At 41.3% G+C, this 71,582-nt stretch overlaps 3 protein-coding genes across 4 annotated transcripts; all 3 read right to left on the reverse strand.

Annotated features, from left to right (window-relative positions):
* Positions 1–5,015: 5,015 nt before the first annotated feature.
* LOC147373596 (prolactin-inducible protein homolog) lies at positions 5,016–8,163 on the reverse strand. Its single transcript, XM_086398096.1, has 4 exons — positions 8,036–8,163; positions 7,770–7,879; positions 5,574–5,687; positions 5,016–5,225 (listed from the first exon to the last, which is right to left on the reverse strand). Exons 1-4 carry the CDS (start codon positions 8,056–8,058, stop codon positions 5,101–5,103), a joined length of 372 nt encoding a protein of 123 aa, XP_086254222.1. The 5' UTR covers positions 8,059–8,163; the 3' UTR covers positions 5,016–5,100.
* Positions 8,164–23,127: 14,964 nt separating this feature from the next.
* Positions 23,128–29,717, reverse strand: LOC147373597 (prolactin-inducible protein homolog). The gene is made up of 4 exons (XM_086398331.1): positions 29,592–29,717; positions 27,281–27,383; positions 23,696–23,813; positions 23,128–23,394 (listed from the first exon to the last, which is right to left on the reverse strand). The coding sequence occupies exons 1-4, from the start codon at positions 29,684–29,686 to the stop codon at positions 23,270–23,272; spliced, it is 441 nt and encodes a 146-aa protein (XP_086254457.1). The 5' UTR covers positions 29,687–29,717; the 3' UTR covers positions 23,128–23,269.
* Positions 29,718–44,878: 15,161 nt separating this feature from the next.
* On the reverse strand, positions 44,879–56,977 carry LOC147373598 (prolactin-inducible protein homolog). 2 transcript variants are annotated; one of them, XM_086398332.1, is made up of 4 exons: positions 55,101–56,977; positions 53,515–53,623; positions 45,450–45,564; positions 44,879–45,124 (listed from the first exon to the last, which is right to left on the reverse strand). In XM_086398332.1, the coding sequence occupies exons 1-4, from the start codon at positions 55,193–55,195 to the stop codon at positions 45,006–45,008; spliced, it is 438 nt and encodes a 145-aa protein (XP_086254458.1). In that variant the 5' UTR covers positions 55,196–56,977; the 3' UTR covers positions 44,879–45,005. The 2 variants fall into 2 exon arrangements, with proteins under 2 accessions (XP_086254458.1, XP_086254459.1); XM_086398333.1 differs by lacking the exon at positions 55,101–56,977 and adding an exon at positions 54,260–54,449.
* Between the last annotated feature and the right edge of the window lie 14,605 nt (positions 56,978–71,582).

A 71,582-nucleotide genomic window follows, 5' to 3' on the forward strand; every position in this document is an offset into this window, starting at 1 on the left:
GAGAAATGTCTGTTTAGGTACTCTGGCTGTTTTTTAATTAGATTTTTTTTTTTTTAATATTGTATGTTTTCTTTATATAATTTAGATATTAACCCATTACACATAGTATTTGGAATATGTTCTTTCATTCAGTAGTTTGTTTTTTCATTTTATTGTTGGTTTCCTTTGCTGTGGAAAAGGATTTTAGCTTGATGGAGTCCTATCTGTAGCTCTTGTTACCCTTGCAGGAGGAAACAGACACCCCAAAATATTGCTAAGACCAATGTCAAGGAGCATACTGCTAATGTAGATTAATTGACTATATAGGTGTGGGCTTATTTTTGGGCTCTGTAGTCTGTTCCATTGATCTATGTGGCTTTTTTTGGATAGTATCACAGTGTTTGGATGAATAGAGCTTTGTAGAATAGTTAGAAATAGGGAGTATGATGTCTTCAGTTTTGTTTTTTCTCAAGATGTCTTTTTTCCTTGGGGCCTTTTGTGGTTCCATACAAAATTAAAGAGTATTTTTTCTAGTTCTGTGAAAAATGCCTTGGTATACTGATAGGGATTGCATTTAATCTGTAGATTGCTTTGGGTAGTATGAACATATTAACAGTAGTAATTCTTACAAGTGTAGTATATGTTTTTTTGTGTGTAATCTTCAATTCCTTTCATCAATGTCATAATTTTCAAAGTACGAGTCTTTCACTTTTTTGATTAAGTTTATTGCTGGGTCTTTTATTGTCTTAAGATGCAGTTGTAAATGAGGTTAATTTCTTAATTTCTTTCTGATAGATCATCATTAGTGTATACACTATAGTTTTGTGTATATTAATTTTATAGACTATGACTTTCCTGAATTTATTTATTAGTACTAATAGTCTTTTGGTGGAATCTTTATGGTTTTTATGCAAATTCCATGTAATTTACAAATAGTGACAGCTTTACTTCTTCCATTTCCATTTCTATGCTTCTTATTTTTCTTGTCTGAATGCTCTGATTAGGACTTCCACTACTGTGTTGAATAAAAGTGGTGAGAGTGGGAATTCTTGTCTTGTTTATGACCTTAGAATAAATGCTTTCAGCCTTTTGCTATTGAGTATGATGTTAGCTGTGGGTTTGTCATATATATATATATTTGTATATATGTATTTACATATATATATGACAGTATATGTTATGTTGAGGTATGTTCCCTTTATACATACCTTGTTGAGAGTTTTAAAAATTATAAATGGATGTTTTATATTGTGAAAAGCTCTTTCTACCTGTATTGAGATTACTATATAATTTTTATCCTTAGTTTTGTTAGTGTGCTGTATCACATGGATTGACTTGTGGATATTGAATTATCTTTGAATATCCGAGATAAATCCTAGGTGATTATGGTGTAGGATCCTTTTGCTATAATGCTGAATTTGACTTGCTAATATTTTGTCAAGGATTTTTGCATCTATGTTCAACAAGAACACTGACCTATAATATTCTCTTTTTCTGTGGATTCTTTTTCTAGTGGTTGGAATCAGGATAATGGTGGTTTCACAGAATAACATGAAAGTGTTTCTTCTTCAATTTTGTGGAATACTTTGAAATGCGAACTATTAGTAAAAATACAAACACTTAAGGGGCTTCCACATTAGTGAAGTTTTTAGGAGTATAGTGGTCCAGGGCATGTTGGAACATCTTTTCCAAGGTGCTGTGCTAAGACTCTTCAGTCGTTTCTCTTTGCGAACCCATGGACTGTAGCCTTCCAGGCTCCTTGGTTCATGGGAGTCTCCAGGCAAGAATACTGTGGGCTGCCAAGCCCTCCTCTAGGGGATCTTCCCAATCCAGGAATCAAACCCTTGTCTCTTGCATCTGCTACATTGGCAGGCAGGTTCTTTACCACTAGCACCACCTGGGAAGCTCTTTTCTAAGGTAAAGACAGTTATTGAACCTTGAACAACTCACCACTGAAAAAGTGGCACCATTCTTGGAAGACCTTGGATTTTGGAGGTAGACTTTACTAATTTGGGGACTGACAAATCATCACTGAATGACTCAAAAAGATGCCAGTTTTGAGTGGTATCCAGAGCAATAAAGGGGTTCTATAGCAGGTTCAAACTTTGGTGGGGGCAGTCTTGCTGAGACCGAATTGTGTTTCCTGAAATTATTTTTGGTTGCTCTGCCTCCCCTCCCTCAAGTGAGTCTATTAGGGCCTTTAAAGAGGTGAATCAGGTTAAATTAGATCATAAGAGTGGAGCTCCTAGAACTGGTGCCATTATAAGATGAGGAAAAGGAACCATTACACTCTTTCCCCTGTATCAGGATACAGTGAGAAGGTGGCTGTGTACAAGCCAGGAAGAGACCCTTGCTAGGACCTAGTCATGCTGGCATCCTGATCTCAGACTGCTAGTCTCCAGAACAATGAGAAAATAAAATTCTGTTGTTTAAGCCACTCGATCTATGATATTTTGTTATGGCAATCTGAGCTAATAGAAATCCTTTATTTTGGCCACATCACTTGGGAGATCCTATGGTGCTACACAGATTCATGGTAGATGATGGAGTCTACGTGTCGACTCTGTTAAGTCTCACCAGAGTGTTGCAGGGTAGACCAACAGCATTCTGGAATAAGTCTATGCTCTCTGAAGGAGAAAACTAATTTTTTAAAAGGTGCATTTGAGCACTATGGAGACCCAATTCCTGACCAGAGTTCTGCATTATTACTTAGACATTGGCAGACCCAGAAATTATGTATTTGAGTGGATACAGCAGCCATCCTTCATAAGTTGAAAATAGCACAGTATAACCTATAAGGGAAAAGAATCTGAATAATTATAAATATACATATGTATATAACTGAATTCCTGTGGTTAGTACCTGAAACTTATTGCAAATCAACTATACTTCCATAAAAATAAAGTATATCCTAGGAACCTCCCTCGGAGAAGGAAATGGCAACCCACTCCAGTATTCTTGCCTAGAGAATCCTGTGGACAGAGGAGCCTGGTGGGCTGCTGTCTGTGGGGTCACACAGAGTCAGACACAACTGAAGCAACTTAGCATGCATGCACGCATTGGAGACGGAAATGGCAACCCACTGCAGTATTCTTGCCTGGAGAATCCAAGGGACAGAGGAGCCTGCTGGGCTGCTGTCTATGGGGTCGCACAGAGTCGGGCACGACTGAAGAGATTTAGCAGCAGCAACAGCAGCAGCAGGGACCTCCCTGGTGGTTCAGTGGTTAAGACTCTGTGCTGCCAATGCAGGGGGCCCAGGTTTGATCTCTGGTCAGGGAAGTAGATTCCACATACAACATGGAGTTCTCATGCTGCAACCAAAGATCCTGTGTACCACAATGAGGATCTAAGATTCTGTGTGCTGCAGCTAAGACCCAGAGCAGCTAATATTAAAAAATACTTAAAAAATAAAGTATTTGGTAAAATTAAAGAAAATTCATTTCTTCTCATAAGTGATTTTGATGTTGCAGGTGCTGGCCTTTCAACAACAAAAACTAATTCTGAGACCTCAATAATGTACCATCTCTCAAGGAGACAATTTCATAGAATAATGATTACCCTGGACTATTGATGGAGCAGTATCTCCGTAGTATCTCAAAGAGCTGGACACATTGAAGTGACTTAGCATTCATTCATGCATCTTGTCCGTATTGAAATTGATGCATATTTCTAGATATGGAATTTTTTCCTGCCTGCAGTGTTTATTCAGCACCACTATCTGAGAGCTCACAGAGTTCTGATTTCCAGGTCCATCTAACATCTCCTTAAATCAATGGAATAATTTTTTTTAAGTGAAAGGGTTGTTACAATGGGAACGCCATGATCAAGATATATACTGCATTCATTGCATTATGTGAAAACTACTGGCCATGTGGCATACCAGGAAAAGCACAGACATGAGCTGCCAAGGAAATGACTTTGGAATCGTTTAGGGATATGGTGATGTTCTTCACTAGCTGTACTTATGAGGGCTTTCCTGGTGGCTCAATTGGTAAAGAATCTACCTGCAATGCAGGAGACCCAGGTTTGATCCCTGGGTCAGGAAGATCCCCTGGAGAAGGAAATGGCAACTCACTCCAGTATTCTTGCCTGAAAAATCTCATGGACAGAGGAGCCTAGGGGGCTTCAAGATGGGCGTCTTTTAAAACAATGGCTCTTCAGTGGCCCTTTGTCTTTGATAGCTAAAGTAGATTGGCCCTGGAGCCCAGGGATCAAAATTACCTCTCTTGCCATCACTTCTGGCTGTAGAAGTTCTGGGTCTGAAGGTATGTACACAATTAATTTAAGTAACATCAGGTGATTCTCTGGATGGCTGTACCTATTTATACACGCCCATTAGCAGCAGTGATGAATGGTCCCCATAATTCCTCAATCTCCATTCACTGAGTTGCTGACTGAGTTTTGCCTTATTGTGATGAAAGAGCTTGGGCACAGGGAAGGAACATCCTGATCAGGAGCCCAGCACACCTGAGCTCCTGCTAGTCTTTTCCTTGCTAGTTCAAGAGGAGCAAGATGTAATAATTTAAGACTTCAGGTTCATTGAACTTTCAGATAACTGGGAGGGGCAGCTGCATGTAACTGGACTGAAATAGGAAGGAGAATTAACAACCTCTGGGATCTAATGCCTGATGATCTGACGTGGAGCTGATGATGTAAAAATAGAAATAAATTGCCAATAAGTATAATGCACTTGAATCATCCCAAAACTATCCCTCACCTCCCCCTGCCACAAACCCCTGGTCCATGGAAAAATTGTCTTCCACAAAACCGGTTCCTGGTTTAAACTGATTGGGAACTGCTGCTTAGAACCGTTGCTCAGTTTATGGGGTCACACATAAGTGACTTAGCAGCAGCAGCAGGGACAGTTCTCTCCGGACATGTTCTCCACTGTGTTAAATGGTAAGAATAGTTCTGTCTTCTTTTTCTTCTCAGTTGCTAGGAAGTGGATGCTCATGTATCATCTCTGAGAAGTCCTCTTAAAATACTGGTTCATTAGGATCCTCGGGTGTCTGAGCACAGTACTAATTTGGGGGAGAGAACACAGGCAGGGCAGTGAGAAGCCCATAGGAAATTTATTTTCTTGCCTACACAGATACCCACAAACTCAGCAGACTTTTGAGATCAGCATCTTATGATGATTTCACGCTTGATACAGACTTTGTAAACAAGGGAGCAGATTTCCACATCAGAAGGGCATATATTCTCTTCTGACACAACTTCAGCTTTCCCTTTTATGATCCCATTTTCTGCAAAGAAAAAGAAAAGTTGTTTCAGACAACTGGATTCTGCTACTGGTCTTCTTACACCAGACCCACCCGCAAAACATCGTATCCTGCCTTTTACTGTATCTGAAACTCAGCCCCATTTCTCAGGCTCCTATACAAGACACAGATGTTACCAGCCCTTCTCCCTTCCTCCACTTTGAACCCCTTGCCCACACTGCCTCTATGTGATGAGTTTCATTCTTCCTCCAATAATTTATTCATATTGCTTTCTGCCATGTCTTGGTTTCCCTTTAAACTTTGCCCTTTGCCCTCACATAACATTTCCCCTAATCTGACATTAATGCCCTGGCAGGAAGTCTCAGCACATACCTGATGCTTGTATTTCCCAAAAGAAGTTTCTTGTACTGAAATCACACAGACAGGCTGTGTAAATAAAATTACCATAAGGAAAAATGATGTTGCTGAAGGCCTCGAGCAATGACTCTAACCTGAGGAAAAAGCATAGATTTGGATGAGGCAGCTGGGGAGTAACCATTAAGCAAAATAAGCGTGTTTTAGGTCAACACAGGAAGAGGGCACCAGAGGTTTCCCCTAGACATCACCCCTTCACACATTTATATCTAAACTCAATTTATTATTTTTATTTATTTATTTTTTCTAAACTCAATTTAGAGCGTCATTGAGATTGTAAAAAGCAGTCTGCTCTGATGTGGAGTAAACCCACCAAATTAACAAAACAGAGTTCATTGTCCCTACTGTGCTGCTTTCCGGCTTTGTGACATGGCGTTACTACTCTGAGGTTCTCATTCTACCTTTGTGAAATCAAGCTATCTAGTCAGTACGAGTTCATAAGTTTTGGTGTTTTGTGTGTGATAAAGCTCTTTATGAAGGTGAAGTACTATGTGTATTGTACAAATAAAGACACCTGGAACCGGAAAGCACTTGGCCGACTAGTACTTAGTACGTGTTTACCTTACCCAAAACAGTTATACAACTTTCATCAGATACAAGATGGAAGGAATGACTGAGATTCTCAGATGGGAGAAGACACCTACTGAGGTCAGACCTGAGAAGAGAAAGTCCCAGGACCTTCCTGAAATGGCAACAGAGAAGATGTTTGGAAAGGGGAAGCGCAAAGGCGTTTCTAGCATCATTTATACCTGAGTAAATATCAGATACCGCATGTATTTCTCTTAGGACTTTTGGTAGCTCTGCAACTTTCCCTTCTGTTTGCATAGTTTTCTAAAAACCTTACTGAGGCCTCTAAGGAGTTGGGGATTGCTGTCAAATACAGGGAAGCCAGTTGTCTAGGGGATCTGAAGGCTCACTGAAGACAGTGAGGAAAGGTGATGGAGGTGGAGGCTGGAAAGCCAGTCCTGATCTGACAGTAAGTCTCCCCACGGTGAGGGAGACCGTAATCACCCCATTCTTGCAGCTTCTCTCCCATCTGCCATGGCCTATTGAGTGGAGTCTCCCTGACAGCCTCCCCACTGCACAGGATGGCGGCAGGGGGGGCTCAGGTGGAGTCTCCCTGACAGTCTCCCCACTGCACAGGATGCTGGCAGGGGCGTGGATGGCTCAGGTGGAGTCTCCCTGACAGCCTCCCCACTGCACAGGATGGCGGCAGGGGGGGCTCAGGTGGAGTCTCCCTGACAGCCTCCCCACTGCACAGGATGGCGGCAGGGGGGGCTCAGGTGGAGTCTCCCTGACAGCCTCCCCACTGCACAGGATGGCGGCAGGGGGGGCTCAGGTGGAGTCTCCCTGACAGCCTCCCCACTGCACAGGATGGCGGCAGGGGGGGCTCAGGTGGAGTCTCCCTGACAGCCTCCCCACTGCACAGGATGGCGGCAGGGGGGGCTCAGGTGGAGTCTCCCTGACAGCCTCCCCACTGCACAGGATGCTGGCAGGGGCGTGGATGGCTCAGGTCCAGCAACGCTGATTAATCACTGTCACTCAGTCTTATTCATCTTTGTTTTTATCCCTATTCCTATTGCTTTTCTCTCTCCTCCTTGCTTCTCCCCTGGGGAAGATAAGAGTCCTGACATGGTTTAAAACCTCTTCTCATTTATCTTCTGCCTACCATCACATTCTTCTTTGTTTTTTAGTGCTTTTTCTTTTTTTGTGGTAAAAGCGACATAATAAAAAACAAGATTTTAACCATATTTAGCTGTACAGTTAAGTGGCACTAAGACCATTCACGTTGTGCAGCACTGACTATCACCCATTTCCCAGATTTTTCGACTTCCTTAACTGAAACTCTGTCCCCATTAAACACTAACGTCCCCACTCCCATACACCTTGGCCCTGGAAGCTACCAATGTACTTTCAGAATTTATGAATTCAACTATTCCATCTGTATCATCACTTCTTCATTTTAGAAATGGAAATAATAATACACACTTTCCTAAGAGAGTTGTTCTGAAGTTCATGGCTAATGCATGCAAAAGCATTTGTAGGTGACTTTGTAAGATGATGTTTCACTTCAAATCAGTAGTGCAGATTGAAATCATTTATGAGGATATTTTTCTTCTCTCTCCCCACTCACCATGACCCACAAATCCTCACTTACCACTAAGCATTTGGCCACGTAACTTTTAACGGTGACTGTTACGTCGTAATAGTTCGTTGAGTTTTCAACTGGATCAATTGTCAGTTTTGCTGAAATCACCTCCTGTCTAGATATGAAAAAGAGGCAGAAAAAAGGTCAGATAAAAGTCTTGGATTGCGGTAGCCTGAGAGGGAATATGGAAACAGGGGAGGCAGAGAGAGCAGGGGATAAAAGGGATACAGAGGCACCAATGCCATAAGGATCTACTTTGCATGACACATACCTGAGGTGAGCACTGATGCCCATGAAGCACAGGGATCATCTAAGTTGGTGGATCAGCACAACCTTTTCTTCTGGGCAGTGACCAGGGCCATGGCCCCTCTTGTACAGCTCAGGCACCTTATTCAAAGTTTATACCACAGCTATTGACCACAGTCACATTGCCAACTATGTTTCTCTTTCATGGCAAAAGAAGAGAATGATTAAAGGATAGAAGATGGATTTAAAACACAAAATTGCTGTAAGTGCATGGATTCAGTAACCTCTCCCAGCAGTTTCTGAGCAGGGAGAGAATGAGTTCTGGGTTGGCAAAAGTGTCCTCCCCTGGAAGATTTTCTGCAGGGAGGAAAAATACATGACTTACACTAGGTCTTGAGCTGCGCCGGACCCAAGTCTCAGGCAGAGAACGAGGAGCAGGACAGCAGGGCTTGTCTTGAACAGAAACAGAAGAGTACGCATGCTGGAAGAATTTGAAGCTCAGGAGGACTGTGTCCTCAGGGAGCAGGATGGCTCTTATGACTCTAGCAGGAAGACCCTGGAGCTATTGGGTCAAGTTCACTTGGCCAAAATCATCACATCTGAGGGATTTCCTTTTTGCTACCTTAGTTGTTTTCTTTCTTTTTTTTTTTTTTTTGAGAAAGGTCAGTGTTTGGCCAGAACTGCTGTGCCTGAGCTCATTTTCCCATTCACAAGTAGTCAGAACTTTAAGTTGAGGAGAGAGAAAGGAAGGAAGGAGTTGGACCATTACCACTTTTTTTTTTCTCCCAACATTAGAATGTTCCTGGATCCTTAGGATAGATCCTGTCTTAACTGCTGTAAGCATGTTTCTTTCCTTTACTAAGCCCTACTTCCTAACCCCTGCTCTGAAGTTGTAGGATCCATAAAGTGTCCTATTTCTTTGTCCTCTGAATGACAAATGTCTTATCTTCCTCTCAATGCCTCAACTCTAAAATTTGCTGTAGATTTTAGATGTGGAATTTTAGATTGTATTAATAGAATGGATGCCTTGACACTAAGGTGCCTAATCATACCTTCTCTGATTTACATTTTTGGTCCAGAGAATCATCTCTAATAAGCGATGGCCCCAAAGTGTATAGAGTGTGTTTAAAGAGCATTCAGTCCACGGACATAGGAAAAAGTCAGGTCAGATTAGAAGAGGCAGGACATACACGGCATATGTCCCTTATGGCACTACCAAGCAAGAAGCTGTATTCAGTGACCTTTCTATGTATGGATTGGTTCCTTTAGGAGCCTTGGATTCACATTCCATGTGTGGAAGCTGCTCTCCTGAAGTTTCTCAGAAAAAGTCCTGTCATCCCAGCTCTCTACCTCCCTGGCTTTGGTTACTTCTCAGCCTGCTTCTACTTGAAAGAAATTCAGTTGTGGTGGATAGATGACAGATCCCATCTTTGGGGGACCTTTGTGATCATCTCTGGTTATCTTACAGGAGAAGATGGTATCTGCAGAACCACTTAGAGAGTTTGGGTGACTAGGGAGCTCATGCAATTTCACACCTACCTTGCAAATGGGAGAACCAGGGAACAGCTGAGGGTTCTCGCATCAGATGTAGAGGTTAAGTCCAAGAGTGAGTGAACTGGGACAGCTGAGAGTGCTGCACTCTTACCTCTGAGGAGTATCCCAGAGAACCAGAGTGCTTAAGCTAAGCAGAACCTTGAGATGTCTTAAGGGCAGAGCAAGACTAGGGAAGAAGCTTTCATCTCTTCATTTGTATTTTATGCAACATTGCCTATGAATCAGGAGGGCCCTCTCTCTAACTCCAGGTGCTGTACGGCTGGTCTTCTCTCTCCAGGGTCAGTCTACCTTTCATCTCTGTTTTTCCTAAGCTCATTAAATTTCTTTCCCTCCCAATATCTTGCCTTCCATTAAATTCTTATTTATTGAAATATTATTTTCAACTAAATAATATATTTTCATGGTAAAAAATCCAAATCATATCAAGGTTGGAAACTGATGCTTAAAACCAATTTTCTTAGTTAATTTCTTTGACTTGACACTTCTAGTTACTTCTTCTGATAGACTTCCACAAATACTCAGCAGACTGCAAATTACCTTTTTGGGATGAAATGATGTTTCAAGTATATATTAAGAAATATGTAGCCTCAGAGGGCTCCAATAAAATCAGGGGCCAGTTTGCCAAAGGAATGGAAATGAATGTAACAATTAGTAGCAAATTTCAGCAGAAAACCTGTTATCATAGCAACTCATTATTTCAGTAGTATTGAGATATCAGGTTAATGTGGTGGTATTTTCAGGAAGTTGTGTGCTGCTTTGGGATGAGGGCTAGCATCCAGCCTTACTCTGCTAAGGTTCTGGGCTGCCTCTGTCCAACAGCATGTTCTGGCACAGTGGAACTGTTCAATAGCTGCACTGTCTACATAGCACAAGTGGCCACTGAAGCCAGGAAATGGGGTCAGTCTATTTTAGATTTGTTATAAATGTCAACTGCCCAGTGGCTTTCAAAGATTTAGCATGGATAAAAGAATGTAATGTATCCCACAAATGATTTTTTAATAGTAATTATTGTTGTTGTTGTTGTTCAGTTGCTTGGTCATGTCTGATTGTTTGTGACCCCATGCACTGCAGCACACCAGGCTTCCCTGTCCTTTACCATCTCCCAGAACTTGTTCAAACTCATGGCCATTGAGTCAGAGATGCCATCTAACCATCTATCATCCATAACCTCTGTCATCCCCTTCTCCTCCTGAAGAAACAGGTGAAGTTAACTTGGTAATATATTTGATTTAGCCTAATGTGCCCTAAATATTATTTTAAGATATAAGTGCACAACAGACTGTGGAAAAGTTCTTTGAGAGATGAGAATACCTTTCCACTGTGTCTGTCTTTCTCAGCATCAGGATCTTTTCCAATGAGTCAGCTCTTCACATCAGGTGGCCAAAGTATTGGAACTTCAGCTTCAACATCAGTCTTTCCAATGAATATTCAGGGTGGATTTCCTTTAGGATTGACTGATTTGAACTCCTTGCTGTCCAAGGGACTCTCAAGAGTCTTCTCTAGCAACACAGTTTGAAAGCATCAGTTCTTTGACAGTCAGCCTCCTTTATGGTCCAACTCTCACATCATACATGACTACTGGAAAAACCATAGCTTTGACTAGATGGACCTTGTCGGCAACGTAATGTCTCTGCTTTTTAATATACTGTCTAGGTTTGTCATAGCTCTCCTTCCTAGAAGCAAGGTCTTTTCATTTTATGGCTGCCATCTGCAATGATTTTGGAGCCCAAGAAAATAAAGTCTTTCACTGTTTCCATTGTTTCCCCATCTAATTGGCATGAAGTGATGGGACCAGATGCCATGATCTTAGTTTTCTGAATGTTGAGTTTTAAGCCAACTTTTCCACTCTCCTCTTTCACTTTCATCAAGAGGCTTTTTAGTTCCTCTTCACTGTCTACCATAAGGGTGGTGTCATCTGCATATCTGAGGTTATTGCTATTTGTCCTGACAATCTTAATCCCAGTTTGTGCTTCATATAGCCCAGAATTTCGCTTGATGTACTCTGCATAGAAGTTAAATAAGCAGGGTGACAATATACAGCTTTGATGTACTACTTTCTCAATTTGGAATTAATCTGTTATTCCATGTTTGGTTCTAAATGTTGCTTCTTCACCTGCATACAGGTTTCTCAGGAGGCAGGTAAGGTGGTCTGGTATTCCATCTCTTTAAGAATTTTTCCACAGTTTGTTGTGTGATAATTATGTCTTAAAATGATATTTAGGTTCAGTTCAGTTCAGTTGCTCAGTCGTGTCCGACTCTTTGCAACCCCATGAATTGCAGCACGCCAGGCCTCCCTGTCCATCACCTACTCACGGAGTTCACACAAACTCATGTCCATAGAGTCAGTGATGCCATCCAGCATTCTCATCCTCTGTTGTCCCCTTCTCCTCCTGCCACCAATCCCTCCCAGCATCAGAGTCTTTTCCAATGAGTCAATTCTTCGCATGACATGGCCAAAGTATTGGAGTTTCAGCTTTAGCATCAGTCCTTCCAAAGAACACCCAGGACTGATCTCCTTTAAAATGGACTGGTTGGATCTCCTTGCAGTCCAAGGGACTCTCAAGAGTCTTCAACACCACAGTTCAAAAGCATCAATTCTTCGGTGCTCAGCTTTCTTCACAGTCTAACTTTCACATCCATACATGACCACTGGAAAAACCATAGCCTTGACTAGACGGACCTTTGTTGGCAAAGTAATGTCTCTGCTTTTTAATATGCTATCTAGGTTGGTCATAACTTTCCTCCAAGGAGTAAGCGTCTTTTAATTTCATGGCTGCAATCACCATCTGCAGTGATTTTGGAGCCCCCCAAAATAAAGTCTGCTACTGTTTCCACTGTTTCCCCATCTATTTCCCATGAAGTGATGGGACCAGATGCCATGATCTTCGTTTTCTGAATGTTGAGCTTTAAGCCAACTTTTTCACTCTCCTCTTTCACTTTCATCAAGAGGCTTTTTAGTTCCTCTTCACTTTCTGCCATAAGGGTGGTATCATCTGCATATCTGAGGTTATTGATATTTCTCCCGGCAATCTTGATTCCCGCTTGTGCTTCTTCCAGCCCAGCATTTCTCATGATGTACTCTGCATAGAAGTTAAATAAGCAGGGTGACAAAATACAGCCTTGACATACTCCTTTTCCCATTTGGAACCAGTCTGTTGTTCCATGTCCAATTCTAACTGTTGCTTCCTGAACTGCATATAGGTTTCTCAAGAGGCAGGTCAGGTGGTCTGGTATTCCCATCTCTTTCAGAATTTTCCACAGTTGATTGTGATCCACATAGTCAAAGGCTTTGGCATAGTCAATAAAGCAGAAATAGATGTTTTTCTAGAACTCTCTTGCTTTTTTCATGATCCAGCAGATGTAATTTGATCTCTGATTCCTCTGCCTTTTCTAAAACCAGCTTGAATATCTGGAAGTTCTCGGTTCATGTATTGCTGAAGCCTGGCTTGGAGAATTTTGAGCATTACTTTACTAGTGTGTGAGATGAGTGCAATTGTTCAGTAGTTTGAGCATTCTTTGGTATTGCCTTTTTTTGGGATTGGAAGGAAAACTGACCTTTTCCAGTCCGGTGGCCACTGCTGAGTTTCCCAAATTTGCTGGCATGTTGAGTGCAACACTTTCATAGCATCGTCTTCCAGGATTTGAAATAGCTCAACTGGAATTCCATCATCTCCACTAGCTTTGTTCGTAGTGATGCTTTCTAAGGCCCACTTGACTTCACATTCCAGGATGTCTGGCTCTAGGTGAGTGATCACACCATTGTGCTTAGCTGGGTCGTGAAGATCTTTTTTGTACAGTTCTTCTGTGTATTCTTGCCACCTCTTCTTAATATCTTCTGCTTCTGTTAGGTCCATACCATTTCTGTCCTTTATCAAGACCATCTTTGCATGAAATGTTCCCTTGGTATCTCTAATTTTCTTGAAGAGATCTCTAGTCTTTCCCATTCTGTTGTTTTCCTCTATTTCTTTGCATTGATTGCTGAGGAAAGCTTTCTTATCTCTCCTTGCTATTCTTTGGAACTCTGCATTCAGATACTTATATCTTTCCTTTTCTCCTTTGCTTTTCACTTCTCTTCTTTTCACAGCTATTTGTAAGGCCTCCCCAGATAGCCATTTTGCTTTTTTGCATTTCTTTTCCATGGGGATGATCTTGATCCCTGTCTCCTGTACAATGTCATGAACCTCCATCTATAGTTCATCAGGCACTCTATCAGATCTAGTCCCTTAAATCTATTTCTCACTTCCACTGTATAATCATAAGGGATTTGATTTAGGTCATACCTGAATGGTCTAGTGGTTTTCCCTGCTTTCTTCAATTTAAATCTGAATTTGGCAATAAGGAGTTCATGATCTGAGCCACAGTCAGCTCCCGGTCTTGTTTTTGCTGACTATATAGAGCTTCTCCATCTGTGGCTCCAAAGAATATAATCAATCTGGTTTCAGTGTTGACCATCTGGTGATGTCCATGTGTAGAGTCTTCTCTTGTGTTGTTGGAAGAGGGTGTTTGCTATGACCAGTGCATTCTCTTGGCAGAACTCTATTAGCCTTTGCCCTGCTTCATTCCATATTCCAAATTTGCCTGTTACCCCAGGTGTTTCTTGACAATACCCAGTTGTGGATGTGACTGTACAATGTCATGAACCTCCATCCATAGTTCATCAGGCACTCTATCAGATCTAGTCCCTTAAATCTATTTGTCACTTCCACTGTATAATCATAAGGAATTTGATTTAGGTCATACCTGAATGGTCTAGTGGTTTTCCCTACTTTTTTCAATTTAAGTCTGAATTTGGCAATAATTTGCCTGTTACCCCAGGTGTTTCTTGACTTCCTACTTTTGCATTCCAGTCCCCTATAATGAAAAGGACATCTGTTGTGGGTGTTAGTTCTAAAAGATCTTGTAGGTCTTCATATAACCATTCAACTTCAGCTTCTTCAGAGTTACTAGTTGGGGAATAGACTTGGATTACTGTGATATTGAATGGTTTGCCTTGGAAACAAACAGAGATCATTCTGTTGTTTTTGAGATTGCATCCAAGTACTGCATTTGGGACTCTTTGTTGACCATGATGGGTACTCCATTTCTTCTAAGGGATTCCTGCCTGCAGTAGTAAATATAATGGTCATCTGAGTTAAATTCACCCATTCCAGTCCATTCTAGTTCACTGATTCCTAGAATGTCGATGTTCACTCTTGCCATCTGCTTGACCACTTCCAATTTGCCTTGATTCATGGACCTAACATTCCAGGTTCCTATGCAATATTGCTCTTTACAGCATCGGACCTTGCTTCTATCATCAGTCACATCCACAACTGGGTATTGTTCTTGCTTTAGCTCCGTCCCTTCATTCTTTCTGGAGTTATTTCTCCACTGATCTCCAGTAGCATATGGGGCATTTACCGACCTGGGGAGTTTATCTTTCAGTATCCTATCATTTTGCCTTTCTAAATAAAATATATTATCGAGTTAACTTCACCTGTTGTTTTTCAAATGTCACTAACAGAAAGTTCAGCATTATGCATGTAGTTTAAAATATATTTCCTTCTCTTTCTCTCTCTCTCTCTTTTTTTTTTTTTGGCCTCTCTCTAGGGCTTGTGGGATTTTAGTTCTTCAACAAGGGATCGAACTCAGGACCTCAGCAGTGATGGCACCAAGTCCTAACCATGGACTGCCAGAGAATCCCTCCCCCTCATTTTAATTGGAGAGTGCTACTCCAGGAAATCATGTATCTAGCTGCTTTGAGGACAAAGGAAATAAAAGTGTGTTCAGAACTGGCACAGGAGCTAAAATTTGTGATTTTGTAATGCTATTCGATGGAGATTTCAGGGGCCCAAATAAGATTGCCTGTGTGTATAAATACATGTGTGTGTAGAAGCCAGGAGCATAGTCTCTTGTGTCAGGTTGCCTGCATGGGGCAAATCCCAGCCTGCTACATAGTGGCCATGTCCAAATTAATTTGCCTTCTCTCATCTCAGTTTTCCCATCAATGAAGTTGAATACATTAAAAAATAGTTCAGTCACTTCAGATGTCTGGTTGTGTCTGACTCTTTGCAGCCCCATGGACTGCAGCATGCCAGGCTTCCCTGTCCATCACCAACTCCTGGAGCTTGCTCAAACTCGTGTCCATCAAGTCGGTGATGTCATTCAACCATCTCATCCTCTGTCGTCCCTTCTCCTCCTGCCTTCAGTCTTTCCCAGCATCAGGGCCTTTTCTAATGAGTTGACTCTTCGCATCAGGTGGCCAAATTATTGGAGCTTCAGCTTCAGTATCAGTCTTTCCGATCAATATTCAGGATTGATTTCCTTTAGGATTCCTTTAGGATAAACAGTATTCACTTGTTTTGTCTATCTCCCCTGAAAATATAAGCTTTATAAAATCAGGATGAAAAATTCTGGATTCACTTCTGTAAGGTGGTGGTGGTGGTTGTTTAGTTGCTAAGTTGTGTCCAACCCTTGCGACCCCATGGACTGTAGCCCGGAAGGCTCCTCTGTGTGTGGGATTCTCCAGGCAAGAATACTGGAGGGGGTTGCCATTTACTTCTCCATTTCTTCTGTAAACCACAGACTTAAAATAAGTAATGGCACATAGGGTACTTGATAAATATTTATTGAGTGAATGAATACATAATGCATGAGTGGTTTTTATCATTATTTATTTTTTTAAACTTTTGGCTGTGCTGAATTTTTGTTGCTTTGCAGTGGCTTTCTCTTGTTGCAGTGAGCGAGGTCTACTCTGTATTAGTGGTGCTCGGGATTCTCATTGTGGTGGGGTTCTCACTGTGGTGTTTTCTCTTGTGAAGCACAGGCTCTATCTGCAAGGGCTTCAGTAGTTGAAGCACAGGGGCTCAGCAGTTGTTGCTCAAGGTCGCAGAGCACACAAGCTTCAGTAGTTGTAGCGTGTGGGTTTGGTAGTTGTGGCTCGCAGAGTCTGGTTGGGGCACACAGGCTTAGTTACTCCACGCCACGTGACATATTCCTGAAACAGGGATCAAACCTGTGTCCCCTGCATTGGCAAGTGGATTATTATCCACCATACCATGAGAAAAGTCCAGCAGCTGGTTTAAAAGGTTTTATTTATTTTAAAATATTTTTCTAGTGTTAATGAGAAAGTGAACGTTGCTCAGTTGTGTCCAACTCTTTGCAACCCCATGGACTATACAGTCTGTGAAATTCTCCAGACCAGAATACTGGAGTGGATAGCTGTTCCCTTCTTCAGGGATCTTCCCAACCCAGGGATTGAACCCTGGTCTCCTGCATTACAGCTGGATCCTTTACCCGCTGAGCTACCAGAGAAGCCCAGTGTTAATGAGATATAACTGACAAAACATTGTGTAAATTTAAGGTATACAATGTGCTGATTTTATACATATATGTGATTGTAAAATGATTATCACCATAGAGTTAGCTATCAGTTCCATCAAGTCACATAATTACCTTTTCTTTTTTGTGGTGAGAACATTTAAGATCCAATGTTTAGCAATTTTTAGGTATATAATTCAATCTCGTTAACTATATTTGCTGTACTAATACAGATCTTCAGAACTTCCGCATCTTACATTTGAAAGTTTATACACTTTGACCCTCATCTCCCCAATCCTTCCTCCCCTGCCACCCAGCCCCTGATACCCATAGCTCTACTCTCTATTTCTTTCAGTTTAGCCTTTTTATTTTTAATTTTTAAAAGTTGAAGTCCAGTTGAGTACAATATTGTAGTAGTTTCATGTGTACAGCATAAGGATTCAACAGCCGAGTATTACACATTACAAAATGATGACCACAATAAGTCTGGTAACCATTTGTCTCCATATAAAATTATTACTGTATGATTGATTATAGTTCCTATGCAACACATTACATTCCTGTGACTTATTTATTTTATAACTGAAGTTTGTACGTTTAATCCATTTCACTTATTCTGCCAAAGCCCCACCTTCCTCGCCTCTGGAAACCATCAATTTGCTTTCTGTGTCTGTAAGTCTGTTTTTGTTTAGTTTTGTTTTCCTTGCTTTTTAGATGCCACAGGTAAGTGAGAGCATGCCGTATTTCCCTTTCTGATTTATTTCACTCAGTATACCACCCTCCGAGTCTATTCATGTTGTTGCAAATTGCAAGATTTCATTCTTTTTTATGTTTGAGTTGTTCCATTGTTTATATAGAGCACATCATTTTACATTCATCTATTGATGGACGTTAAGGTTGCTTCCATATCTTGGCTATTGAAAATAATTGCTACAAAGAACATAGGGGTGCATGCATCCTTACAAATCGGTGTTTTTGCTTTCTCTGGGTAAATACCTAGCACTGAGTGTGCTGAATCATATGATAGCTTGATATTTAGTGCTTTGAGGAAACTCCATACTGTTTCACATAGTGGTTGCAGCGATCTACATTTCCACCAACAGTGCACGGGTGTTACTTTTCTTCCATATCCTTGGTAATACTATTATTTGTTGTCTTTTTGAGGACAGCCATTCTGACAGATGTGAAATGATATCTCATTGTGATTTCAATTGGTGTTTCTCGGATATTTAGTGATGTTGAGCATCTTTTCATGCGTCTCTTAGCAATCTCTTTGTCTTCTTTGGAGAAATGTCTATACAGATATTTTTTTATGTTGCGTTATAGGAGTCCATTATATACTTAAGAAATCCACCCCTCTTGCACGTATTATTTGGAAATACCTTCTTTCATTCAGTAGTTCAGTTTGCCTTTTCATTTTGCTGTTGGTTTCCTTTGTGTGCAAAAGGATTTTAGTTTCATGGAGTCCTATTTGTTTATTTTGCTCTAGTTTCCCTTGCCTGAGGAAACGGATCCAAAACGATATTGCTAAGACCAATGTCAAAAAGAATACTGCTTATGTTTTCTTCCAGAGGTTTATGGCTTCCGGTCTTTTGTTAGGTCCTCAATCCATTCTGAGTTTATTTTGTATATGACATAAGAAAATGTTCTAGTTTGATTCTTTTGAAGTAGCTGTCCAGTTTTCCCAGGCTATTTATTGAAGTAGCTCTCTACATCATTTTATAATTTTGCCTTCTCAGTATAGATATATTGACTATAGAAGTGTGGGTTTATTTTTGGATCTATGTATCTGCTTTTTAATAGTATCACAGTGTTTTGATTCTTATAGCTTTGTAATAGTTTGAAATCAGGGAACATGATGCCTTCAGTTTTGTTCCTCTTTCTCAAGAAGGTTTTGTCTCTTTGGGGTCTTTTGTGGTTCTATACACATTTTATGCATATTTTTCCTAGTTCTGCAGAAAAATGCCTTGGTATATTGATAGAGATTGCATTTAATCTGTAGATTACTTTGAGAAGTAAAAACATATTAAGAACAGTAATTCTTTCAATCTGTAAACACAGTACATTTTTTTATTTGTGTAATCTTAAATGACTTTGGTCAATATCTCATAATTTTCAGAGTACCTCTCTTTTTACCTCCTTGGTTAAGTTTATTCTTGGGTGTTTTGTCTCTTTAGAAACCTGTATGCAGGACAAGAAGCAACAGTTAGAACTGGACATGGAACAACAGGCTGATTCAAAATTGGGAAAGGAGTATGTCAAGGCTGTATATTGTCACCTTGCTTATTTAACTTATTTGCAAAATGCTGGGCTGGATGAATCACAAGTTGGAATCAAGATTACTGGAGAAAATATCAATAGCCTCAGATATGCAGAAGATACCACTCTAATGACTGACAGTGAAGAGGAACTAAGGAGCTTCTTGATGATGGTAAAGAGAAGAATGAAAAAGTTGGATTAAAACTCAACATTCAGAAAACTAAGATCATGGCATCTGGTCCCATTGTATCATGGCAAATAGGTGAGGAAAAAGTGGAAGCAGTGACAGATTTTATTTTCTTGGGCTCCAAATTCACTGTGGATGGCAGCCTCGATATGAAAAGATGCTTGCTCCTTGGAAGGAAAGCTACAACAAACCTAGACAGCATATTAAAAAATAAAGATCACTTTGCCGACAAGGGTCCCTATAGTCAAAGCTATGGTTTTTCCAGTAGTCATGTATGGATGTGAGAGTTGGACCATGAAGAAGGTTGAGTGGCAAAAAATTGATGTTTTTGAACTGTGATGCTGGAGAAAACTCTTGAGTCTCTTGGACAGCAAGGAGTTCAAACTAGTCAATCCTAGAGGAAATCAACCCTGAATTTTCACTGGAAACACTGATACTGAAGCTGAAGCTCCCATACTTTGGCCACCTGATGTGAAGAGTCAGCTCATTGGAAAAGACTCTGATTTGGGGGAAGATTGAGGGCAGGAGAATGGGATAACACAATATGAAATGGTTGGATGGCGTCACTGACATAATGGACATGAATGGAGTTGTTTAAACTCTGGGAGATACTGAAGGACAGGGAAGCCTGGCATGCTGCAGTTTATGGGGTCACAAAGAGTTGGACCTGATTGAGCTACTGGACAACAACAAATGCTGGTTTCACAGAATGATTTGGAAGTATTTCTTCCTCTTCAATTTTTAGGAATAGTTTGAAATACAAACTATTCTTAAAAATACAAAAACTTAGGGGGATGCCACATCAGTTTTTAGATGTTTAGTGATCTAGGGCTTGTTGCAATATGTTTTCCAAGTGGAGATTTATTGAATCTTGAACAACTTACCACCGAAAACATGGCAACCTTCTTGGAAGCCCTTTGACTTTGCAGGCAGAGTTTACTAAACTGGAAATGATAAAGTGACATCATTGGGTGACTCCAAAGGAAGCCAGTTTTGAGTGGTATCCAGAGGAAAAAAAGGGGTTCTATAGCAGGTTCAAACTTTAGCATGAACAGTCTTGCTATGACTGAATTGTGTTTCTTGCAAATTAATATGTTGATGCCCTCCTTCCCTTCCCCTTAAGTGACTGTCTTGGGGCCTTTTACGAGGTGATTCTGGTTAAATGGGGTCATTATGGTAGAACTCAGAAGAGGTGCCATTATAAGCTGAGGAAGAGACGCATTGCTCTCTTTACCCCGTATGAGGACACAGTGAGTAGGTCGCTGCATGTAAGCAAGGAAGAGAGCCCTCCCTAGAACCTCGTTCTGGTGGCATCTTGATCTCAGACTTCTAGCTTCCAGAACGGTGAGAAAATAGATTTCTGTTGTTTAAGCCACTCAGTCTATCTTATTTTGTTATGGCAATCTGAGCTAACCTGAATCCTTTATTTTGGCTCTGTCACTTGGCAGAACCCATGGTGCTGCAGAGATCTAGGGTAGATTAAGATTGCTGACTGTACTCTCTGGTTAGCCTCAGGCCGAGAGTTGCAGTCTAGACCAACAGGATTCTGGAGTAAGTCTGTTCTCTCTGCAGCAGAAAACTAATTTTTTTTAAAGGTTCTTTTGGACACTAAATAGATGCAATTTCTGACAATGAAACATCAAGAGACCAGAATTCCCCATTATGACATAGGCATTAGTAGACCCAGAAATAATGTATTTGAGTGGATATAGCCGCAGTCTTCACACAATGGAAACACCACAGTTAAGTATGAACACAACTTGGTCCAAAGGGCCTGTGGTACAGAAAAACATGGTTCATACCCTATGTCACCTACTCTGCACTGATGCCAGCTGCACTGATACCAGCCCGCACTTTCTTGTCTTCAGATTGTGCCTACAGCCTCATGGGTTGGGGAGGTCCTTTGTTCAGATTTTGGAGGAAATCAACCCCGTGTGACTCACAGATTTGTTGGCTCAATATGTTTTTGTGAACTAAAGTTGGGTGATTGCCAAACTAAAACTTAACTTGGGTATGCAATAGAAAAACACAGGTGGGGGGAAATAATCTTAAAGGGCAGAGCTGCAAGCAATATACCTGGTCATCAGTTCTGTGAGGTTGGAAAAGTGTCTTGAGGTAAAGATATACATGGACTCCTGGGGAGTGGCATATTTCTTGGCTTGTTGGTCTGGAGCCTCAGGGGAACAAGGTTGGCGTATTCAATACAGAAGTTCTGGAGAAGAGCCATCTGAAAGAACTGATACATTTGAACAGAATGTTTGGTTCTTGGTGTCTCATGGAAGTGCTTATAAGAAAGTATGTAACACAGAGGAGGCATTGAACAATTAGAGGGTGGGATGAGTGGTTCTATGGGTGTCAGCAGCTCCTGCCCTTTGCCACCCAAGTCCTTATGTAATGGCTAAAATGGTGGTGGCTGATACGAAATAGACACTTCTATCACTGCAGTTGACTTGACTTATGCCCCGAGATGTTAAAGTATATGCTAAAATCACACAGGGAACTGTACTCAATATTAGGTGATAACCTGTGAGGTAAAAGAATCTGAAAAAAAATTATATATATATATATATATATATATATATATATATATAACTGAATTGTTGTGCTATACACCTGAACCTTACATGATATTGTAAATCAACTATACATCAATAAATAAATTATATGCTAAAATACCCCCCAAAATGCACTTCTTCCCATAAATAACTTAGATGTTGCAGCCGCTGGCCTTTCAATAACAAAGACTAGTTCTGTGACCTCAATAATGTACCATTTCTCAAGGAGACCATTCGAGAGGATAATGATTACACAGGATCCTTTTGATTCCTGACAGGGCAGTATTTTGTCTCTACTGACATTGATTCATGTTCTAGGTATGGATCTTCCCTGCCTGCTGTGTCTTAGCCAGCATGACTTTCTCAGGGTTCACAGAGTATCTGATTACTAGACCCATCTAACATCTCCTTAGATCAATGGAATCTTTCTTCTTTTAAATGAAAGAGTTTCCACTACAGGCACATGATCAAGATATATATTGATTTTTCATTACTTTCATTATCAGAAAACTCTTGACCCTATGGTATGCTACACAAAGCTCATACATAAGCAGCAAGGAAATTACTCGGGAGTCACAGTCTTCAGGGGATATGGTGATGTCCTTCAAGATGCGGCATATAGTCTGAAACAATGGCTCTTCAGTGGTTCTTTTTCTATGATAGCAAAAATAGATTGGCCTAGAAGCCCATAAATCAATAATGGTCTTTCTTTACTGTCACTTCTTGTTATGGAAGTGCTGGGTCAGAAGGTATGTACATAAATAACTTAAGTACTAGTAGTTCTCCAGATGGCTGCACCTGTTACACACTCCCACTTGGAGCTCTGAATGGTTCCCCATAACCCTTCAATTCCCGCTTATAGTAGGTAGCTCCTTGATTTCTGAGTTTTGCCAAGTGATGAAAGAACTTGGGCACAGAGATGGTACATCTGCGTAGGAACCCAGCTCATGTGAACTCGTGAGTCTTTTCCTTGCTACCAGCTGAAGAGGAGCAAGATGTAATAATTTAGGGCTTCAGATTCATTGAACTTTCAGATAACTGGGAGAGACAGCTGGATGCACCTGGACTGAAATAGAAGGGAAACTTAGAACCGTTGGTCAGTTCTGTCCTTAATTTGTATCACTAGGGACAATTCTCTCTCTCTGGACATTTCCTCTCCTGAGTTAAATGGTAAGAATAGTTCCTATCTTCTTTTTCTCATCATTGGCTAGGGAGTGGATACTCATGTATCATATCTGAGAAGTTTTCTTAAAAATACTGGTTCCTTAGGACTGGGGATGTCTGAGCAGACACAGTACTGAGTTTTGGGGGAAAGAACACAGATAGGACAGTGAGAAGTCAGTAGGAAGTTTATTTTCCAGTCTACACAGATGCCCACAAACTCAGAAATGGAAGACTTTCCAGATCAGAGTGTTATAATGACATCACGTGTGATAACAATTTCATAAACAGGGGTGGAGATAGTCACACCAGGAGGGCATATATTCTCCTCTGACACAACTTGAGCCTTCCCTGTTATGATCCCATTTTCTGGAGAGAAGAAGCAAAGCTGTGTCAGGCAACTGGACTCCACATGCAAGCCACCCTATCCTGCCTTTTGCTGTGTCTGACGCTCAGCCCCATTTGTCAGGCTTGCAGCTGTTAGGAGTGTCGCCCGTCTGCCACATCGAATCATCGCCCACACTGCCTCTATGTCTTGTGTTTCCTTCTTACTCCAATACCTTGTTCCTTTTGCTTTCTGCCATGTCTCAGTTCCACCTTGACAATTTGCCCTCTCCTCACATTTCCCCTTCTCTGACATGAATGCTCAGCAGGAAATTTCTTCACTTACCAGGTGCGTCTATCTCCCAGAAGAATCTTCTTGTACTAACACCACACAGACAGCTAGTAAAATGAAAGTTACCATAAAGAAAAAAGACCGTATCAGAGACGTCCAATGTGGTTTTAACCTGAAGAGAAGAAGATGAGAAAGGGTTTACGAGAGTAGACCTGACTGAGGCAGGCCTGAAGTGACCATTAAGCAAAGTAAACATTTTTGAGGCCTACACTGAAGGGGGAACCAGGGGTTTCCCCCAGACATCACCAGTTAATACATTCAGGGCCAGACTTGACTTTAATGAACTTTTGGTAATTCTCTTTATCGGCTCTGTTGACCTTTAACCTGAATTGTTAAAAAGATGTCTTGGATGTGGTGAATGTCAAAGTTTTAAAGTTGGGTTTGAAGGTATCCTCAGATACCACACTTGTTTCTGTCCCCTGGTGTGGGAGCCAACCCGCCTTGAGGGTCTGGCTAGCATTTAACTCATCAACTGATGTGTGAAATGTTCTTTGTTTTGAGGAATGGACGAGTAAGGGGCTCACCATGGTTGGACTGTGTTTAGTTCTGCACTGAAGTTCCCAAAATGGAGTAGGCAGGAAATGATTTCAGTGAACTTGTCTTTTGTCTGGTGAACCAAGATGGTTGTGGACATTGGAAACATTATTTTGTCTGCTCTGATGTGGTGGGGGGAAAGCTCACCAAACAAATACAACAGGGTTTATTGTCCCAAGTGTCCTGCCTTCCAGCTTTGTGGTGTGGCATTTATCCCTCTGAGCTTCTCGTTTTACTTTTGTGAGATGGAGGTGTTGATACTTACATATCTAAGTTATGAGTCCATAGCTTTCTGTGCTTTGTGAATGGTAAAGAGCTTTATGAGGTAAAGCACTATATGTGTTGTACAAATAATACCTACTTGGAGTCTGAAAGCACTTGGCCAACTAGTACTTGGTGCCTGATTTCCTCCTCAAATAGGATTAGAAAACCTTTACTCAGATACAAACTCTAAGGAATGACTGAGATTCTCAGATGGGAGAAGAAATCTGCTGAGGTCATACCTGAGAAGAGAAAGTACCAAAAGCTTCCTGAAAAAAAGCTTCAGAGATGAACTCTGGAAAAGGCATGCTCAACAGCATTTCTAGCATCATTTATATTTGAATAAATATCAGATACTCTATGTAATTCATAGGGTTTTTGGTCACTATGCAACTTTCCCGTCTGTTGGCATCTGTTTCCTAAAAACCCTAAGGAGGCCTTGAAGGAGTTGGGGATTGCTATCAAATACAGAGAAGCAAGAGGTCTAGGATCTGATATGAAGAGTCATGGAAGCCAGTGGGGAAAGGTATCGGAGGTAGGGACTGGGAAAGCCGGTTCTGGTCTGACAGTCTCCCATCTGTGAGGGAGCCCATGATTACCTCATGGTTGCAGCTTCCCTCTCATCTGCCATGGCCTCCTGAGCATAGTCTCCCTCAAGCTCATCACTTCACAGGATGGGGGTGGGGACGTGGATGGCTCAGTTCCAAGAAGCTCCTTCCTCACTGACACCCAGTCTTATCCATCTTTGTTTTTTGTCTTCACTCTTATTGCTTTTCTCTCTTTTCTCTTCCCTTCCTCTGGTGAAGTATCCTGACATGCTTTTAGTCCTCCACTAGTTTATTCTCTATACCATCAATTGATTTTTCAAAAGTTTTTTTATTATGGTAAAATTCACATAATATAAACATACTATTTTGGCCATACTTCACTATACAGTTCAGTGGCACTGAGTACATTCACATTGTTGTGCAACTGTCACCATCATTTGTCTTTCAATTTTTCACCTTCCTAAATGATGCTTATGACTATTCCAGGAGTCATGTATGGATGTGAGAGTTGGACCATCAAGAAAGCTGAGTGTCAAAGAATTGATGCTTTTGAACTGGGGTGTTGGAGAAGACTCTTGAGAGTCCCTGGGACAGCAAGGAGATCAAACCAGTCAATCCTAAAGGAGATCAGTCCTGAATATTCATTGGAAGGACTGATGCTGAAGCTGAAGTTCCAATACTTTGGCCACCTGATGCGATGAACTGACTCATTCGAAAAGGCCCTGATGCTGGGAAAGACTGAAGGTAGGAGGAGAAGGGGGTGGCAGAGGATGAGATGGTTGGATGGCATCACTGACTTGATGGACATGAGTTTGAGCAAGCTCTGGGAATTGATGATGAACAGGGAAGCCTGGTGTGCTGCAGTCCATGGGGTTGCAAAGAGTTGGACACAACTGAGTGACTGAACTGAACTGAATTGAAACTGATCCTCTATCCCTAATACCAGACCACCTTACCTGGGTCCTGATAAACCTGTTTGCAGGACAAGAAACAACAGTTAGAACTGGACATGGAACAACGTACTGGTTCAAAACTTGGAAAGGAGTATATCAAGGCTGTATATTGTCACCCTGCTTATTTAACTTATATGCAGAGTATATCATGGAAAATGCCAGGCTGGATGACTCACAAGCTGGAATCAAGATTGCCAGGAGAAATATCAACAATCTCAGTTATGCAGATGATACCACTTTAATGACAGAATTGAAAGAGGAACTAAAGAGCCTCTTGATGAAGGTGAAAGAGAATGAAAAAACTGGCTCAAAACTCAACATTCAAAAAACTGAGATCATGGTATCTGGTCCCATCACTTTATGGCAAAAGTAGAAACAGTGACATTATATTTTCTTAAGATTCAAAATCACTGCTAATGTGACTGCAGCCACAAAATTAAAAGATACTTGCTCCTTGGAAGAAAAGTTATGACAAACATAGAAAGCATATTAAAAAGCAGAGACATCACTTTGCCAACAAAGGTTCTTATAGACAAAGCTATGGCTTTTCCTCTAGTCACATATGGATATGAGAGTTGAACCATAAAGAAAACTGAGTGCCAAAGAATTGATGCTTTTGAACTGTGGTGTTGGAGAGACTCTTGAGAGTCCCTTGGATTGCAAGGAGATCCAACCAGTCCGTCCTAAAGGAAATCAACAGTGAATATTCATTAGAAGTACTGATGCTGAAGCTCCTAGACTTTGGCCACCTGATTTGAAGAGCTGACTCACTGGAAAAGACCTTGATGCTAGGAAAGATTGAGAGCAGGAGGAGAAGGGGACGATAGAGGAGGAGATGTTTGGATGGCATCACTGACTGAATGGACATGAGTTTGAGAAAATTCTAGGAGATAGTGAACAACAGGGAAGCCTGGTATGCTGCAGTTCATGGTCTTACAAAGGGTTGGACATGACTTAGCAACTGAACAGCAATCCTATAAAACACTAGCTCCGCATCCAACCTCCCCACCCCCTAACCCTGCCTCCAGGCACCTACCCATGTATTTTCTGAATTTATGAATTTGACTATCATATCCATACCATCACTTCTTCATCTTTAAAATGGACATAGTAATACACACATTCCAAATGGGGTTTCTCTGAAGTTCAAGGCAAAAGGATTTGTAGGTGACTTCTTTATAAGATAATGTTTCACTTCATATCAGTAGTGATGACTGAAGTTGTTTAGAAGGGAATTTCTCTTTTTCCTCCCCACGTACCATAACCTCCAATTCTTCACTTACCACTATGCATTGAGATATGAGATTTGAAACTTCAAGTGTTATCACATAGCCCGTTGAGTTGTCAATTTGAGAAGTTGTCAAATTTGCTGAAATTACATTCTGTCTAGATATGGCAAAAGAGGCAGAAATCCAAAGTCAGATCAAAGTCCAGGATTGAGGTAGCCTGGGAGATAATACGGAAACAGGGGAGGCAGAGAGAGCTGGGGGATGAAAGGAGTAGGGAAGATACAGAAGCATCAATGCCATCACTCCTAAGGATCTACTTTGCATGACCCCCACCTACAGTCTCTCTGTGTCCAGCCAAGACACACCTATTTGGATGTGAGTGGGTGCTAAGTTGCTTCAGTCATGTCTGACTCTTTGCAACCCCATGGACTATAGCCCACCAGTCTCCTCTGTCCAAGGGATTCTCCAAGCAAGAATACTGGAGTGGGTCACCATTCTCTTCTCCAGGGGATCTTCCCAACCCAGGGATTGAACCCACACTAGTACCACCTGGGAAGCCCACCTATTTGGATACCTACAAGTGAACATAGGATATTTACATTTTGGGTTTTTTTGGTCAGCTAATGAGGGCAGAGATATGGGCTGAAAGAGCTAATTTCCCTTCATTACAAACTTCTGACTGAATCTCAGCGGTTCTATCTGAGGTAGAAGTGATTTGATTGCACGGTTTATTTTAGCTTCTGATGCACTTCCTTCCATTTTCCTTGTGTAACCATCCCATCATCCAGGGAAACTCCTTCTCCTCCACTAGTGGAAGGATATGAAGCTCCAAGAATCTGAAATATTTATTGTATCAATGAATTAAGTTTTAATAGGATTCATTTAGCTCAGCTTTGTTCATCAACCCACTGTTCCTCAGGCCTAAATTGAGGGGAACCTGGAAGTACTATTTAGTTAACCTAAAAGAATTGACCCCCAGCATACCCTGCACGAGCTTCCCAGATAGTGTAGTGCTGAAGAACTCACCAGCCAATGCAGGAGACATAAGAAACGTGGGTTTGATCCCTGGGTTGGGAAGATAACCTGGAGGAGGGCATGGAATTCCACCCCAGTATTCTTTCCTGGAGAATCCCGTGGACAGAGGAGACTGATGGTCTATAGTCTGTGGGATAAGGAATCCACCTGCAACGTAGGAGACCCCGGTTCAATTCCTGGGTCTGGAAGATCCTCTGGAGAAGGGATAGGCTACCCACTCCAGTATTCTTGGACTTCCCTGGTGGCTCAGCTGGTAAAGAATCCGCCTGCAATGCGGGAGACCTGGGTTTGATCCCTGGGTTGGGAAGATCCCCTGGAGAAGGGAAAGGCTGCCCATTTCAGTATTCTGGCCTGGAGAGTTCCGTGGACTGCATAGCCCATGGGGTCACAAAAAGTCGGACATGACTGAGTGACTTTCACTTTCAGTCCATGGGGTGCGACCCCATGGGAGTTGGACACAACTGAAGCAACTTGGCATGCACCCCCCCCACACACACACCCCAAACACAGCCTCTGCCCTCTTTGCCTCTCTTCCCCTTAGAGAAATCCCCAAACTTGTCAGGAATCCTTTTACCAAAATTTCCAAGGCTCCATTCCTGTCTGTTATATGCTCCTTTCTCTATATTCTGTTTCATGTCAGTGTTTCCTTGGGCATTCCTGACTTCTTTCTGAAACTCAGTGCCTCCCTATTTGCAAATACATAGACCCCTTTCAATGCCTCTCCATCCACCAATGATATAGCTGGAGGCCAGTGTTGTTACATCATGGCTCTGCATACAGGAACAGGTCCAGGGAAAGGCAGGATCCCAGAGCATGCTTCTACTGTTCCATGATTAGAGAACCATGCTCAGACCTTGCAGACTCTGAACTCCAGTGTATGAGGAGGACCATATAAAGAAGATGAGACTGTTGCCAATGAAATGACAAGGATTATCTCGGTTGGTGGATCAGAACAACACTTTTCATTGGGTAGTGACCAGGGACATGGTCCTTCTTGTATGGCTCAAACATCTTATTCAAAGTTTAACCCACAGCTATAGACCAAGCTCAGATTCCTGCCTATGTTTCTCTTTTGTGGCAAAAGGAGAGACTGATAAAAGGATGGGAAACTGAGTTAAAACACAAAGTAGCTGTAGGTTATGGATTCAGTAACCTCTCCAGCAGGTTCTGAACAGGGAGAAAGTGAGACATGAGACACAAATAGTGACAATTCCTAGGATGGTCCTTTGGAGAAGGAAAATAATATTTAGGTGCATAATGTGGGTTTCTGGGTTGGCAAAAGGGTCGTCCATGGAAGATTCTCTGTAGGGAGGAAAAATAGATGACTTACATTTGTCCTTGAGCTGTGCCAGTCCGCAGTGTCAGGCAGAGACCCAGGAGCAGGGCAGCAGCACTGGTCTTGAAGAGAAGCTGAAGAGCATGCATGCTGGAGGAATTTGGTGCCCAAGAAGCCTGTGTTCCCAAGGAGCAGGATGGTTCTTTATAACTCTAGCACAATGACCCTGGAGCTATGAGGACAGGTTCACTTGGCCAAAATCATCACACCTGAGGGATTTCCCTCATTGCTAACTTTTCCCTATTGTGTGTGAGAAAGGTCAATGTTTGGCTGGAACTTAATTAAGGAAAGAGAGGAAGGAATGAATTGGACCATTTCCATTTGTTTTTCAACATTGAAGTGTTCCTGGCTCATTAAGATAGATCCTGCCTTAACTGTTTTAAACAGGATTCTTTCCTTTTCTAAGTCCTACTTCTTAATCCTTGTTCTACGTGTAAAGATCCATGAGATGTCCTTTCCCTTTGTCCTGTATGTGACACATGTCTTGTCTTCCTCTCAATGCCTCAACCCTAAAATTTGCTATAGATTTTAGATGTAGAATAGATGCCATGAAACTAATGTCCCTACTCCTACCTTCTCTGATTTGCATTTTTGGTTCAATGAATCATCTCTGGGTATAAAGTGTGTTTAAAGAGAATTTAATCCATGGGAATGGAAAAACTCAGATGAGATGAGGGGAGACCAGATATATATGGTGTGCATTTCTTTTTAAAAAAATTTATTTATTTATTTTATTTATTTATTTTAATTAATTTATTTTAATTGGAGGCTAATTACTTTACAATATTATAGTGGTTTTTGCCATGCATTGACATGAATCAGCCATGGGTGTACATGTGTATTTCTAATGATACTGCCAACAAGCAGGAAGCTGGATAAAATGCCTTTCTGTGATTGAATTGGTTTGTTAGGAGCCTTGAATTCACATTACCTTTGTGGATGCTGCTTTCCTGAAGTGTCTCAGAAAAGGTCCTGTCATCTCAGTTCTCTGCTTCTCTAGCTTCAGTTACTGCTCTGTCTGCTTCTAATTGCAGGAAATTACGTTGCAAGGATAGATTTTTAAAAAGCCCATTTGGAAGGACTTTTATGATCATCTCTAATTATCTATAAGAGAAAATGGTATCTGAGGAAACAGAGAATTAGGGTGACTAGGGAACTCATGGAATTTCCCACCTGCTATCCAAATGTGAGAACCGTGGAAGAGCTGAGGGTCCTTGCGTCAGATGGGGAGGTAAAGTCCAAGAGTGAATTAGTTGGGGCAGCTGAGAGTGCTTCACTCTTACTCCTAAAGGGTATCTCAGAGAACTAGAGTGCTGAAGCTAAGCCTGACCTTGAGATGCCTTAAGGCTAGAGCAAGACCAGGAAAGGTTGCTTTCATTCCTCATTTGTATTTTATGCAGTATTGTCTATGAATCAGGAGGGGCCTCTCTCTAACTCCAGGTGCTTTACAGCAGGTCTTCTGCTGCCTAGGTCACTATGCCTTTCATCTCTGTTTTCTCTCTTGTGGTTCAGTCTCTGATGTGTCTGACTCTTTGACCCTATGGACTGTAGCATTCCAGGCTTCCCTGTCCTTCACTATTTCCCAGAGTTTGTCCATCCTCATGACCATTGAGTCAGTGATGCCATCCAACCATCTCATCCATTTCCTTCTCCAGAGGATCTTCCCAACCCAGGGATTGAACCTGCATCTTCTGTGTCTCCTGCATTGCATGCCGGGGTCCAGCCCCAGTGGATCCAGGGAATTCGAAGTGGGGACGGCGTCGGCGAGGATCAGGAAACAATTGCTTAATTAAACGTTAATTAAGGATATAAAGAGTGGTTAAATAAGGATAGCTGAGTGAGAAAATTAAGTAGAGAAGAGGCTGAATAATTCAGCCAGAAGGTGAGAGAAAGAACGACATGGGGAGACCAAGTTTCGGTGAACAAGGCCCGCACTTTATTTTCTAAAGTAGTTTTTATACCTTAAGTTATGCATAGAGGATAATGGGGGAAGGGGTAAAGTCAAGCAGTAAGCCAGGCTTTCTTCCTGCAAACTTATCATATGCAAAAGTTTAGGTGATTTGCATCATCTTCTGGCCCGGAGGCCTGTTAACATTTTAAGACCTTTTCTTCAGAAAACTTATTTTTCTCTAAAGGTGATTAGTCAGGCACCACCCTCCAAAAGCATTAGATAAAGTTGCATTCCTACAGGGCAAAGGTGTGGTGGGCTACAACAAGAAAAAGAATTAACTCAAGGGTCCAAGGTTACAAACATTAAAGCTACTACTTACACCAATCATATTAATCAATACACTGCCAGGGACACAGCAGGTAAGGGATATGGAGACTTAGCAGCAAACATTGGCCCAACAAGTGAAAAACCCTTCACCAATACAATTTCTAATCAATCTTTTAACTGCTCAAAGGAATCTGTATTTAGACAGTTCAGAACATCTCATGCCTCTCACAGTTGGGAGGCTCTGAGCAATCACATGTGGCCGGAAAAACTTATTCAGGCAGGCTAGAGGACTTCCAAGGGAGTTTGTAGGTTGAAACACTATCACACCCAGGAACTTTATTAACTGGAGCTGTAAGTTAACTCTTTTTTAAGAGAGAGGTAGTGGGAGACAGCCCCCCGTAAAGTCAGAGGTGTAGGTGAGAGCACAAAGCAGAAAGTAGGCAGACTCTGGTTTTGGGGGTAGATGCTCGAGAATTTCCAGGGGGACTCCTGAGGCTTGATCCCGCCTTTGCATATGCTGGGCCTCCTTCCTCATGACTTTTGCCATGGGCGGAGCTCCTGCTCCCAGCAATTGCAGGCCAATTTTTTTACATGCTGAGCCGTAGGGGAAGCCCATCTCATCCTCGGTTGCCCCCTTTTCCTCCTGCCCTCAATCTTTCCCAGAATCAGAGTCTTTTCCAGTGAGTCAGCTCTTCACATCAGGTGACCAAAGTATTGGAGCTTCAGCTTTAGCATTGGTCTGTCCAATAAATATTCAGGGTTGATATCCTTTGGATTGACTGGTTTGATCTCCCTGCTGTCCAAGGGACTCTCAAGAGTCTTCTCCAGCACCACATTCGAAAGCATCAATTTTTTTTGGTGCTCAGTCTTTTTTATGGTCCATCTCTCATATCCTTACATGACTACTGGAAAAATGATAGCTTTGATTACAAGAAGCTTTTTTGGCAAAGTGATGTCTGTGTTTTAATATGCTGTTTGTCATAGCTTTTATTCCAAGGAGTAAGCATCTTTTAATTTCATGGCAGCAGTCATCATTTGCAGTGATTTTGGAGCCTAAGCAAATAAAATCTGTCACTGTTTCCAATTTTCCTGTCTATTTGCCATGAAGTGCCGAAGAATTGATGCTTTTGAACTGTGGTGTTGGAAAAGACTCTTGAGAGTCCCTTGGACTGCAGGAGATCCAACCAGTCCATTCTAAAGGAGATCAGTCCTGGGTGTTCTTTGGAAGGAATGATGCTAAAGCTGAAACTCCAGTACTTTGGCCACCTCATGCGAACAGTTGACTCATTGGAAAAGACTCTGATGCTGGGAGGGATTGGGGGCAGGAGGAGAGGGGACAACAGAGGACGAGATGGCTGGATAGTATCACTGACTTGATGGACGTGAGTTTGAGTGAACTCCGGGAGATGGTGATGGACGGGGAAGCCTGGTGTGCTGCGATTCATGGGGTCGCAAAGAGTCGGACACAACTGAGCAACTGAACTGAACTGAACTGAACTGAATGGGACCAGATGCCATGATCTTAGTTTTTTGAATACTGAGTTTTAAGCTAGCCTTTTCACTCTCCTCTTTCACCCTCATCAAGAGTCTCTTTAGTTCCTCTTTGCCTTCTGCCATTAAAGTGATTTCTTCTACATATCTGAGGTTGTTTATACTTCTGAAATCTTGACTCCAGGTTGTGATTCATTCAGCCCAGCATTTCACATGATGTACTCAACATATAAATTAAAATAGCAGAGTGACAATATACAACCTAGACATACTCTTTTCCCAATTTTGAAGCAGTCCATTGTTTCATGTCTGATTATAATTGTTGCTTCTTGACCTGCATATAGATTTCTCAAAGACAGGTAGGGTGGTCTGGTATTCCCATCTCTTTAAGAATTTCCCACAGTTTGTTGTGATCCACACAGCCAAAGGCTTTAGCGTAGTCAATGAAATCAAGCTGTACATCTGGAAGTTCACATACTGTGGAAGCCTAGTTTGAAGGATTGTGAGTATAGGCTTCCTAGCATGTGAAATGAGCACAATTGTACAATAGTTTGAACATTCTTTGGCATTTCCTTTCTTTGGGATTGGAATAAAAGGTAACCTTTTCCAGTCCTGTGACCACTGCTGAATTTTCCAGATTTGCTGGCATTTTGAGTGCAGCAGTTTCACAGCATCATCTTTTAGGATTTGAAATAGCTCAGCTGGAATCCCATCATCTCCACTAGCTTTGTTAGTATTAATGACTCCTAAGGTCCACTTGACGTCACACTCCAGGATGTCTGGCTCTAGGTGAGTGATCACACCATCATGGTTATACAGGCCATCAAGACCCCTATTTTCTCTAGTCATTAAATTTCTTTGTTTCCTATTCCTTTCCCTTCCAATAATTTATTATTTATTAAAATGTTACTTTTCAACTCAATAATAGATTCTCAGGGAAAAAACAATCAAAATTAAATAAAGGACAGACCTTGACATTTAAAGCTTCAACTCACTTATCACTCTTACTTTTTAGAGAAACACTTTTATTAGTTTTGTGTATCCTTCTAGTGTTTCTTTAAGCTACTGAATTCTTATACAGTATTACTGTGTTCCTAATGTTCTGACACAAAATTTATCACACTCTGCTTTGCCTTACTGTTTCTATTTAACACTATGATATGGAGACCTTTTGCTATTGTATATAAGATGTCCTTCATTCTAAGTACAGCTGTGTATTTAGTTGTGTATACAAACCACAATTTATTCTATTATCTTTTTACTGATAGACAATATGTTACTTTCCAAATTTTTACTCTTACAAATAATGTTGTAATCAATAACATTTTTCATTGATCATTTTGAATTCTTTAAGTTTTTCTGTAGGGTAAATTCCAAAAAATATATCTGCTGTATCAAAGAGAAGTACATTTGTAAACTTGGTGGGTATTGCAGAATTTTTCTACATAGCAGTGTACTACGTTTGCATATCAGTCAGAAATGTTAAAAAATGTCTTTTCTTCCACAGTCTCACCAACCAAGAGTGTTATCAATGTTTTTATATTTTATCAATTAGACAGGCGAAAATATTATCCCATTGTAGTTTAAATCTTCATTGTTCTCAAATGGCACCCCACTCCAGCAGTCTTGCCTGGAAAATCCCATGGATGGAGGAGCCTGGTGGGCTGCAGTCCATGAGGTCGCTAAGAGTCAGACACGACTGAGTGACTTCACTTTCACTTTTCACTTTCATGCATAGGAGAAGGAAATGGCAACCCACTCCAGTGTTCTTGCCTGGAGAATCCTAGGGATGGCGGAGCCTGGTGGGCTGCCATCTATGGGGTCGCACAGAGTTGGACATGACTGAAGTGACTTAGCAGCAGCAGAAGCATGAAGAGTGAAGTCAAGTACCTCTTGATAGGCTTATGTGATATATACGTATATATATACATATATATATATATATATTTATATTTTTCCTCTTTCAACTAGATTTTTTCTTTTGAAGTTAGTTTTAACAACCTATTTGTCAACAGAAATATTTGATTTAAATCAAAATTGTATTTTTTACAGTTAATATTTTTTTCAAGTTTATATATATATATATATAACTATTTTTGTTGGTTCAAATAAGGTTATTACCTTTTTTCTTTACAATGTACTTTAAGAAACTTTGTAAGATTTTAAAGTTTTAAGCACTTATATATCATTTAAATATATCAGACAAAAAAAAAGAAAAATCTGAAAACCAATGAGTTAAAACATTGTATCAGTTGAAGTAAATAATTTGAATACAAGTTTTCCTTAAAAACTCTTTATATTTAAATATACTTCACTTATGGTTTTACTAAAATAAAATTCTGGATTGGCAGTTTATCTTTTAGAATTTTTAAGATATTGTACCACGTTTTCCTGGCTTCCACTGTTTCTGTTTTAAAGTCAGCTATTATTCTTATTGTTAGGCATTTGAAGTTTAAATGCCTTTTTTTCCCTTTGACTTCACTTTAAATGTTCTCTTTATCTCTGGTTCTCAGTAGGCCCACCCTATAATGAACTAAATGTGATTTTCTTTGCATTTATCCTGGCTAAAGTTCTAGTTTTCTGTATTTGAGATTTGATGTCTTTTGTCAGTTTTGGAACATTCTAAGCCATTATATATTCAAATATTACTTCTTTCCTATTCATTGTCACTCTCCTTCTGAGCCACTTATCCTTTTCTTCTTCATCATATCCCATTTGCCTTTTATTGTCTTTTTTTTGTGTGTGTTATCCAGCTTTCTTTTCTCTAATTCACTGTAATTTTTTCCAATTTATTTCAGTTTCACAAATCTCCCCTTACCTATGTCTAAGTTGCTATTGAAACTGTTCATTGGATTTTTTAATTTTATTTATTGTCATTTTCATTTCTAGAATTTTTACTGGCTCTATTTTGAGGAGTCACTTTATTTTGACATAGATTCAAAGTACAAAAGAATATAACTTGAACAGTAGGAGTCATTTATACCTTAAATCCTTCACCTCACAATGTCTGATGGTCACAGTAATTAATTCCTTACAAATACTTCCAGATGATTCCCATGAACCTATTTTTCTCTTCTTTGACCATTAACCCTGAAATTAAGTCATCATAACCATCTTATGAACTGATTTTTATCCTATTTATTGTCATTAGTTCCTCCAATATTCCTTTCTGGATTCCTACTAGTTTTATCTCTTGGATTTAGAAAAAGATTCTTTCTCATATTTAAGATTTTACTTATTTTCTTTCTTTCTTTCTTTTTTTTTTTTTACATTTTAACATTGGCTTTTGTTCTTCCCAGACTACTCAGTTACTTGTTCTCTATAGGCCTCCCCACCTCCAAATGCTATTACATGTTGTTATTCCAAAATGGGTAAGTGCATTTTGCCAAAAGAATGACTCTCAAAAATCAAATTTCCTTCATAAATTATTCCTATTGCATCTACTCAATAAACTTTCTCCTGAAGTGGAGAATTTCTGGCTAGAAGGTTTAGGAAGCAAAATGAAAACATAGGCCAAAACCAGCTATTACAATTTGGAAGCAGAACTATCATTTTTTAAAAAATTCAGTTATCCACTGGGTATCCATCTGTACATCTTAATTCATATAATTAAACCAAAACGTTTATTCAGTATATATTACGTTTAGGAACATTTTAAGGGCCTTGACTTTTTTCTCAAAGTATGAAAACCTATTGAGCTGGCATCCATGATTCGGAATGTAAATTTCATTGTTTATTTTGGTCAACTGGAAGAACAGTCAATTTCCTCCTTTGTCTTTGTTTTTAAAAGACAGACATAGCCTCCAATCTGGAACAAAATAAAAGTGAATGTGCCAAAGCTTTTGAAGTCATTTACATATTATGAATCTGTTAGTGGCAAAGTAAGCTACACAAAGCAAACTCATGTCAATCAGCAGATCTCCTATGGCAGGGAAGCACACTGTGGGGGAAACTCAGAGACATGCATTTCTCAATCTAGATTTCTAAAACAAGGGCAAAGTTTCTAATAATTAAAGCAAAAATAGAGTTATGTATACAATGACAGAGGTCAAGGGCAAAGAGAGGTCAACGATAGTTCATGTAAAAGTGCTAATAATCCTATCACGTATGATGAAACAGTTGATTTGCATGGGAATAGAAGCTACAGTGATAAAAAAGTATAGAGATTCTTTGGGACAAGTCATATGGTTCTAACTTCACTTCTGTGGCACTCTTCACTACCTGTCTCTGAGAGGCAGAAAAATGGCTCCTAGAGCACATCCAGTGTCTTCCTGGTTGTCCCGTGGTTACGATTTTTCATCCCAATGCAGTGGGTCCTGCTTTGATCCTTAGCTGGGGAACTAAGATTCCATATGCCTCCCAGCCAAAAAATCAGAACATAAACCACAGAAGCAATGCTGTAACAAATTCAACAAAGACTTTAAAAGTTTTTTAAAAAGTTATTTAAAAAGATATCCAGACGCTAATCCAAGGAAACTGTGACTGTTACTATATGTGGAAAAAGGGACTTTTCAGATGCAATTAAGATATTCAAACTTGGGGTGGGGAGATTATTCTGGATTACCTCTGTGGGCCCCATTTATGTACATGAGCCCTTAAAAGCTGAGAACTAGTTTTGGCTGTGGTGAGGGAGGGTAAGGGGAGATTAGTTCAGTTCAATTCAGTTGCTCAGTTGTGTCCAACTCTTTGCATCCCCATGGACTGCAGCCCGCCTGGCTTCCCTATCCATCATCAACTCCTGAAGCTTGTTCAGACTCATGTCTATCGAGTCAGTGATGCCATCCAACCATCTCATCCTCTGTCATCCCCTTTTCCTCCTGCCTTCAGTCTTTCCCAGCATCAAGGTCTTTTCCAATGAGTCAGTTCTTTACATCAGGTAGCCAAAGTATTGAAGTTTCAGCTTCAGCATCAGTCTTTCCAATGAATATTCAGGGCTGATTTCCTTTAGGATGGACTGGTTTGATCTCCTTTCAGTCAAAGGGACTCTCAAGAGTCTTTTCCAACATCACAGTTCAAAAGCATCAATTCTTCGGCACTCAGCTTTCTTTATGGTCCAGTTCAGTGCTATGTAGAGCAGTTCAATGCTTTGCTTCAAGTTCTAATTTTTGTCTTTGTGGTTAGATGTTGTTCTGAGATGTAGGCAGCTATGTAAATTCTGACAATTAAAATGAGTTAGGGAACGATTTTTCTCTAGGTCCTCTAACAGGAACACCATCCTCCTGATGCCTTGATTTTAGTGCAGTAAGATGTGTTCAGTCTAACTATAAGATAGTATATTGTGTTATTTAAAGTCACTGCATTTGTGAGAATTTCTTAGGTCAGCAATAAAAAAATTAAACAATATTTAAGTCTGCTGCTGCTAAGTCACTTCAGTTGTGTCCGACTCTGTGCAACCCTATAGATGGCACCCACCAGGCTCCTCTGTCCCTGGGATTCTCCAGGCAAAAATACTGGAGTGGGTTTCTATTTCCTTCTCCAATGCATGAAAGTGAAAAATGAAAGTGAAGTCGCTCTGTCGTGTCCGACCCTCAGCGACCCCATGGACAGCAGCCTTCCAGGCTCCTCCATCCATGGGATTTTCCAGGCAAGAGTACTGGAGTGGGGTGCCATTGCCTTCTCCGATATTTAAGTCTAGAAACTTAAATATCTAAAAAGCCTGACATCTGTGCTAAGGTAATCTCAATAGATATATCTCACTAGATACATAAATGTGGTCTTGAAAACTGTATCTAATGCCTCTTCTTACTGATTCATGTGTAGATCTTCTCTCAAAACTCTGTCCACTTCTTAATTCATTAATATATTTACTCATTTATTCATTTACTTTTTTTTGTTGCTTAAATTGTCATTCATTGAAAGCCAGTTATGCTCTAGCCAGGGGATAAGTTACCTAAATTTCTTCTCTCAAGAATATTCAGTGCTGAGACTTCCCTGGTGGTTCTGTGTTTATGTGATCCCCATGCAGGGGCCCTGGATTTGATCCCTGCCTGGGGAATCGGTTCCCACATGCCAAAAGTAGGAGTTTTCATGCCACAACTAAAGTTCTCACGTGCTTCAATGAAGACTGAAGATCCCATGTGCTTCAAATAAGACCTGGTTCAACCATATAAATCAATAAATATTAAGAAATATTATATTCAGTCTTTAGTCTTACCTAGTGAGGATTGATTCCAAAGTTATCTAGTTACTGTAACTATCCGTAGAATCAAAACATTGGTTTTGCCAGTAGTCACGTTTTGACGTGAGAGCTGGACCATAAAGAAGACTGAGGACGAAAAAAATTGATACCTTTGAATTGTGGTTCTGGAGAGACCCTTGGACAGCAAGATCAAACCAGTTAATCCTAAAGGAAATCAACCCTGAATATTCACTGGAAGGACTGATGCTAAAGCTGAAGCTCCAAAATTTTGGCCACCTAATGTGAAGAGCTGACCCACTGGAAAAGACCCTGATACTGGAAAGATTTAGGGCAGGAGGAGAAGTAAGCAATAGGGGATGAGATGGTTGAATGGTATCACAGACTCAAAGGACATGAGTTTGAGCAAACTCTGAGAAATGGTGAAGGACAGGGAAGCCTGGTGTGCTGCAGTCCATGGGGTTGCAGAGGTGGACATGGCCTAGCAAATGAACGACAGTAACAAGGTTGCTTCTATATCTTGGCTATTATAAATGCCACAATGGACATTTTGCTTCCCAGGTGGCTCTAGTGGTAAAGAACCCGCCTGCCAAAGCAGGACATATGGGTTTGATCCCTGGATCGGGAAGATCCCCTGGAGGAGGGCATGACAATTCACTCCAGTATTCTTGCCTAGAGAATTCCATGGACGGAGGAGCCTGGCGGGCTACAGTCCATAGGATCACAAAGAATCAGCCATGACTGAAGAGACTTAGCATGCCCAATGGACATAGGGCTGCATGCATATTTTCAAATTAGTGTTTTTACTTTCTCTGGGTAGTTATCTGAAAATGGACTTGCTGAATCATATGATGGTTTGTTATATTAATTTTTTTGAGGTACCTGCATACTGTCTTCCATTTTGGTTGCACCAGTGAGATTGGTATAGATTGGTAGATTTAAATGTAGGTTGGTGCCATTCGGTGCACCAGTCTACATTTTTACCAATAGTGCTTGACTGTTAACTTTTCTCCATACCCTTTCCAACACATAATATTTGTTGTTTTTTTGATGATGATCATTCTGACAGATACGAGGTGATATCTTACTGTGTTTTAAATTTGCATTTCCCAGGAAATTAGTGCTGTTGAGAATCTTTTCATGGTAGGTGTTTCCATGTCTTCTTGGGAGAAATGTCTATGCAGGTACTGTGGCTGTTTTTCAAATTAGATCCTTTTATACTGAATTATATGTTTTTTCTACAAAATTTGGTTGGAATATTGACCCCATTGGAAATACCATGTGGAAATATCTTCTTTCATTCAGTAGTTTGCCTTTTCATTCTGTTGTGGTTTCCTTTGTTGTGTAAGACGTTTTTAGTTTGAGGTAATCCTATTTGTTTATTTTTGCTTTTATATCTCTTGCCTGAGCAAACACTTCAAAAAAAAAAAAAAAAAAAAACAAGACGGATGTCAAAGACCATTGTGCTTATGTTTTCTTCTGGGAGTTTTATGGTTTCAGGTCTTACATTAGGTCCTTAAGCCATTTTGAGTTTATTTCATATATAAGAAAATGGTCTAGTCTGATTCTTTTGCAAGTAGCTGTCCCGTTTTCCCAGAAATATTTATGGAGGAAGCTGTCCACTCCATTTTATATTTTTGCCTCCTTTGTTGTAGATTAACTGACTACAGAAGAGTGGTTTTATTTATAGGTTCTCTAATCTCTTCCCTTGATCTGTGTGTCTTTTGTTTCCTTTTTATCAGGAGTGCAGCTTGTAATCAGTGATCATGATATCTTCAGTTTTGTTCTTCTTTCTCAAGATGACTTTGGCTATTTGGGATCTTTTGCGGTTCCATACAAATTTTAAGATTATTTTTTTCTAGTTTCATGAAAAGTGCCCTGGTATGTTGATAGGGACTGCATTTAATCTCTGGATTGTTTTGGGTCATATCAACATTTTAGTAGTAGTAATTCTTCCAGTTTATAAGACAAGTATATCTTTTATTTGTGTCATCTTCGGTTACTTTCATCACTGTTTTATGGATCTTTCACCTCCCTGGTTAAGTTTATTCCTAGGTATTTTATTCTCTTTAGACGCAATTGTCAATGGGATTATTTTAAAAGTTTCTTTCTAACAGATCATTGTTAGTGTATAGAAACACTATAGATTTCTGAATATTAATTTTACACACTGTAACTTTGCTGAATTCATGTATTAGTTTTAGTAGATTTTTGGGTGTTTACATGTAGTATCAAGTCTGTAAACACTAACCGTTTTACTTCTTCATTTTCAATTTGGATGCCTCTTATTTTTCTTGTCTGAATGCTGTGGTTAGGATTTCCAATATCATGTTAAATAAAAGTGGAGAGGTGGACATCCTTGTCTTGTTCTTGTTTTTAGAGAAAAGTCTTTCAGCTTTTCACTATTTTGTATGATGTTGGGTATGGGTTTGTTATAAATGGCCTTCATTATGTTGAGATATGTTCTCTTCATACCCACTTTGATAAGGCTTTTTTTTAATTTTAACCATGAATATATGTTGAATATTGCTGAACACTTTTTTTGTGTCTATTGAGGTGATTATGTGATTTTTCCTTCCTTTCAGTAATATAGGTTAACATAGTGTATCCCATTAATTGATTTGCAAATGTTGAATCATCCTTGTAAACTTGGAATAAATCCAACTTGATCGTGGTGTTCGATTCTTCTCCTATTGTTTTTGAAACCTCTGTTTTATATATTTTCTTTCTGATCTTTATTATTTCCTTTCTTCTGCTGACTCTGGGATTTCTTTGTTCTTCTTTTTCGAATTCTTTGTGTCTCTAATCAGAGAAGATGCTTGGTATGATTTAGATCTACTGCCTGTCTTCATGTTGTGGCTGGGCCATGCTTACCGAAGATGTGCTAGTGTGAAGGACTGGCCGTGTTGCGGCGGCCTCTAAGGCTTGGCACCAGTTTTTGTTGGTGCTGTGCTGTGTGCAGCCGGCCCCTGGGATCGAAGCTGCTTTCAGATGGTGCTGCCAGGGGTCTGCTTTGAAGGGGCTCTGTTTTGCTAACTGAGGGTATCCACCGGATAAGATGAAACAGTGGCCTGCTTTGGAGGGACTCTGGTGTTGGTCAGAAATGCCTGCTGGGACTAGTGGAGTGTGAGGCCACATTGGAGGGAGTCTGGTGCCAACTTAGCCCAGTCACTAGGTATGGGGGGAGTAGTGGTCTACTCTGGAGGGCCTCCAGTGCTGGCTGATGGTGTCTGCTGGAACTGGGAGGGTGGCAGGTTGCTTTGGAGGGGCTCTGGTGTAGCTCCTGAATGGCTGTCAGGTTTGGTGGGGCTTCGCTGCTGGCTGAGGATGTCTGTTGGGGCTGGCAAGGTTGGGGTGCTGCTTTGGAAGATTGCCAGATGTGTTGGGTCCACAGGTGAACCCGGGGTGGGACAAGCAGTGCGAGTAAGTTAAATGGCAAGAGTCAGAAGTCGTGCCCATTAGTGCTGGACCAGCTAAGTAGACGGTGAGCTATAAGAAAACTGCCATCAAAGTGGCACCTGCCAGCCTCTCTATACCCCTGGAAGTTCCATGATCCCTGCTGCTCTGGCACCTGAAAATTAGTCAACGAGTCTCCTCAAGGTAAGAGATTTTGAAACATCTGGCTTGGTGCTGACACTCCAAGGGAATGAATTTTGGTGAGTTTTCTTGAAGAGTAGTGTCTCAGATTCCCACAGCCCTCTGGCTTTCCCGGGTGTCAAGCTCCCTGGCTTTCAAAGCCAGATCGTATGGGAGCTGGCCTTCCTGGTGCAGGTCTCCTGGGCTGGGGGGCCTTGGTGTGTTCAGAGCCCTCAGGTAAGACTCCCAGGCTGTGATATCCTTCCCACCGATGGGTTAGACGTCCAGGACTGGTCCCAACCAGACTGCACTTCTGTTCCTCCTATCCTTCTCCATGTGGCTTTTCCTTCCTATCTTTAGCTGTGGAAAACCTTTTCTGCTAGTCTCCAGGTCATTCTCAGAGAGGGCTTCTGTATATGTAGCTGTCATTTGGTGTGTCCCCGGGAGGAGGCGAGTCCAGGATCATCTTACTTTGCTTTCTGTCCCAACTTCCTGAGTTCAGCATTTTTAGATTTTGCATATGAGTGATATACAGTATTTTTCTTTCTTTGTGTGGCTTATTTCACTTAGCATAATGTCCTCAAGTTTCACCCATGTTGTTGCAAATGGCAGGATTTCATTCTTCCCCGTGACAGAATAATACTCCTATGTATGTGTGTGGGTGTATGTGTGTGTATACATGTGCATGTAGCTTGAGGTTATTTTTTAATAAGGCATGTGGTAAAGCACGTAAATAAAAATCTTCAGTGCTTTTTTGATACATCTTAAGCATGAAATCACTGTACTATTCTAATTCGTATATCAAGTGATCTTTCCCAATAATTGTGTTTTCTTGCCCTGGATTCTGATACTCACTTATGGTCCTGCCTTCTTGTCCAGATGCAGCGATTTTGTTCCTGTCTCCTTGTTGGCCCCCTTTCTAGCCTTCCTGACTTGCTCTTAATCCTGCCTGATGTTAAAGTGATTACTGGCCCTGATCTTGCTGCTGTTTCATGCTCTGGCCTCTTGGCACCTGCTATTCCATCGGCCACAATGTCCTCTGCCCACTGTGTGCCCCGACACATATTCGAGACACAATATGAGAGAAGGCTCATATTCCCCTTCTCTCAGGAAGGACTCACTCACCCTCTTCGGTGGAGCCCCTCAGGGTGCCCTCTGCCTTTCAGCATATTATGCTTCTTGTGCAGCCCAGTGTCTAGTAGACATGCTTTAGTCCACCATCTTTCACTGTCTGAAAAGAAGCAACTGACTAGAACAGAATGCTATTGTTTATCCCGGGGTCCATAGATTCTGCCCCTGACTCCGCTAGAGGCAAGGTGACTCCCATCTCCTGGGATCTGAAGCAGTTCTTGGGGGGAGGAGGGTGTGTGGAGCAGTAGGATGTAGGAGGGCCAGGGAACAGGGGGTCTTGAGGTTCCTGTCCATATTCTGCCCATCACTTGCTATGAGTTTTAGGGCCACCACTTTCCCTTTCTATGAGAATGGCCCCTCTCTCTTTCATCTTCTCTTTCATGGACAGTTCAGTTCAGTTCAGTTCAGTCGCTCAGTCGTGTCCAACTCTTTGCAACCCCATCACCAACTCCCAAAGTTTATTCAAACTCATTTCCATTGAGTTGGTGATGTCATCCAACCATCTCATCCTCTGTCATTCCCTTCTCCTGCCTTCAGTCTTTCCCAGCATCAGGGTCTTTTCCAATGAGTCAGCTCTTTGAATCAGGTGGCCAGAGTATTTCATGGACAGGGAAAGCCCAAAAACTCTCCTCAGTAAAGGTCTTTTGAAAGAGCAAAACCCTAAAAATTCTAGCTGTTCTGAGATTCCTTTGGGGTAGATTTTGTAGGAAAGACACAGCAGAAGTCAGAGAAGCTTGTGAGAAGTTTATTTTCAAGACTAAAGTTAGCTAGTTGACCCCAACCAGCTTTCCTTGGAGGAAATCCCCTGCTGGCAGGGTTGGGATGTGCAGAGACAAAGGCTTCCATTTAGATCAGACTATGGTAGGCTTTTAGTGATAGAAAAGCGATTTGCTTTAATAGGTATCACTGCCCAGTCATCCGGGCAGATACCTAGTTCACGAATAACATCAACCACTGCTGTTATTCTTACAGTACCTGAAAGAGACAAGGCAGGACAAAGGTCATCTCTGATAGCACTCCAACCCCAATGCCTTGACTTTTCTGCCATCCCCAGGAATTTCCCCACTGGGATTCAGTTTCTGCATATCATTTACAAATATAGGTCCCTTATTAACTTTTCTCCCAAACCTTTCACCTTTCAAATTGGGCAGAGTCCCCACATTCTCTCCTCCTCTTCTTCCCTCCCTTCCTCTCTGCCCTTCCTCATGGAGGTTCTGATCCAGGTCTGGAGCCATGCTTCTCTTGTGTTTTTTTCCGTCCCTGGAGGATAGTTCTTCCCTTGGTCATCTCCTGTACTTACTGTTGGTTTGCAAATCCCAGAAGAATCTCCTTGGGTAATTGTTACAGAGGCAGGAGGTGAATTTATAATTAAAATTGCCTTCAATCGGAATGTTGCTTAGAAGATAAGCTTTAACCTGGGGAGAGAGGACCCAGTGTTAGCTTGAGGATGGAAAAGTGAAAGACAAGAAAGGGTGGAAGGGGAGGAGGAAGATCTACTTGGTGACTGAAAAGCAGGGGTGGGTGTGGGTCAGAGGCAGGAGGAGTGAACCATACGGCGTCGTCTAGGTCAGAAGGTCTTCTGTCCTCATGTCCTCAAGTTCCTGCTTTAGCAGCGTGGGTCTAGGGCTTGGGAGGAAAGAGGTAAGTGAGTCCACAGGGCTGGGATCAGTCATCTTGGGGCATTTGGTCATCTGGGGAGCAGGCTTGCCTTGCTTCCCTAGTCAAGGCTGTCCGGAATTGGGCTGTGACCACAGCCTGGCTGCTTGTGTGTGGAAGTCAATGCCAGGCCCTGTTGCCAGATTGTGGCTGAGCCCCAGCTGTGTTCCTCTAAAACTCTGTGACTTTTGGTAATTAGTGACCTTTCATAATTAGGGTGCTGTGTCTCACTCTTGTTTTCCTCAGTTGTGAGGCAAAAGCAGTTTTACTCACCAACCCTGGCTGCTACCAATGGGTTCCAAATGAGATTGAGATCTTGAAGTTAGTTTTCCTTTTCTTTTTCAAATCAAGAGCACTTTACAACTTAAGATCCCGGAGTATACGGGCTTCCTTGCTGGCTCATTGGTAAAGAATTCGCCTGCTAATGCAGAATACATGGGTTCTGACTCTGGGCCAGGAAGATCCCACATCCCACAGGGCAAACTAAGCCCATGCAGCACAGCTATTGAGCCTGCGGCTCTACAGCCCATTCTCCCCAACAAGAGAATTCACTGCAACAAGAAGCCCTTTCCCTGCAACAGTGAGCCCCTGCTCACTGCCAACTAGAGAAAAGCCACACAAGGAAGACCCAGCACAGCCAAAATTAAGAAGAAGCTAAAAGAATGAAGATCCCAGAGTACAGCATATATAAGTTTCAGTGGAGTCAAGAACCTTCTGTCTAGTTAGTGTTCAGCACGGGAGTTTTATTCTGGGGTCCATAAACCCAGAAAGGTCTGCAGATAGTATTCAGTGAGTCTGTGTATTCAGGTGGAAAGAAGTTTTATCTTTATTTTTACTAGACTCTCATTGAAACAGCACTTCTGTTACAAAGGTCATCAGTAATCCATGGTGGTATTAGCAGTATGCGTGATCTTATCAAGAAGAGAGACATAGATATGTTTGTACTACATTATAATATTAGAGGTCTTGAAATATTGTTTCTCATCACTACCTTTGTGCTCTATCAGACTGACATGCATGGTCACGGCTGGGGCCATCAGCGCATTTCCTGCAACTTCTCCAGGTAACTGGCAGCTCTGTGCTGAATGGCCTGTCAGCCCCTAACAGTGAATTCAAATGTTCTCCCCCTTGGAATTTTACTCAGAATACTTGGACATCCTGGTGTTTCTATAGAGAAATCTACCCTCACCTTGTTTAGTTTTTATTACATTTACAACAATATATCTTCATCTATCCCCCTTCACAGATCACAGCATTGTCACGGCAAAGAGTCTTGTGTAACTCAATGAAGCTATGAACCACACTGTACAGGGCCACCCAAAATGGATGGGTCATAGTGCAGAGTTCTGACAAAACGTGGTCCACTGGAGAAGGGAATGGCAATCCACTCCAGTATACTTGCTTTGAGAACCCCATGAATATTGTGAAAAGGCAAAATGATATGGCACCAGAAGTTGAGCCCCCAAGGTCGGATGATGTCCAATATGCTACTGGGGAAGAGCAGAGAAATAGCTCCAGAAAGAATGAAGAGGCTGGACCAAAGAAGAAATGACACTCAGTTGTAGACGTGTCTGGTGGTGAAAGTAAATCTGATGCTCTCAAGAACTTCACTGCATAGGAACCTGGAATGTTAGGTTCATGAATCAAGGCAAATTAGACATGATCAAGCAGGAGATGGCCTGAGTGAACTTTGACATCTTAGAAATCAGTGAACTAAGATAGATAGGAATGAGTGAATTTAATTCAGATGACCATTATATCTACTACTATGGGCAAGAATACCTTAGAAGAAATGGAATAGACCTCAGAGGCAACAAAAGAGTCTGAAATTCAGTGCTGGGTGCAATCTCAAAAACAAAGAATGATCTCACTTCATTTTCAAGGCAAATTATTCAACATCACAGTAATTCAAGTCTATGTCGTAGCCACTAAAGCCAAAGAAGCTGAAGTATGAAGACCTACAAGACTTTCTAGACCTAACACCAAAAGTTATGTACTTTTCATAATAGGGGATTGGAATGCAAGAGTAGAAAGTCAAGGGTTATCTGGAGTAATAGGCAAGCTTGGCCTTGGAGTACAAAATGAAGCAGGGCAAAGATAGAATACACTGGTCATAACAAACACCCTTTTCCAACAACACAAGAGACAACTCTACACATGGACATCATCAGATGGTCAATACTGAAATCAGATTGATTATAAGCTTTGCAGCTGAAGATGGAGAAGCTCTATATAGTTAGCAAAAACAAGACCTAGAGCTGACTATAGCTCAGATCATGAGCTCCCTGTTGCAAAATTCAGGCTTGAATTGAAGAAAGTAGGGAGAAACAAGAGACAATTCAGGTATGACCTAAATGAAACCCCTTATGATTATACAGTGGAGGTGATGAATAGATTTATGGGATTAAATATGATAGCAGAGTGCCTGAAAAACTATGGACAGAGGTTCATAACATTTTACAGGAGGTGATGACGAAAACCATCCATAAGCAAAAGAAATGCAAGAATGTATCATGGCTGTCTGAGGACGCTTTACAAATAGCTAAGAAAATAAGAGAAGCAAAAGGCAAAGGAGAAAGAGAAAGATATGCCCAACTGAATGCAGAGTTCCAGAGAATAACAAGGAACAATAAGAAGGGCTTCTTAAGTGAACAATGTAAAGAAATAGAGGAAAACAACAGATTAGGAAAGACACAAGATCTCATCAAGAAATTGGACATATCAAGGGAGTATTTCATGCAAGGATGGACATGATAAAGGACAGAAATAGTAAGAACTAACAGAAGCAGAAGAGATTAATAAGAGGTGGCAAGAATACAGAGAAGAACTGTACAAAAAGGTCTTAATAACTTGATAACCATGATAGCATGGTCACTCACCTAGAGACTTCACCTATCCTGGAGGGTGAAGTCAAGCAGGCCTTAGGAATTATTAGAGTGAACAAAGCTAGTGGAAGTGATGGAATTCCAGCAGATCCATTTAAAATCCTAAAAGACGATGCTGTTCAAGTGCTGCACTCATTATGTCAGCAACTTTGGAAAACTCTACAGTGGCCACAGGACTGGAAAAGAGTTTTCATTCCAATCCTAAAAATGGGCAATTCAAAAGAATGTTCAAACTACAGTACAATTGCAGTCATTTCATATGCTAGCAAAGTAATATGCAAAATCCTTCAAGCTGGGCTTCAGTAGTATGTGAACTGAGAAATTCCATATGTACAAGCTTTGTTTAGAAAAGGCAGAAGAGCCAGACATCAAATTGCTACCATTTGTTGTATCATAGAAAAGCAAGGGAATTCCAGGAAAACGTCTACTTCTGCTTCATTGACTACACAAAAGCCTTTGACTGTGGATCAAAACAACTGTGGAAAATTCTCAGAGATGGAAATACCAGATCATTTTACCTGTCTCCTGAGAGACAAGAAGCAACAGTTAGAACTGAACATGGAACAACAAACTTGTTCAAAATTGGGAGAGGAGTACGTTAAGGCTTTATATTACCACTCTGCTTATTTAACATATTTATCTACATCATGCGAAATGCCGGGCTGGGAAACAATGGAAACAGTGAAAGACTTTATTGTCTGGGGTTCCAGAATCATTGCAGATGGTGACTGCAGTCATGAAATTAAAAGATGCTTGCTCCTTGGAAGGAAAGCTATGACAAACCTAGACAGCATATTGAAAAGCAGAGACATTACTTTGATGATAAAGGTCCATATAGTCAAAGCTATGATTTTTCCAGTAGTTATGTATGGATGTAAGAGTTGGACCATAAACAAGGCTGAGCACTGAAGAATTGATGCTTTTAAACTGGAGTGTTGGAGAATACTCTTGAGAGTCCCTTGGACTGCAAGGAGATCAAACCAGTCAATCCTAAAGGAAATCAATCCTGAATATTCATTGGAAGGACTGATGCTGAAGCTGAAGCTCTAATACTTTGGCCACCTGATGTGAAGATCTGACTCATTAGAAAAGAAGCTGATGCTGGGAAAAATTGAAACAGGAGAAGAAGGGGACAACAGAGGATGAGATGGTTGGATGGCATCACCAATTCAGTGGACATGAATTTGAACAAACTCTGGGAAATGGTGAAGGACAAGGGAGGCCTAGCAAGCTGCAGTCCATGGGGACACAAAGACTTGGACATGACTGAGTGACCAACAACACGACAACAAAATGTCATCCAGTCCTGTCACTTCATTCAAAAAGAAGAGGAAAAAGTGCAAACGGTGACAAATTTTACTTTCTTGGGCTGTAAAATCACTGCAGCCATGAAATTAAAAGATGCTTGCTCCTTGAAAGAAAAGCTATGACAAACCTAAACAAATTATTAAAAAGCAGAGACATCACTTTGCCAACCAACGTCCGTATAGTTAAAGCTGTTGTTTTTCCAGTAGTCATGTATGGATGTGAGAGTTGGACCAGTCAGTCCTAAAGGAAGTCAACCCTGAATATTCGTTGAAAGGACTGATGGTGAAGCTGAAGCTCCTGTACTTTGGCCACCTGATGCGAAGAACTGACTCAATGGAAATGACCCTGATTCAGGAAAGATCAATGGCAGGAGGAGAAGGTGGAGGCATAGGATGAGACCTTTAGATATCATCACCAGCTCAATGGATGTGAGTCTGAGTAAACTCTGGGAGATAGTGAAGGACAGGGAAGGCTGGCATGCTGCAGTTCATGTGGTCGCAAAGAGTCGGACATGACTTATGAAGTGAGCAACAACAGTCTTTATGAATCAGGATTTTCACTACTTGAATAATCAAAACAAAAAATTCCTAGTCCCTTGGATGTCCAGCAAAACAAGCTGTGATTTGTTGCCAAATGTAGTGTATAGTTTAAGGTTGTTACGCAAGCTTCACGATGACAGCCACCATATAATATAATCTCTAGAAAATAAAATGTAACTTGTTTATATTTAAGTATATTGCCTTTCAGCTAGTGTGCCCATAAAGAAACACACATATATAGCTATATCACAAGTTTACTTTTTAAATAATTTTATCATTTTTCTTTATTATGTCTGTTTTCCTTTGTAATCAGTGCATTTTATTTACAAATTTAGAGCAATTTTCTGGTAAGAGTTCCAAGACCAGCAAAATGGTCCAGACCACAAATGTTTAAGCACTTGGTTAACCCTATGTTTTCTTCAACATTACATTATTATATGGTGTTTATATTCAAACACATGTTTGAGGATATAATCTATTCCATTTAAAAAATATTTATTTGTATTTATTTATTTATTTGGCTACATCAAATCTAAGGTGCAGCACAAGGAATCTATTGTTTGCAGCCTGTGGAATCTAGTTCCCTGATCAGGTCCCCTGCCTTGGAAGCACAGAGTTTTAGCCATTGGACCCCCAGGGAAATCCCAACCTATTCTATACTTGCCTTTATGATCTTTAATACCTCATTGATCAAGAATTTAGTTACATAAACATTATAATTAGTAGAAAATGAATATCAGGTTCTAGAAACATCACACCTATAAAATTATATTATTTCCAAAGTTTTAAAAATAGGAAGGTGTACTCATACATTTATGTCATGCTTGCATGCTAAGTCGCTCAGTTGTGTCTGACATTTTGTGACCCCATGGACTGTAACCCGCCAGGCTCCTCTGTCCATGGGATTCTCCAGGCAAGAATGCTGGAGTGGGTCGCCATTTCCTTCTCCAGGGGATCTTCCTGACCCAGGGATCGAACTTTCATCTCTTATGTCTCCTGCATTGGCAGGCAGGTTCTTTGTTGCTAGCACCACCTGGAAAGCTCACATTTATTTTATAGTTATACACAAATTCTTTCTAATTTGCAGTATCATTCATTCCATGGACTTGTACTTGGTTAGGTTTTAAAAAGTTTACTTTATTTTATTGTAATAGCATTGTTCTTAAAACAGTTTTATTAATCACAGCAGCAAAAAATTATATCAGGTGTCAAATTGTTGATTAAACACAATTGTTTTTACACCTGTTACATTCTCAGGGTTGGAAATGGACTTTCATAATCTATCACCACTAGAAATTACCATTATCACAAAACTTTTATGCCCATCTTCACATTCTTTTTTCATCTGTGCTTTTGATAAATCAAACCCAAAATTGAAAAATTATGACTCACTCTCCCTCCCACCTCTAATTACTATACATAGTTCATATTATTGGATTGTAAACATAAAAATTAGATAAAACAGCTGTATTACTCTTTGCTCAATGATCAGGAATCTTTCTCCTATAGGTGTGGGGCCATTTCTAGAATGCAGTTTAATGAATAATAACCCTCACACTCCCAATTTTGTTTTCTATTTAGTCCCTGTCCTTAAAGTCTCTGGTGGCTCAGATGGTAAAGAATCTGCCTGCAATGTGGGAGACCCATGTTTGATCCCTGCATCAGAAAGATCCCTTGGAGAAGGGAATGGCAACCCACTCCAGCATTCTTGCCCGGAGAATCCCATGGACAGAGGAGTCTGGTGGGCTATGGTCCCTGGGGTCGCAAGGAGTGACACGACTGAGAGACTAACACTTTCAAATCTAATTTGAATTCCGAAGCTGTCAGAAGGTACCTGTGCTTCTTGAGAGATGTCTTTCTGGAATGAGATAGGGTAGATACATGGATCTTGGCCCTTGAACAGAGGTAGCTAACAAGGGAGTGCACTTGTGCAGTCACTTGGTTGTGTCCGACTCTCTGCAACCCCATGAACTATAGCCTACCAGGCTCCTCTGTCTATGGAATTTTTCAGGCAAGAATACTGGAGTGGGTTGCCGTTTCCTCCTCCAGGGGGATCTTCCCAACACAGGGATGGAACCCGCATCTCCTGTGTCTCCTGCATTACAGGAGGATTCTTTACCCACTGAACATTGAGGAAGCCCCTAGGAAGGGAGGATTGTGCTTTCGTGACAACACCAGAGGAGACTGTCAGTGAGGTGGAGAAGGACACACTCTTCCTGGGGTGGGAGGGGAAGTTCTATGGGTTCAACCTGCACAGGTCCTTTCCACGGGACCCAGAGCAGTCAGACAAGAGGAGGCCTAATGCACGTTATCCTTGGAGATCCTCTGGTCTAGATCCGCCCTCTCACCACTGCTGAACTGGGAGAAAGGGAGGAGAAGGGTGTGCTTTCCTTATCAGAGAGGAGAGGTTGGAACAACAGTCAACTTCTGACAAAAGAGCAGACAAAGCCAAAGAGCAGAAGAGTGAGCAGAAAGCAGACTCTGCTCAGGTCTTCCTGGGGAGGAGGGTTCATAACCTGACTGTTGTTGGCCCCGCATCTCATTTCCCCACTTGCCTCAACCTCCCAGATGGGGTTGTGGGTTTTCCTTCTGAGGCTCTCAACGCTCCTGTCCTTCATCTCAAACGGCCATACCCAGGACCTGGGGAGGGACTCTCACCCATCCTCCCCCAGTTCTCACACATTTTTCTCTCTTCCTTCTTAGCTGTGCTTCTCCCACTAGCCATGCCTTCTCTCTCCTCCCTCCCACACTTTCTGGATTGGGGGGGGGGGGTCCCTTCATTTGTAAAATGACAGTAGTCATCTGCCCTGAGCCCCCATGATTATTCTGAGGCTCAAGTATCTATATGAGCATTGGGAGCAGGAGGGTGGGGGTTCATTATGTTATCAATTACATTATGCAATATTGAAGTCAGAGCTTGATATAGCCTTAGTCGTAATTAAGAATCAGACTTTTCCCAAGGTGGGCCTCTACTTACCACCATGCATTCCCTCAGATTTGTTGAAACTTCAAGCACCACGGTGGCCTCTTCACTCGTGTCTATTTGCAGCATCTGCAGGTCCATTGTCATCAACTGTTGACTGGTTCTGGGAAGAGAGATGTGGGTCTGAGATCAGAAATCAATTCATGAGAGACGGGGCTTGCGATCAGCAAGACCAAGGGAACAGAGAAGGTACAGATGAAGGAGATGATGAGAGCAGGATCAATCACTCAGCATCTGAGTCTCCTGAGAACTTTTGATTTGGGGTTGTTTTGTACAGATTGGGTGTGCTTACTAAAGCAACTTGAATTCTTTGTTTTAAAGCTGAGCATCTTCTTTCCTTCCACTGGTCATCTTAGTTTGCCCCAAAGCAAGGAACTGCCTGGGATGAGGGGCTTTCTAGTGCTAAAACCAAGAAATTCTTGAGCAAACTGGGCTGGGTGGTCACCTTAATTAGCACAGTTTATTTCAACAACTTGCCATGCCTCAGGGCTGAATAGAGTGGTATCTATATCTGAACTTGTCCTCACCCAGTGTTTCTTGGTGCCTCCACATTATACCAGCTTCTCAAAATCCTGAGTGGTTTTTCCCAGGGTAGGACACCTGGTCCCACTACAGAGATCACCACCAGAATCATAACCCAGAAATCCAGCATTCCAAACTCTCTTCCTGTAGAGAAAACTTCCAAGATTTGCTGAGTGATTCTATTCCTCCCCAGTCCCTAGCTCCATTTCCTACTTACTCCATTCTGCTTTCCCAGTTTCTTGCTTCTGTCAAACGTGGACCCTCAGTGAACTAGCTTCTAAACCTGCGCTTCCTGATATCAGGGTTTGAGGGGGCAAGTGGTCCTTGTCTTCATCTTTGGTCTTGAGAATAGGGAGAATGTCTAAGTTGCTGGGTCAGCGCAGTCTCATACCATAGGGCCAAGGATCTGTGACCACACCCTCTAATCCTTTCCTGAGTCCTGCCCAAAGCTTCCTAAAGCTATTGTTGGAACTCTCTGACCTGCTTCATCTCTTCTAGGAGGGAAGGTACGAGAAGGTGGGGTTTTCTGAGCAGAATTCGAACAAAGGTATTGACTTATGGACAGGATGTGGATCAGAGCTTTGGCTCAGAGTTAAAGAAATCACCTCCCATGCAGGAGACTCAGGTTCAGTGCCTGGGTAGGGAAGATCCCCTGGAGAAGGAAGTGGCAATCTACTTCTGTATTCTTGCCTGGGAAATCCCATGGACAGAGGAGGCTGGTGGGCTACAGTCTATGGGGTCGCAAAAGAGACACACACAACCTAGCAACTAAACAATAACAACCACAGTTACTTACAGCCTATTTGAACACTGGGAGCCTTATTTCCATGGGCAACCTAGAAGCACCCAGTGGAAATGTGAGGGAAATTGATGACACTCCCTAAGAGGGGGAAAATGGAGCTAGGTGTGGGGTTCACAAGAGTTCCTGGGACTAGAGTTCTGGGAAGTTGAAAAAGTTTTCAGGAACGGCTATGCAGATTTCTAGGGTAGGAGTGGAGGAGCCCCCTCCCCACCCAATTTTTTTTGTTTTTAATAAGGAGGAGAAAGTCTTGGCTCACGTGTCTTCCTGAGCTTTGGTGGTCCTCAGCTGCAGGCAAAGAATCAGAAGCAGGGCAACAGGGCTGGCCCTGAGCAGGAGATGGAGAGAGTACATGCTGAAAGAGAAAGAATGTGATGTCCTAGAGAAGTAGGATCCCAGGTGCTCAGCACAGTCTTTATACGCAGATCAAGGAAGTGGAGAGCTGCCAAGCAGATCCATGTTGTCAATCATACATTTATCCTCCCCACTCATGATCTTTCCTTGTTGAGCTGAAGTTTGTTTTTCTATGGAAAAAGTCAACATTCAGCTTGAGTGTTAAGAGTCTGGGAGAGGAATTAGATTACCCTTCCTCGTTTTCTATTAGAGTTTCTCAGAATGGCCAGGACCTCAAAAGATATACCAAACTTTCCCTAGTTATCCTTTCATGCCTGTCTGTCCTGCTCTACATGGTCTTAGCTTCAGTCACTGCTCTGATAGTCTCTGGAGCCAGAGAATCCAGCTATGGGAGCAGATTTCAGATATCAGTCTGGGGCACATTTACTTGATCCCCTTATTAAGTTCAACAGGACATGTTCAAATCCTTTCTTCAGAAACTCAGGTGATCAAGGTCTCCCCAAGGGCCACCAAAAATCATATGGTGGGGGGAACTAGAGATGGGCTGCTCTGGATGATGGAAAATTGAGGTCACAACACTGGGTGACTTGAAGATGTTTGTGATTATAGAGTCCTTCTTAATTTCAGGGTCAATGATACGTCCTACAGATGCCCAAGATCCCCAGCTGCCCCAGAGTCCCCAGCGCAGGTAGTATTTTAACTCTAGACAATTTCTGTACATAGCTGGCATCCCTAAATCAGACATCTCAGCACTGAAGAGTCTGCTTATTTCACCATTGAGGTGGCCACTTTTTTACTGCTGTATTACAGCACAAGGCACACAGGAAGACCCACAATGGAAAGGATTGTTTCCATTAGAACAGAACCCAAACAGTGTCCAGAGATTGCTCTGGCAGGAATGAGAGATTCTCTCCCTAGGATGAGAGGGAAACTGGCTCTTGATGGCACTGGCATTGTGATGTTTTCATTCAGTTAAATCTATTCCTTTACCTATGATGTCATGACATTGTGGAATTTGTTCCTATCCTTTGCATGACAGATGGCAGTATAGGAAGACTTTCCCTGGCATGAAGGTGAAAATCAGGGTTCTGAGAGTTGCCTGTGTATATCTCTAGAGCCAGAATTAAGATTTAAAGTCCAGGTGTATGCCTCAGTTTCTGAATATATCTTTGTGGATTGCTCTGCCTGCTTATTGTACTCTTGCATTTCCCTACTCATTCCTCTGAACTTGACATTACTCATGTCACTCCTCACTTGTAACTCCAGCTATTATTGTGGTCACATGCTTTCTTCTTTGTTTCCATTCTGTGTACTCAAGAACAATGCTTTCATTTCACCCCACCCTGGTCACGGTGACCCTCCTTCTTCAACATTGTAACTTTTTGTACATCTGCATTCTTTCAACATTCTTCAACAATGTAATTTTCTTTGCACCTGCTCCTTCTCTTACTTGCTTGTACAAATTTCATCAGAGGGACCTGCTAGCTAAGATAAAAAAAGAATCTGGGCCAAAGAATCTGGAAAGTGTCCATTCTCTTCCACCGGAAATCCAGGAAGAATTCCCTGCTGAGGTTTAACTCCCTTTGAAGGCATAGTCTCATCGTTGAGGACCTGCCTCTAGCGTATTTCCCACAAAGCAGCTCTCCAAAAGGGACAGCTGATGAGTTAAGAGCATCTATTGACTCTGTGTTCTCCCATTGGCCAGTGTGAATGTGTGTGTGTCTGCTCAGTCGTGTTTGACTCTTTGGGACCCCAGGGACTCTAGTAGCCCACCAGGCTCCTCTGTCCATGGAATTTTCCAGGCAAGAATACTGGAGTGGGTTGCCATAGGAAACGACAATATTTAGAACCTTCAGTGCATATGATGTATCTTATGTATTGTGCAGGCCATGGCTAATTTAATGGTTTATTTTGTATGTTAATTTGGCTAGACCAAAGTATCTAGTTTTGGGTTAACTACAAGTCTCGATGTCATGGTGAAGCCTTATTTATTTTCTAAATTTAGTTTTTATTTTATTTATTTTTATTTAAACTTTTAATTTTATACTGGAGTAGAGCTGATTATGCCGTCTATGGGGTCACACAGAGTCGGACACGACTGAAGCAACTTAGCAGCAGCAGCAGCAGCAGAGCTGATTAACAGTGTTATAATTTCAGGTGCACAGCCAAGTGACAACATATACACGTATCCATTCTCCCCTAAACTCCCCTCGCATCCAGGCTGCCACATAACGCTGAGCAGAGTTCCCCGTGCTGTACAGTAGGCCCCTGTTGGTTATCCATTTAAAATATAGCAATGTGTATATGTTAATCCCATACTCCCTATCTCTTCCCCCTTCCTCCCATAACCATAAGTTCCTTCTCTAAATATGTGAGTCTGTTTCTGTTTTGTAAGTTCATTTGTATCATTTCTTTTTAGATTCTGTGTGTAAGGGATATCACATATTTCTCTTTCTCTGACTTACTGCGAAGCTATTTTTAAATCAATAGACATTCAGTTCAGTTCAGTTCAGTCTCTCAGTTGTGTCCAACTCTTTGCGACCCCATGAATCTCAGCACACCAAGCCTCCCTGTCCATCACCAACTCCTGAAGTTCATTCAGACTCACGTCCATCGAGTCAGTGATGCCATCCAGCCATCTCATCCTCTGTCATCCCCTTCTCCTCCTGCCCCCAATCCCTCCCAGCATCAGAGTCTTTTCCAATGAGTCAACTCTTCGTATGAGGTGGCCAAACTACTGGAGTTTCAGCTTTAGAATCATTCCTTCCAAAGAACACCCAGGACTGATCTCCTTCAGAATGGACTGGTTGGCTCTCCTTGCAGTCCAAGGGACTCTCAAGAGTCTTTCCCAACACCACAGTTCAAAAGCATCAATTCTTCGGTGCTCAGCCTTCTTCGCAGTCCAACTCTCACATCCATACATGACCACAGGAAAAACCATAGCCTTGACTAAATGGACCTTTGTTGGCAAAGTAATGTCTCTGCTTTTTAATATGCTATCTAGGTTGGTCATAACTTTTCTTCCAAGGAGTAAGTGTCTTTTAATTTCATGGCTGCAGTCACCATCTGCAGTGATTTTGGAGCCCCAAAAAATAGTCAGCCAATGTTTCCACTGTTTCCCCATCTACTTTCCACGAAGTGATGGGACCGGATGGCATGATCTTCATTTTCTAAATGTTGAGCTTTAAGCCAACTTTTTCACTCTCCACTTTCACTTTCATCAAGAGGCTTTTTAGTTCCTCTTCACTTTCTGCCATAAGGCTGGTGTCATCTGCATATCTGAGGTTATTGATATTTCTCCCGGCAATCTTGATTCCAGCTTGTGCTTCTTCCAGCCCAGCATTTCTCATGATCTACTCTGCATATAAGTTAAATAAGCAGGGTGACAGTATACAGACTTGATGCACTCCTTTTCCTATTTGGAACCAGTCTGTTGTTCCATGTCCAGTTCTAACTGTTGCTGCCTGACCTACATATAGGTTTCTCAAGAGGCAGGTCAGGTAGTCTGGTATTCCCATCTCTTTCAGAATTTCCCACGGTTTATTGTGATCCACACAGTCAAAGGCTTTGGCATAGTCAATAAAGCAGAAATAGATGTTTTTCTGGAACTCTCTTGCTTTTTCCATGATCCAGTGGGTGTTGGCAATTTGATCTCTGGTTCCTCTGCCTTTTCTAAAACCAGCTTGAACATCAGGAAGTTCACGGTTCACATATTGACATTAAGTAAAGCTAATTATCCTCCATAACGTGGGCAGATCTCATCCAATCAGATGAAAGCCTCAAGAGAAAGGACTAAGGCCACCTAAGGAAGAGGAGATTTTACCTCTGGAATGCCTGCAGACCTTATCTGCGACATCAGCTCTTTCCTGGGTCTTCAGTGTGCTGACCTGCCACATAGATTTCAAACTGGCCAGTCTCTGCAATTATTTGAATCAAATCCTCAAAAAAAAAAAAAAAAAAAAAACCTCTCTCTGTCTCTCTCAGACATACACACACCCACACACATCCATACACCCACACACACCCCCCCCCATGCACCCACACACACCCCAGACACATCGCAATACCCACCCACCCCCACACACCCACTCCCACACATGCCCTCCCACACACCCCCACACACCCTAACACCCACAACCCCAACACACGCCAACACCCACCATCCCAGCACCCATAACCCCCATCCACACCCCACACACACCCCCACACATCCCCACAAACTCTAACACCTGCCTCCCCAACACCTACCCCATCCACCCCCATACCCCCCCACACATCCACAGAGACCCCAGACACACCCCAATACCCACCCACCCCTATACATCCCAACACACACCCTCCCACACACACCCCCCACACACGCCCACAAACCCTAACACCTGCCTCCCCAACACCTACCCCCACATACACCCATACCCCCCCACACACCCACAGAGACCCCAGACACACCCCAATACCCACCCACCCCTATACACCCCAACATACACCCTCTCACACACACCCCAACACAATCATCCCCCCCAACCCCCCAACAACAAGCCCCCTCTCCCCAATACACACCCTACTGGTTCTGTTTCTCTTTTGAGAATCCTAATACAGACTGTGTTTGGAAAGGGATAGTACAGGTTGAAAGTGTTGGGATTCATATTGGTTAAAAGTATATTTGAAACTGTGGGGTAAAATTGCTTTCTGAACTCAGGGTATCGTGGCATTCCACCTGGGAAGGCCAGATGAGAAGTGAAGATACAACACTTAGATGGGTTGTGCTGAGTTCTCAGTGCCATTTTACTGGGCTTCAGGATGTTTCACTGTAACTTTATTATGTGGGGAAGTCCTGGGATGTAAGACAGATTATTGCCTGTTGAACATAATTTTGAAAGATACTGCACAATGATATTTACCTCTACTTTAGTATAAAATTATTATTATTTTTAAAGCGATGGTCACATGGGAGTTCCTCCCATTTCAGGGGACCCGGTTCTATCCCTCATCAAGGAACTAGGTCCCACATGCCACAACTAAGAGTTCACTTGCCCAACTAAAGACCCCGCATGCCTTAGCGGAGATCAAGGATCCCCTGTGCCTCAACTAAAACTCAGTGCAGTCAAATAATTAATTCGTTGTTGTTCAGTCACTCGGTCATATCTAACTCTTTGCAAGCGACTCCGTTGACTACGCCAGACTTCCCTGTTCATCGTCAACTCCTGGAGTATGCTCAAACTCATGTCCATTGAGTTGGTGATGCCATCTAACCATCTCATCCTCTGTCGTCCCCTTCTCCTCCTGCCTTCAATCCTTCCCAGCATCAAGATCTTTTCCAATGAGTCAGCTCTTTGCATCAGGTGGCCAGAATACTGGAGATTCAGCCTCAGCAGCAGTCCCTCCAATAAATATTCAGGATTGATAACCAATAAAAAAAGAATCCACACTTCCAATGCAGCGGGTGTGGGTTCAATTCCTCGTTGGGGAACTAAGATTCACATGCCACATGGTAAGGCCAAAAAAAGGAAAAAAAGAAGAAGAAGAGAAAGCAGTGGTCACATATTTGTCAAGATACCACACAAAATGATGGCCACGGAATAATGAAACATGGTGAGGATGATATAAGGACCAGTATGAATGACCATGATTTGTCTTTTACTCCGTCATGTATGTTTGGTTATAGGACTCCTGGGTATGTTAACCTGACTTAAACATTTGCAAACATTGGTTCAGTAATCCTGACTTAAACAGCAATGACTATCTGTTCTAGAAAGTGACGTGGTTTGAGAGCCGTTAAGCCAATCAGTCACCACAACACTGTCCCCTCAACTGCTATCCAAACTGGATAGAAGATCTGGATGGAGATGAAGAGTGTCAGGCAAACTGGGCAGCAGCGTGTTTTCTTATACATTTTCACTGGGTTTAGCTTAAAACCAGGAACTAGGTAAATGCCTGTGTGCGTGCTAAGTTGTTTCAGTCGTGTCTGACTCTTTGTGACCCCATGGACTGTAGCCCGCCAGGCTCCTCTGTCCATGGGGTTCTTCAGGCAAGAATACTAGAGTAGGTTGCCATGCCCTCCTTCTTGGGATCTTCCTGACCCAGGGATCGAACCTGCGTCTCTTATGTCTTCTGCATCGGCAAGCAAGTTCTTTTCCACTAGCACCACCCGAGAAATCTTCTAGACAAATGTATCAGGCAAAATCCATATGTCCCAAGCCCGTTCCACAGTTGACATAGAGGTATCAGTATTCATGGGGCTGAATATATCTGAAAAGATCAATATTTCAGGGGCAAGATAGAATATAATTAGTGGCCACAGTTTGTATGAGTGTTTTCAAAATGCTGTTTATAACAAAAGTTTTTGGGATAATGCTATCGTCTTTCCTGTGTTATTGTTCAGAAAACCCATTAAGCAGATGGCTCCTAAAAGGAAAAAAATACCAACTCGTCATGTGCTTTAAGTGATGAACAAGTATAGTAGGTTTAAGAAATCAAAGAGAGGTTGATAAAATCAAATTGTAAACCACCCAGGAGGCTCACAGCAGAGAATGTGCTCAAGTCCAGGGGAAGGGATTAAGGATTAGGGAGGAGTTTGCCACAGGCTAAATTTGCAAATGGAAAGATTACCCTGGACCTGACAGGCAGGAAGTTAAGGGACAACCTGAAAAGGGAGTTATAGAAGCCAACACACATTGAGCACAGACTATTGCGTGACATCACACTAAGTATTTCACATATATTAACTCACTGAATCTTCAAAATAACCCCACAAAGTAGGTTTCCGGTTTTAATTCATTTAACAAACGGGGAAATGGAGGCACATAGCAGATAAACACATGGAGCCCAGATCACATAGCTGGTAACGGGAGGAGCCAACTTTAGATCCAGGTTTTGTGGAATCTGAAAGTTTTGTTTTATAGGATTGGGAACCTCTTTCACAGGTAGAATACACATTTACAAATGTGAAATACAGGTACAGGACCTTGGAAGAGGCTGTAAGTGAAGGGCCCTGAATCTTCACGTCACTAACTCTACTGTGAATATATCTCTGGATGGAGTCAGAATTTGAATATAGGCCACCTGGTTCTAGACTCTGAGCTTTTAGTGATTCCACTGTCTCCTGGTGAGTACAAAGCCCTGGTGAGGCTACCCAAAGGGGGAGTTCCAGAGTGGGGAGATATAAGACCCACTCACTCTAAGCCTGTGTTTTGCCTTCTATAAAACTGACCACACTAACGTGTTTCTCCATGAAGCTGATGTGAACAATGTCAGCATTCATCCTTTCTTCTGTCTGTCCATCTCTCCATCCATCATCCTCCCAATCCCTTCAGTTAATCCAGTCTACAAATATTGGTTAAGCACCTATCATTACAAAGAGGCTTTAGTTGATGGGCATTCGGAGATGAATGTGACAGAGGACAGTGGAGGAGAAGAGTCAAAAAACAAATTTAATAGGTCATGATCAGCACTGTAATAATAGTTTCTGTTTATTGAGGATTGCTAAGGATTTTGCCAGGTTAACCTAAATGACAGAGACCTCCCTGGCGGTCCAGCGGTTAAGACTTCCCCTTCCAATGCATGGGGTGCGAGTTCAATCCCTGGTTGGGGAGCTAAGATCCTACATGCCTCAAAGCCAAAAAATTGAAACACAAAACAAAAGCAATGGTGTAACAAATTCAATTAAGACTTTAAAAATGGCCCACATCAAAAAGGCTTTAAAAAAGAAAAGCTAAATGAAACTGGCAGGTTTGAGACCTGTTTCTCTCTGTCCATATATTTTTAAAAGCACCCAAACAAACATACCTACAATAGTAAAATATAAATTTGACTGCAAGTTTGGAATAATGTCATAGATCTTTATTCTTTTAGGGGAGATGGAGAAGTTTTACATCTTCTGTTCCACTGACACTTCTCTTAATGTCTGCCCCAATTCCAGCATTTCTCTCTTAATGGTAGCTGCTGGAGACTTCGTCTTGTCTCTCTTACCATGTAGTGTTCCCACATCATGATGTTTCTCCATTTTTATCACTTTTTTATACACTGAGTACTTTTAACATATGACCCTCCCTCCCACTGTGAAAGACCTCAGAAGTAGAGCTCATTTTCTTTTGTCTCCTTTTCTGATGAGAATCACACACCCCAGAATTACTACGTACAGCTTCTACAAATACCAAAAGCAACGCTAAGAACAAATATTTACAGAGCTCTAGCTATAAGTCAGACTCTATTCTAAGTGCTTAACATATTAATTTACCTACCTTAAAAATCATGTAATTTAAGTATTATCCCATTTTATGGATGAGGAATTTGAGGCCCAGAGAGATGAGTTAACTGGCTCAAGGTTGCAAAGTGAGTAATGTACAGACTTGTGTTTCAAACTTAAGTTGTCTGATATCAGACCACTTAAGTCCTTAAGCACATATATTGTCTCTAAATGTAGCAACATTACAGTTGAAGAAAGGAAACTCAGGAGAGGTTTAATAGCTTACTCAAGTTATACAGCCAATGAATAAAAAGTGATAATCACATATGATATCACTTTGATGTGGTATCTAAAAAATGATACAAATAAACTTATTAACAAAACAGAAATAGACACACTGACATAGAAACTTCTGGTTACCAAAGGGGAAAGGCGGAGGAGGGATAAATTAGGAATTTGGGATTAAAAGATACACGCTGCTATATATGAAATAGATAACCAGTAAGAACGCACTGTATAGCACAGGGAATTATATTCACTATCTTGTAATAACCTATAATGGAAAGAAATCTGAAAAAGAATATATATATTATATATATATATATGAAAGTGAAAGTGTTAGTCTGTCAGTCTTGTCTGACACTTTGTAACTCCATGGACTATAGCTTGCCAGGCTCCTCTGTCCATGGGATTTTCCCAGGCAAGAATATTAGAGTGAGTAGGCATTCCCTTCTCCAGAGGAATCTTCCTGACCCAGGGATTGAGCCCGGGTCTCCTGCAATGCAGGCAGATTCTTTACTGTCTGATGCACCAGTTTTGAATATCACCTTTTTCATTTAAAGTTTTTATCTGGAATGTTGTAAATCAGCTATACTTCAAGAAAAGATAAAAAGTTAAAAAGGTGATATTCAAACCCAGATAGAAGCAAACCTAGAATTGGTACTCTTAATGACTATCTTACATTATGGAATTTCCACAAAGAACATTTAACTCATACTGAGGATATAATGAATTTTCAGAGGAGTTGCATCCAAGTTGAGTTTTGAAGTGTTTCAATGTGAGTCAAAATAGTTGATATACAAAAAATACTTCCCATATTTAATTATGCAATTTTATGAGTTTAGACATATGCATCAGTTCAGTTCAGTTCAGTTGCTCAGTTGTGTCTGACTCTTTGTGACCCCATGGACTGCAGCATGCCAGGTTTCCCTGTCCATCACCAACTCACGGAGCTTACTCAAACTCTTGTCCATTGAGTCGGTGATGCCATCCAACCATCTCATCCTCTGTCATCCCCTTTTCCTTCCACCTTCAATCTTTCCCAGCATCAGGGTCTTTTCCAGTGAGTCAGTTCTTTGCATCAGGTGGCCAAAGTATTGGAGCTTCAGCTTCAGCATCAGTCCTTCCAATAAATATCCAGGACTGATTTCCTTTAGGATGGACTGGTTTGATCTCCTTGCTGTCCAAGAGACTCTCAAGAGTCTTCTCCAATACCACAGTTCAAAAGCATCAATTCTTCAGTGCTCAGCTTTCTTTATAGTCCAACTCTCACATCCGTATATGACCACTGGAAAAACCATAGCTTTTACTATATGGACCTTTGTTGGCAAAGTGATTTTCAATATGATATCTAGGTTGGTCATAGCTTTTCTTCCAAGGAGCAAGCGTCTTTTAATTTCATGGCTGCAATCACCATCTGCAGTGATTTTGGAGCCCCGCAAATATAAAGTCTCTCACTGTTTCCATTGTTTCCTCATCTATTTGCCATGAAATGATGGGGCCAGATGCCATGATCTTAGTTTTCTGAATGTTGAGTTTTAAGCCAACTTTTTCACTCTCCTCTTTCACTTTCATCAAGAGGCTCTTTGGTTCTTCTTTGCTTTCTGCCATAAGGGTGGTGTCATCTGCATATTTGAGGTTATTGATATTTCTCCCAGCAATCTTGATCCCAGCTTGTGCTTCATTCAGCCCAGCCTTTTGCATGATCTACTCTGCATATAAGTTAAACAGGCAGGGTGACAATATAGGGCCTTGCCGTACTCCTTCCCCAATTTGGAACCAGTCCATTGTTCCATGTCCAGTTCTAATGGTTGCTTCTTGACCTGCATATAGATTTTTATTGAATTTGAAGCATATACTGTGAGTGGTAGAAAAATTAATGGCACCCCCAGTTGTCCATGTCCTAATCTCTGGAACCTGTATGTTACTTTATCTGGCAGAAAAGACTTTCTGGATATGATTAAATTACAGGCCTTGAGAAGGGGAGATTATCCTGGGTGACCTTGAGGGGCCCATTGTAATCACAAAAGGTTTTACAAGGGAAAGAATGACGCAGAAGTGTTAGAGACAGAGGAGATAGACAGAAGCAAAGGTTAGCATGATATATGGAAGGGTCCATAAGCCAAGGGAGTTAGGCTGCTTCTAGTATCTGGAAAAGGAAAAAGATTCTCCCCTAGAGCCTCCAGGCTGCTAGCACCTTAGTTTAGGACTTCTGAGCCCCAGAACTATAAGATAAAAAAATTGTGTTGCTTTAATCCACTAGACTTACGGTAACTTGTTATAGCAGTGTTGGGACACTAATACATGCTGCATAATTTCCATCATTTTATCCATACTGAAAAATTTTTAAGTTTCTATCATGTTATATATATGCTTGAAAAGTGTGTATTTTTGAATATCATTTTTTCATATATCTAATACATCAAGTCCATCCTAAGGGAAATCGGTCTGGGTGTTCATTGGAAGGACTGATGTTAAAGCTGAAACTCCAGTATTTTGGCCACCTGATATGAAGAGCTGACTCATTTGAAAAGACCCTGATGTTGGGAAAGATTGAAGGCAGGAGGAGAAGGGGACGACAGAGAATGAGATGGTTAGATGGCACCACTGACTCAATGGACATGACTTTGGGTAAACTCCAGGAGATGGTGATGGACAGGGAGGTCTGGCCGGTGATGGACAGGGAGGTCTGGCATGCTGCAGTTCATGGGGTCGCAAAGAGTTAGACACGACTGAGTGACTGAACTGAACTGAACTGAACCGAATACATCAAGTTTTAGAAAATTGTCATCAAATAGTCTATTTACTTCCTAAATTTCTATTAATTTTCCTAAAAAATTGTTAAGAGTGGTGTATTAGAATATTTTTACAAAGATTTTAATTTCTCTTATTTATTCTTATTATGTAAAAGTTTGCTTTATGTATTTTGAGTAGGTGTTATTAGGTATAGCATTCAGTTTAGTTATATTTTCCTGTCAAACTAAATTTAGCTAATAAAACTGTTTTAACCATTTTTTTTTTAAACTCTAACAATTTTTTTGGCTGTAAATTCTATTCTATCTCATGTTAACATAGTGATATAAACTATGTTTGGTTAGTTATTGTCTGTTAAGTCCTCTTATATGCTTTTATTTTCAATATACTCATATTCTTATACATGAGATAAGTTTTTAATAAGCAATGAGTAATTAATTTGGGGTTGCTTATACAGTCCGAAAATATGTCTTCTTCTTCTGCTGCTGCTGCTAAGTCGCTTCAGTTGTGTCCGACTCTGTGCGACCCCATAGAAGGCAGCCCACCAGGCTCCCCTGTCCCTGGGATTCTCCAGGCAAGAACACTGGAGGGGGTTGCCATTTCCTCTCCAATGCATGAAAGTGAAAAGTCAAAGTGAAGTCGCTCAGTCGTGTCCGACTCTTCACTACCCCATGGACTGCAGCCTACCAGGCTCCTCTGCCCATGGGATTTTCCAAGCAAGAATACTGGAGTGGGTTGCCATTGCCTTCTCTGATGTCTTCTAATCTAGGCATTTAATTTATTATATATTTGGGTTTTACTATAACATATAATTTGTATAGTCAAGGCTATGGTCTTCCCAGTGGTCATGTACTGTTGTGACAGCTGGACCGTGAAGAAGGCAGAATACCAAAGAATTAATGCGTTTGAAATGTGGTGCTGGAGAATACTCCTGAGAATCCCTTGGACAGTAAGGATATCAAACCAGTCAGTCTTAAGGGAGATCAACCCTGAATACTCCGAAGGTCTGATGCTGAATCTGAAGTTCCAGTGTTTTGGTTATCTGATGTGAACAGCCAACTCATTGGAAAAGTCCTGATGCTGGGAAAGACTGAGGGCAGGAGGAGAAGAGGGCCTCAGAAGATGAGATGGCTGGATGGCATCATCGATGCGATGGACTTGAACTTGGGCAAACTTTAGGATATGTTGAGGAACAGAGAGGCCTGGTGTACTACAGTTCATGGTATTGCCAAGAGTTGGACATGACTGGGTGGCTGAAGAACAACATTTTTCTATCTCCGTTTTCTATTTTTTTATTGTTTTCTTTTGAATTGATAATACTTCTCATTATTAAGTTTCTCTTTTATATTAGCTTATATGTTATATATGCTACTATATTATATGATTATATTAGAAATTTTATCATGCATATGTAATATGACAGAGTCTAATATTAGTTACATCAGCTTTCTCTGAACAATATAAAGCCTTAGATCATTTTACCTGTACTCCCAACTTTGTATGCCATTGTTGCAGTGTATTTTAATTCTCTCTAAATATTTTTAAGCAAAATTTTCCTATAAACATTTTTATTGAGGTACAACACACATAAAATGCCCAGGTAACAAGTAGATCTTGATGAATTTTTCCCTCTGAAAGGACTTGCCTATAGCTCAAATGATAAATAATCTGCCTGCAATGCAGGAGACCAGGGTTTGATCCCTGGGTCAGGAAGGTCCTCTGGAGATGGGAATGGCAATCCACTCCAGTATTCTTGCCTGGAGAATCCCATGGACAGAGAAGCCTGGTGGGCTACAGTCCATGGGGTTGCAAAGAGTCAGACATGACTAAGCAACTAACACACACACACCCCTCTGAAACCACCATTTGAATTAAGATACAGATTATTTTTTTGTACACTAGAAACCTCATTTATGCCCCCTTCAACTCAATATCCCCAATGTTATTCAAAAATTCCTATTTCTATCACCCAGGACTGTGTTTTTTCTTTCCCTGAGCATCATATAGAGTTTGTCTGTCATCTGTCTATCTATCTGTCTACAGTTGTTGGTGTCTGGATTCTTTCCTTCAGCATAGTTTCTGTAGATGTTTACACTTAACAGTAATTAAATATTTTCCATTGTTGTTTAATATTACATAAATGTACCACTATTTATTGTTTCATTCTACAACTGATGTGCAATTGAGTGTTTTTCCATTTTTGATATTTTGAAGAAAATTGTTATTTTTTTTTCAAACATGCTTTTAGGACGAATCAGGACCTAGCTGCAACAGCTACAAGCTTCCTGCAGCCCTGCCCAGGTCCAGCTCAGAGCCTGGCCTTAGACCCCACCCACTGCCATAAATCCACTCATTTATCTTGAATAGTCAGATCTATTATAATGTGACATATGTACTCCTAAAAACTGCTACACTATGCAAAATGTCACAAAAAAACCATAAGACTTATGCCCTTACTCCCATTTTTCTCATAACATTCAAAAACATTGTTAGTAATACATAGAGGAACCTAGTAAAAGAATGGTATAATTTTACATATGTCATATGGTTACTATAATAAATGTCACACTTTGCCTTAAAAAAGACACAGTGTTTGCTTGTGGAAGTACGTGTCACAGGGTGGCAGCTTGTGAGTCACTGTGAAAGGATGGGAGGAGGGTTATCTGAAATCAGACAGAAAGTTGTGACTGGTTGTAGGTAAGTGGGTGTGACTCATTGTCCTTGCTTTGGTGGAGGCTGCTGAACTTTTACAATCTTCAAATCCTTGAGCGTGTTGTTTTTTTTTTTTTCTTCCCTTTGGATTATTGATCTTTAAAAATTTGTAATGGATGCTTGTTTCATCAAAATTATAATTTTTTAAAGAAATTTATTTATTTTAATTGGGGGCTAATTACTGGTTTTTGCCAGACATCAGCATGAATCAGCCACAGATCTACATGTGTTCCCCTATCCTGAACCCCCTCCCACATCCCTCCCCACCCCATCCCTCTGGGTTGTCCCAGAACACCGGCTTTGAGTGCCCTGCTTCATGCATCAAACTTGCACTGGTCATCTGTCTTACATATGGTAATATACACATTTCAATGCTGTTCTCTCAATTCATCCCACCCTCACCTTCTCTCACATTGTACAAAAGTCTGTTCTTTACATCTGTGTCTCTTTTGCTGTCTTGCATATAGGGTCATCGTTACCATCTTTCTAAATTCCATATATATGCGTTAGTATACTGTATTGGTGTTTCTCTTTCTGACTTACTTCACTCTGTATATAATAGACTGCAGTTTCATCCACCTCATTAGAACTGACTGCAATGTGTTCTTTTTTATAGCTGAGTAATAGTCCATTGTATATATGTACCACAACTTCCGTATCCGTTCGTCGGCCCATGGGCATCTAGGTTGCTTACATGTCCTGGCTATTGTAAACAGTGCTTCAATGATCATTGGGGTACATGTGTGTCTTTCCATTCTGGTTTCCTTGGTGTGTATGCTCAGCAGTGGGATTGCTGGGTCATAAGGAAGTTCTATTCCCAGTTTTTTAAGGAATCTCCACACTGTTCTCCATAGTGGCTGTACTAGTTTGTATTCCCACCAACAGTGTAAGAGGGTTCCCTTTTCTCCACACCATGCATTGTTTGCAGACTTTCAAAATTATAATTTTTGACTCAATTTTTAGCCTCCTTCTTCAATTAACTTTAGTATCAATGCTGGAAATTCTTTTGTGACTTTCTCATCTTATTCATGCATAGTTTCGCCTGAAACTGAATGTTTTGAAAATTGTGGTGATAGTTGAAGTCATCAAGCTAGCAACTAATAGCACTCTAACGGGCCACTTCTGCAGAATTTGGCAATTTCTTTTAAAAGTTCTCAGATGTAAATAGTACTGGCTTTTTTTTATTTGTTTGCATTGCTTGGCATTTTGAGCCAGGCTATTTAGATATGTTTGGGATGTTGAGTGTGTATTTATTTATATAGAAAATTTTGCAAATACAAAGAGATAGTGAAATTCAACCTTGTAGGATGACACACCCAGAGAACTGGATAGCTAGTAGATCTTTGAGGTATGTGAGTGTGTTTTGTGTTTTCCTGTGTGGATTGGTTCAGCTGGGTTCAGTTTCTACTTCGCCTTGTGTTTCCTGCTGATGAAACTGTCTAAAAGGAAATGTGAAATTCTCGTTGATATTTTCCAAAATATCAATCAAACTTAAAAAATTCAAGTTTTTGAAACAAGTGTTAAACTGCATAATTGATTGTATTTGGGAATGGAATAGACCAGTCTTGAAGCATCTAGATTCAGAGGGTATCCAGATGTTCAGCTTTGTTGTTGGTCAGTCACTAAGTCGTGTCCGACTCTTTGCGACACCATGGACTGCAGCATGCCAGGCTTCCCTGTCCTTCACCATCACCTAGAGCTTGTTCAAACTCATGTCCATTGAGTCGGTGATTCCATCAAACCATCTCATCCTCTGTTACCCCCTTCTCCTCCTGCCCTCAATCTTTCCCAGCATCAGGGTCTTTTCCAATGAATCGGCTCTTCACATCAGGTGGCCAAAGTATTAGAGCTTCAGCTTCAGCACCAGTCCTTCCAATGAATATTCAGGTTTGGATTTTCTTTAGGATTGACTGGTTTGATCTCCTTGATGTTCAAGGGACTCTCAAGAGTCTTTTCCAGCACCATTTCAAAGGCATCAGATCTTCAGTGCTCAGCCTTCTTTGTGATCAATCTCTCACATCCATACCTGACTACTGGAAAAACCATGGCTTTGACTTATGGATCTTTGTCGGCGAAGTGAGATCTCTGTTTTTTAATGCGCTGTCTAGATTTGTTATAGCTTTTCTTCCAAGGAGCAAGTGTCTTTTAATTTCATGGATTCAGTCTCCATCTGCACCATCTGAACCATCTGCAACCCAAGAAAATAAAATCTGTCACTGTTTCCACTTTTTCCCCATCTATTTGCACAAAGTGATTTGACCAATGCATTGATCTTTGTTTCTTGAATGTTGAATTTTAAGTCAGCTTTTTCACTCTCCTCTTTTTCCCTCATCAGGAGGTGCCTTAGTTACTCTTCACTTTCTGGCATTAGAACAGTGTCATCTGCATATCTGAGGTTGTTGTTATTTCTCTCGGCAATCTTGATTCCAGCTTCTGATTCATCCAGCCTGGCATTTC

Source organism: Bos grunniens, chromosome 4 (assembly GCF_055505025.1).
Source record: "Bos grunniens cultivar Pamir isolate PY7600 chromosome 4, Bosgru_T2T1.0, whole genome shotgun sequence".
NCBI classification, from domain to species: Eukaryota; Metazoa; Chordata; class Mammalia; order Artiodactyla; family Bovidae; genus Bos; species Bos grunniens.

Excerpts from the sequence above, each read along its gene's own strand:
- LOC147373596 (XM_086398096.1), bottom strand. The coding sequence starts at position 8,058 with ATGGGCATCAGTGCTCACCTCAG. Across the intron at positions 7,880-8,035 it reads GGCATCAGTGCTCACCTCAG|ACAGGAGGTGATTTCAGCAA; the intron begins GTATGTGTCATG and ends TTTCATATCTAG. Across the intron at positions 5,688-7,769 it reads GGCCAAATGCTTAGTGGTAA|AGTCATTGCTCGAGGCCTTC; the intron begins GTGAGGATTTGT and ends TCCTCAGGTTAG.
- LOC147373598 (XM_086398332.1), bottom strand. The coding sequence starts at position 55,195 with ATGTACTCTCTCCATCTCCTGCTCAGGGCCAGCCCTGTTGCCCTGCTT. Across the intron at positions 45,565-53,514 it reads ATCTGAGGGAATGCATGGTG|GTTAAAGCTTATCTTCTAAG; the intron begins GTAAGTAGAGGC and ends CTCTCTCCCCAG. Across the intron at positions 45,125-45,449 it reads CTGGGATTTGCAAACCAACA|GTACTGTAAGAATAACAGCA; the intron begins GTAAGTACAGGA and ends TGTCTCTTTCAG.
- LOC147373597 (XM_086398331.1), bottom strand. The coding sequence starts at position 29,686 with ATGCATGCTCTTCAGCTTCTCTTCAAGACCAGTGCTGCTGCCCTGCTC. Across the intron at positions 27,384-29,591 it reads GGCACAGCTCAAGGACAAAT|ACAGAATGTAATTTCAGCAA; the intron begins GTAAGTCATCTA and ends TGCCATATCTAG. Across the intron at positions 23,395-23,695 it reads CTGGGAGATAGACGCACCTG|AAAATGGGATCATAACAGGG; the intron begins GTAAGTGAAGAA and ends TCTTCTCTCCAG.